This window comes from Crinia signifera, chromosome 3 (genome assembly GCF_055691185.1).
Source record: "Crinia signifera chromosome 3, ASM5569118v1, whole genome shotgun sequence".
In the NCBI taxonomy this organism is placed as follows: domain Eukaryota; kingdom Metazoa; phylum Chordata; class Amphibia; order Anura; family Myobatrachidae; genus Crinia; species Crinia signifera.
The window spans coordinates 310,025,803-310,097,891 of NC_139219.1; the positions used below are offsets into that span (position 1 = coordinate 310,025,803).

At 44.3% G+C, this 72,089-nt stretch overlaps 1 protein-coding gene across 6 annotated transcripts; it reads left to right on the forward strand.

Annotated features, from left to right (window-relative positions):
• The first annotated feature begins 7,832 nt into the window (after positions 1-7,832).
• TDRD15 (tudor domain containing 15) lies at positions 7,833-49,003 on the forward strand. 6 transcript variants are annotated; one of them, XM_083178613.1, is made up of 5 exons: positions 7,833-7,925; positions 13,632-13,718; positions 16,000-16,029; positions 34,932-40,834; positions 47,623-49,003. In XM_083178613.1, exons 2-4 carry the CDS (start codon positions 13,682-13,684, stop codon positions 40,793-40,795), a joined length of 5,931 nt encoding a protein of 1,976 aa, XP_083034739.1. In that variant the 5' UTR covers positions 7,833-7,925; positions 13,632-13,681; the 3' UTR covers positions 40,796-40,834; positions 47,623-49,003. The 6 variants fall into 6 exon arrangements, with proteins under 6 accessions (XP_083034739.1, XP_083034743.1, XP_083034737.1 ...); XM_083178611.1 differs by having other exon boundaries at positions 7,886-8,011; XM_083178615.1 differs by lacking the exon at positions 7,833-7,925 and adding an exon at positions 7,939-7,957.
• Positions 49,004-72,089: the final 23,086 nt, after the last annotated feature.

A 72,089-nucleotide genomic window follows, 5' to 3' on the forward strand; every position in this document is an offset into this window, starting at 1 on the left:
AAACAACTCGGCGGGCCACTCGTGGCCCGCGGGCCATGGGTTGAAGACCCCTGATGTAAAGTAACTGTGTTAGCTGCATATGCGTTTATCTGAGCACAGTCCTGCAGAAGCACAACAGGCTATGAAGGCAAATGATACAACGTTGCAATCGCTAGCAAATCACTTGAAATGTAACATTTAGATGAAAGCATGTATCAATGTCCTCAGCTCAGTTTTGTAAGTTCAGGCCAGACTGTCAATGTATAAAAGTATAAAGCTTTACTTTTATTCCTGAAACTGTTCCTCTGGAGCTTATATTGAGACTAAACTCACTTCTTAAACATGCAACGTGTCCTCATCAGTTTACGTTTGCAACAGATATTAGAAGCTGTCTGCACTTAGGATGTTAATAATTATAGTCTCTGTATTCATAAAACGACAGGAATTATCATCACATCATATGATGTAGATAGCAGCTCTAACATAGCACCACACACAGGTTATACTGGCTGCCTGGTCATTGTGCTACAGCTTGGCTGCTCCCCCAATCTCTGACTTGCTACGGCTGGCTTGTGTATGCTGCAAGTAGTGTCTGTACACAAGGCTGCTGGCTTCACTGATGCCACTCACCGCTGCGTGGACTATATAATCATCAGTCCTTCTTCACTTTATGGCCACTACAGCATCCATGGAAGAAAGTCTAGCACAGAAGCTGAAGCTGCTGCTGCTGCCAATTATAGTTAAGGCCCTGTATGGCTTTACTCTATTACTGACTCCTGCCGATGCCGAAAAGACCACCCTAACGACAGGTATTGCTCCCTTGATGCCCTGCACTGGCTGTCACTCACTCACAGTGTCCGTCTTTGCTCTAGTTACAGCACAGCTCCTTTACCAGCAGTGCAGGTAGCTCCTAGGATGTCAGTCCTGCCTGGGGTAATGGCGGTTTTTTCTTTCTAACTGTCACTATGAGATGTTTTCCTACTCTTCCCCAGGACTGTCATGTGACTGGCATCATGTGACTCCCTTGTCACGAAGCATAAGGTGGCTCTGGAAGTTTCCACAAGTGTCCCTTTATTCTCTTGCCAGCCGTGTGTAAATACATGAAATACATTAAAATGTGTAAACACATGCAATATCTAAGTATATACATCATACATTAATTATGTTCCATCAATAAAAATGACATATATACACATACATATACCTTCTCATGAACTACAGATTAACTTTTAAATCCTAGCCTGTGCCTATGGAAATATGTATTTATAGACAAAGGTTTTTCACAGATATGACTATATTTTCAGCAATGTATGCCTATCTGTTAGCATCTCTTACAATTATATGCCTATTCAGAGCACTGAGTTTAGTTTGAAAATAGGGCGCTACATTTGTATTGTACTGTTTTTGGGTGCGTGTTGTAGTGAATGTGGGTGTGTGTTGTACCATGAGTGGTGTGTTATGTGTGTGTGTTGTGTTATGTGTATCTGCTGAATGTGAGGTGCGCTACATATATATGTGCGTGTAGTGTGCTGTGCGTATCCTGACAATGCTTAAGTGTGTGTGTTCTGTGTGTTTCTGTATCTGCACAATGTTTAAGTGTGTGTGTTCTGTGTGTTTGTTGTACTGTTTTTGGGTGTGTGTTGTAGTGTATATGGTTTTGTGTTGTACTGCATGTGGTGTGTTATGTGTGTGTCTTGTTGTGTGTATCTGTCCAATGTGTAAGTGTGTTGTGTGCATATGTGGTGTACTGTGTGTGTGTGTGTGTGCGTGTACAATATGTACGTGTGTGTGTGATGTGTGGTCTATGTATATCCTCAGTTATTCCTAATTGTTTAAACCCTTCACCATAATGTTAGACTGTGTCATTCATGCTCAATGACAGCAATGATATCAGGTGTGGAGTTGTTCCTTCGACAACGGTTTCCCCGATCGTCAATCTTTTTCCCCAGATCATCAATGAAGGCAAATTTAAACTTGGTGTTTTTTAAATTTCTAAGTGAAATTTCCCAAAAACGGCTTCGAGGTGCACACTACCAGGTCCAGAGGTACCTTGTTGCCAAATTTGGCAGCTCTGAGTGCCACGGTGTGCCCGCAATGCAACGGACACGCACACACGCACACAGACTCTTCAACTTATTATATAGATATATAAGATATATATATATATATATATATATATATATATATATATATATAAATAAAACAAGCTTTTGTACGGGAAATGGAAAAGGGCTGGAGGGAAAATGAAAATAAAAAAGATTATGACTAAAATTAAAGTGAAAAATTAATATACTTTTATTTTAATTTTCTCCTCATTTCCCTGACAGGCGCTTCTTATATATATATTTCTATATAATACAATTGCCATTTTTTTTAATTCTTGGAGACGCTCTAACTAGGGGGTTTATTCTAGTTCATTCTTTCTGACAAAATCCTTCTTAGATGGACAAAACCATATGCACTGCGGGGGGGGGGGGGGGGGGGGGGGCAGATGTAACGTGCAGAGAGAATTAGATTTGGATGAGTAATTTTGTTTCTGTGCAGGGTAAATACTGACTGCATGATTTTACACTTCAATATAGATCTCACTTTGAAGAAAAACCCCACCCAAATCTAATTCTCTCTGCACAAGTTACATCTGCCCCACCCGCAGTGCACATCGTTTTGTCCATCTAAGAAGGATTTTGTCAGAAAGAATGGACTAGAATAACCCCCTAGATGCTCATGTGCAAACCCCTGGAGAAAACAAGGTCCAGTAGGGAGACATTCTTCTCAGGAAGAGGAGCAGCAGAACACGAGGACATGCACTGACACTGGGGGGAGAGAAGTACAGGTGGGAGACATTCTTCACAGGAAGAGGAGCAGCAGAACATGAGGACATGCACTGACACTAGAGGAAGGAAGATTCAGGGGGAATCTGAGGAAAAATTACCTCAAAGAGGGGCAGATTTATTAAGCTCGGTGAAGTGATAATGTGGGTGGTACTTTATCACCGACCAAACATCGCTCAACTGTGTAGTTACAGGTTTGGTTTGAAAAATGACAGTTAGGAGCTGTCACTTCACCAAGTTTAATAAATCTGACCCAGAAAGAGTAGTGGATAAGTGGAATAGCCTCCCATCAGAGGTGGTAGAGGCAAATACAGTAGTACAATTTACACATGCTTGGGATAGGCATATGAATAGCCTTACAAAGAAATAAGGATCAAATATGGTTTGAGGTAACATGTTTAAAAAAGGGGCAGACTAGATGGGCCAAGCGGTTCTTATCTGTCGTCAAATTCTGTTTCTAAAATGCCTTTGGAGAGTTATATTATATAGGGCTATTTTTCTGCAGGCTCCAGCAGGAACTGTGGCCCTTATTCTAGTTCACTCTTTCTGACAAAATATTTCTTAGATGGACAAAACCATGTGCACTGCAGGTGAGGCAGGTGTTACTTGTGCAGAGATAATTAGATTTGGGTGGGGTTTTACACCTGCCTCACCTGCAGTGCACATGGTTTTGTCCAGTGGCGTAACTATAAAATTTGCTCCCCCCAGCCAAAATAGCTTCTGCCCCCCCCCCCCCCCACACACACACACACACACACACACTTTACACTATACGATACACTATAATGACTAAATTACCCTTACCTATAGACAGATGATTCCCGATTCCCATCATATAGCACCCATGACATGATGGCAGTGAGATAGCCACCTAGATACATAGTGGTCACTGTATATAAGGCTTATGGGTGGGTGGGTGAGGGCACCCATTACATTGCACCCATGATGACAGTGAGACAGCCACTTGCAATGCAACCAATAAACTGCTAAGTAATAAGTTAAACAACCATCTACAACTTACTTACTACTGGACTGGCCTGGTCAGGTTTCTGCCAGCGCTAGGCATTTTCTCCTTGCAGAGTACAGAAGAAGCTGCAGTCTTCTCTCTTCCTCTACCTGTCCAGGGCTCCAGGCAGCGCAATAGAGTACACGGGGGCCTGGGGGAGAGAGTGTGGGTCACGTGGGCGGCCAGACAGGCGCAAGGGTGCTTGCTTTGGCTGGTGTAATTGCTGCATGCCTAAGATTTTGAGCATCCCGTCCATCTGTTTTCAGCCATCGTGGGCTGCGGGCGGGATCTGACAGGGGAGAGAGATTAGCTGGGCGGATATGGAGCAGCAGTAGCCAGGACGGAAGCACGGAAGAGGAGCGGGAGCAGTAGCACGAAAGAGGAGCGGGAGCCGTAGATCACACTGCCGCAGCATAGCGCTGCTCTGTACACACAGACTACGCAGAGAGGGTAAAGTAGGGGTCCCGCCTCCCGCCGCAGCTGATTGGTGCGGCTGCCGTCCACTCCCAGGCTTCAGGTAATGCTCTGCGGGTGGCCAGCAGACTGCTGAGCAATCATCTGCAGCGCAAACTGCGGGGTTCCCTGAGTGACCCTGCGCCCTGGGGGCTCCGGCTCCCCCCCGCCACCGCTGGGGCTGCGGAGCCGTAGCTACGCCTCTGGTTTTGTCCATCTAAGAAATATTTTGTCAGAAAGAGTGAACTAGAATAAGGGCCACAGTTCCTGCTGGAGCCTGCAGAAAAATAGCCCTGGGGCGTTCGCAACATGATGGGCAGGAAGGGGGTGGAAGCAGGAGACCGGACAGTGTTTTATGGGCGTGAGGATGGGAATACCAGTGACAATGTGGGGTTAGACAGGGATAGTGGTGAAATACATTTTACAGCAAACCTTGGCATGCACACCAGACAAGATACACAGAATAGATAAAAGTAAGGTTTGGAAGATAAAGCAGCGAGATGGATGGTGTAATGGTTAGCTACAATCCAAAAATGTACTAATAGGTTCATATTTGTCCCAAAATAAATGAACCCTAGTCTCTAGAAGTGGGGTTTATTAAAAAGACAATATGTCTACAGTCATTAGGTCGACTATTATTGGTTGGCGGTGAAAAGGTCGACATGGACAAAAGTTCAACACAAGCAAAACTTTAGCGGCTGCTGAAGAGCGACACCTGCGCACGCCCGTTTTATGGGCGTGGCCTCACATTAAGGAGGTGTGGCCTATGATCATGGTACTCCCACAAGGCCACATCCTGTTTTAGCAGCTGAGGGGGTTATGGCCAGCTCTCTGTGTGCTGCAGGCCATGCTCCCTGCCCTTCTGTCTATATGACTATACGATGTTTACACGTGCACAGTGTCTGTTCCCCGCTGCAGTTAGGAGTTATGTATTAGTGTAATGTGTACCGGCACATGACTTGCTTCGGGCCTGGTGACTTGTCAGCAGGGGTAACTCTTTACCTGGTCCCGGACCCGTTTGGGAGGGGCCCAATTCCTTGCTCGCCCCTCCCCAGTTGCAGAGAACTGTGCAGAAAGAGAAAGAGGACAGGCTACCACTGCAGCAGCCTCTCTCCCCAGCCCAACTCACGCTGATCAGTGCTGTATGCTGGCCAGGCTGGGGAGAGTAGCAGCTGTAGCAGGCTGTCCTCTCGCTCCCTTCACAGGTGTCCAATCACACCCAGGCACTGCCATCTGCCCCACAGCCAGATTAGACACTGGCACACTCGACACCCCCAGTGTCAGCAATTTTTTCTTCTTTTAAACATGAGCCTGACCATAGGGATGGCCATCGTTGCCATTGACATCGATGGTTGCCATCGATGACAATTCAGCAACTGGCGATCGATAGTGCTTAACTATGCAATGGATGACCATCGATATTTTTACATATCGATGGTCATCCATTGTATTTGATTGATTGGCCTGCGGGCCAATCAAAACACAGGGGCGGGGCTTTGCGGGTGTCGGGGCGGAGCTATGCTCCGTGTCCCGACACTTTGAAGAAAAAAAAAAGCAAAACATCGTTTTGCTATTCCATCGATAAAGGGAAACATCTGGTTCTCCCCCATCGATGGCAAAAGTATTCAACATCGGCCATTAACCATCAATGATTTCGAATCATCGATGGTCGATGGCCATCCCTACCTGACCATGCCTCCCCAACATGCCTTTCCCCCTTCCATTGACCACACCCATTTATTTTACCAGGGCTTGGCTTAACTGTCAGTGCCCCTACTCATCCGACACACTTTACCGTTCCCAAGTGTACTCTATGCAGCAAAAGTCACCTAGATGAATTAAAAAAACAAAACCCTATGTCGACCTTTTCATGCATCAATTGCCATGTCGACCTATTGCTTGTATCAAACTTTTCAAAATGTCGACCAAAAGTGGTATCAAGCGGAACCAGTCTCTAGATGGACCAAGTGGTACTTATCTGCCGTCACCTTCTATGTAGTGATCAATATGCAATTCCCAGGCTTCAGGGCTTAAAGTGGTCATGCAGAGGTGGAGAAACTCATTTCTCTATGCCACCTAATTACCCCTCTCCCCCCATTAGGCAGAGACAGGGCCAGTGGTAGGGTATTTGGGAGCCCCCTGCAAACAGGGCCAACATGGAGGGTTAAAATGTTCCACCTCACTATGGGGTTTATTCTGGTTCACTCCTTCTGGCAAATTCCTTTTCAAATGGACAAAACCATGTGCACTGCAGGTGGGTAGATGTTACTTGTGCAGAGAGATTAGATTTGGGTGGGGTTTTACCTCAAAGTTAGATCTATATTGCAGTGTAAAAATAAAGCAGACAGTATTTACCCTGCACAGAAACAAAATAACTCCCCCAAATCTAATTCTCTATGCACATTTTACATCTGCCCCACCCGCAGTGCACATGGTTTTGAGAAGGAATTTGCCAGATAGAGTGAACCAGAATAAGCCCCTATGAGAGGTGGTGGAACTCAGTTCCACCCCTCTCCCCCTCACTTTAACCCCTGCCAGGATTAAATCTAGGCCTCAATATTTAAAATTATATTTAAAGGCATAATTTGTTTATTCAGGTATAGTCACAAAACCAATAAGCCCTAAACCCACCATTATTTTACCTATTCGCTTGGATATTGTCTCGGTTTTACAGGATGTCAGTTCCTTATATTGCGCAGCATATTCCATTGCGCTTTATGACCCCCATTTTATAGCTGTAAGCAGCAGTGATAACTCTATATGGCAATGCAGCAGGAGGCCTCTATAACCAGCAGACACCTCCTGCTGCAATAGTAATCCGTCCAGCGTTGTATGACACAGCACTGGATCACTGATTCACCATCAGGCGGCTTGCTGCATCTATGGGGACACACAAATCGCCCATCACAGACACGGACAAATTAAGGCATGTAGAGCCCCTGAACAACAAACTTGTGGGGGACCCCTAGCACACTACACCAGCTAGAGCACCTTGACTGGAATAGTGCTAGGAGTAGACCAGGGAAAGAGGGACCTGCCTGTGAGTGCTTACATTAAACCAAGATTGTGCTGTCCCATCAATGTCATTTATGTGGCTCCCATATATGAATGTTGGACTGTACTGCGTGCAGCTCCACCCCTGGATCCGCCACTGGCATGTTTGGGAATGCAGTGAAAATGGGGGTGCATGCTGCAGACCCTTGACACTCTTCCAATGCCTGAAAAATATGAGGCTGGACAGTCATAATATATAGGTAGGCCATTGCACTGGCAAAAAGGTTACTGTGTGAGATGGGCTGAGGTAACCCCAGCATACTGTTATATCCATTTAACTAGTAATAATAACATATTTTGCCTGCAGAACTGCAGCATATAATTGTACTGTGCAATAGTAGTATAAATAAACACAATTCCAAGGATAACCTCTGAGACATGGTTGTACAGTAATAGATATAAAGTTAATTTGTTCTTAGCTGATTGTCATTAGCCAGAGGTATAGCAGCAGTGCACACAGAAAGGGCTGACTGGAGAGATTGCATGTACATACCGCATACATACACTCTGGCCGTGATGATAGGTCACGTGTTTGCCTCCAGCCGGGCGCCGGAGTCCACTGCGCATGCTCCGCCCCTCAGAGGCCCAGCCAGGCGGATCAGGCGATCAGGCGAGCAGGCCCGGGGAAGCTGCGGTAATTCTGCCCAATTGCCTGGCTCTGTGCACCACGCACACCATGGAGGCCCGGGTAAGTGGTGGCCGTCGGCTGGACCCAGCCTCACGTGGAGCAGATGACAGTGCAGTGATAATGTCGTCTAGTGGACCTTCTGTAACCCTATGGCCTGTGCTGCAGGTGCAATGGGTACTGTGTCATGGAGGGAGGGGACTATCACTAGTGGTGATTAGCTTTAATGCATAATTATTGGGAGTAGTATACATGTTATATATCCGCATGAAACCTGCATGCATGGGGAGAACATACAAACTCCACACATAAATGAGTCATTAGCAGGAATTAGTGTAAACCCATGGCCTCTGTGCTGTGAGGCAGTAACGCCAGTCCCTCTCCCATCCATGCTGCTGTTAGTATCTTTTCTGGTTAATGGTAGTGTTTGTCATAGGAAAAACAAAAAACATAACATCTAGTGCACAGGTTCTCAAACTCAGTCCTCAGGACCCCACACAGCGCATGTTTTGCAGGTCTCCTCACAGAATCACAAGTGAAATAATTAGCTCCACCTGTGGATCTTTTAAAATATGTGCCAATGAGTAATGAATGCACCTGCCGGGTGACCTGGAAAACGTGAACTGTGTGGCGTCCTGAGGACCGAATTTGAGAACCCCTGCTCTATATGTTGCTGGTCATTCCCCATTCATGACATATGGACATGGCGTTGAGTCACTTGGAATGCACCGGCATGCTTAATTGCAAAATAATTTGTCTAGAGCAGGCATGTCCAAACTGTGGCCCTCCAGCTGTTGTAAAACTACACATCCCAGCATGCCTTTCTACAGCTTTGCTAATAGGTAATGCTAAAACTATGGCAAGGCATGCTGGGATGTGTAGTTTCACAACAGCTGGAGGGCCACAGTTTGGACATGCCTGGTCTAGAGGTTCCTAAACTCAGCCCTCATTAACAGTCCAGGTTTTAAGGATTTCCCTGCTTGAGCACAGGAGGCTTATATGGTACCTCAGTTTAATCTGTGCTTTTGCAGGGATATCCTTAAAACTGGGACGGCTTGGGGGCCTTGAAGACTTAGTGCCTGATTCAGACCGGAATTTACATGCAATTTATCCCATGTAAATTTCTGGGGAGCTACTGGGGCATGAGAATAAAAAACAAACAGACTTTGCAGCATAGGGTCCGGGCTGTGCGTGCAGTGGCGGAGGAGTCACCACGCAGTGTCCGGGAAGTGCTGAGTGGAAACTGCGGACAGCAGCAGCAGAATTTTTTTTAAAAATTCAAAAGATAGTCCGGTCGCTGATTGGTGGAGTGCGCTCTCTCCCTCAGCCAATCGGCAACAAGGCTGCTGATTGGCTGAGAGAGAGCACTTTTACATTTTTTTTCAGTTCTCCCGCCGCTGTCGGCAGTGTCTGATCAGCAATTCCTGGACACTGCAGACTGCCCACTCTGCGGCAATGCTGCACCCAAACCCCTGGGTGTTCAGCACAGCCTGGACCCCATCACTGCTCACCTCTTCACCTACAGTAGGTGTGTGCCGTCGGTGCTTCGCCACTGGCACACATCTACTGATCGGACCCAACTCATCATGGGTGCTAAAAAGCACCCGTGATGTGCCGCTGATGGGTCCAATCCGACAGATTAAACCTACAGTGGGGTCCGAGCCGATGTGCACAGCAACATGCATCGGATTGGGTGGGATGTCAAACACACCTGATTTCTCGATGGATCGGGTTAAATCGTCCCAAATCGGATAAGTGTATGGGCACCTTAAGCTATTTCAACCTTCAGTGGTCGATCCAATGCTTGTCAATGTAATGACGGTATCCCAGCCCAGCATTCATAGGATGTCTTGTCACTAGTGTGGCAGGAAATTGGCTTGCACACTGTGTGTAGACACTATTATTTGTAGCACTATGTTGACACGGTAAACAAATCATTTATTCTCTTCCAAATACCTGTGATATGGTTTTCTTTCTCGATCATTAATAAATCCCGGAGTCTATGACGGAACAATATAATGAATCGTCCCTCTAACAGATTTTCATAACCTTAAGCCAAGTGCTACTGTACCTTATTGGGAACCCAGCACACTTGTGAGAGGCTCTATGTTAACGGTTTCCTAATTTAGGTTGTGACTTGTATATCTTGCAATTTATTTCCTTAATGGAGTGCAGGACCTGGAACTGCTTGCAGAAATGTGTTAGTGACCATTCAGCAAATTATAAATGTGTTACTGAGTTTAACAGCTGTTCTGACATACCAGGAATGTACGGTTCATCACATTTTACAAATTAGATTTTCAAGTGCGGTCCTCACCGGCTGCACCGGGCCAGATTTGAAATCTCTCTCTCTCTCTGCTTCATAGTGTGCTTTAATCATCGCTGAGCGAGTGTGTAACTCTTATCGCCTGTGTGAATAAAAAGATAACTTATAGGTCTATGGTCCGCCTCTTATAAAAGGGACGTTTCCTATAGAGCGCTGTAGTTATAGGTCACTCGTAAAGCAGATGGGGTGAAAAACAAAACAAATGGTGGTTGCTGAAAATAAATGATATATTATGGGAACACGTATTATATTTTTTTTACTGAATACAACAACAGAGCAACTGTGGACTTGGCTATTGTTTTAAAAATCGGGTAGAGACCCACTGGACCCTTCCAGGCGGCAGGAACGCATGCGATGCATCACATGTACATTTTATAGCCATTTATAGGTTTCGATCTAGTGACCATTGACCTAGACATTTTTGACCTACTATACCATAACAGCAAGCGCCGGCTAGCATTTCATCAACGTGGTTTCTGTGGTAAAACACAACATTGGCGCTCACTTCTACCCCTTTCACGCATACACCAAAAACCAAGGTATTTTGTCGTGGCAGGTGGCTCGACTTGGATTTGGCCGATCGTCAACAGACTCAACCAGGGACAGGTGACCCTGGTCACCAGCCTTGCTCTTTATCATGATTTTCCCCCAGAATGACCCAGGTTGTTGGCAGTGTGCACGTTTATGACGCAGGTTGTCAGAAAAGTGTTTTGATTGGCTGTTAGTTCCGCCTGCAGATGAATTCAAATGTAGGCACCGAGCACATGACTGTTTGGGAGCTGCAGCAACTGTCATTGGGGCAGACACTGAAAGGGACAAAGGGCCAGATGTACTAAGCTTGAAAAGTGGTAAAATGGAGAGTGATGAACCACCAGCCAATCGGCTCCTACCTGCCATGTCATAAGCAGGGTTTGAAAAATGACAGGTAGGAGCTGATTGGTTGGTGGCTTATCACTCTCCATTTTATCACTTTTCAAGCTTAGTACATCTGGCCCAGTGTGGGAAAGCCACAGCACTAGTGAGGCAGCTGCAGCAGAAGAAGCACCAGTCATTGGTGCCGACACAGAAGGAGCGGGCCAGCAGCATCTCTAGTGTGGCAGCCCCAGTGGGCATACACAGTAGACATCGGGTTCAGTGTGAACATGTTCGACCTGGGAATTTCCTGGGTAAAACATGAGGGGGGGTTTTGGCCAGTCGCACTGAGTATGTGATCTCATCACAGTTGAACCTCCTAGTATATGTCATGCTAGTAGTAGATTTGGTGGAGTTGTGTGCTACCACTAGACAATGAGCAGAATATACTTTGAAAAAAGAGAGAGAATATATGTGCGTGGTGCACTTAGAAGATCTAGATCAGTGGTCGCCAACCCGTTGCTTGCGAGCTATCCGTAGCTCGCGGCAGCGAATCGGGTGGCTCAACCACTCTGCCGCCCGCTTGCCCATCTATTATATGCAGCCACTTCCCTTCTAAGTTCTCCCTCTGAGCCTGAGGGAAGGAGAGCGTATCACGTGTCTCTCCTACCCCTCACTGTGCATCCCTGTGACTGGGCCGCCCGTCCGCCAATCAGAGCTTTGATAGGCGGACATATTTATTTAGAATGGCACCACAATCGGACGAGCATTGTTTATCTGGCAGTACTGGGGGGCATTGTGTTTATGGCATTACTGTGGTTATTGGGGTCATTGTGCAACTGGCACTGCTGGTGACGTGTATATATGGCACAGCGTCTATTCCGATAGGCTGGAGGCATGGCCAGCAGCTCTCAGAGAGCTGGTCATGCCCCCATAGCAGAAAAAATGGGGGATGTGGCCTCGCATATACAATTCTCACAGAGTGGGGCTCCAGATGGGCAGGTTAAGGCTCCCATACATTAGTCTGACTTGTCCTAAGGACAAGTAGGACCTGATTTCCCCCTGCAGCTCCCCGGGAGGGGGACATACGATTTGGCACTTGATGTGCCAAGTTTTGCAAATGATACATCGCATGCGATGTGTCATTTGCAACTCCTGGGGAGCTGCAATGTGGAGCGAGCAGGGGGGCCGGGGACACCGAGGTGGCGGGCGGGGGATGCTGCAAGTCGGCTGGGGGGACGGACGCACGCTGCTAGTAGTGCGGACGCTGCGGGGGTCACAGGCGGCAGTAACATAGAGCCGGGCGGGGGAAGCCGGGAGCTGTCAGTACTGAAAAAAAAAAGCCCATACAATGAATGGGCAGCCTGTGATTGGCTGAGCGCTCTCTTAGCCAATTGCTGACAGGCTGAGAGAGCGCTCAGCCAATCACAGGCTGCCCATTCATTGTATGGGCTTTTTTTTTTCAGTGCCGAAAGCTCCCGGCTCCCCCCGCCCGGCTCTATGTCACTGCCGCCTGTGTCCCCCGCAGCGTCCACACTACTAAAGGGGTGTCCCCCCCCACCCCCTACCCGGACGGAGCATGACAGCTCCCTGCTCCGGCTCCCCCTGCCGCCCCCCTCCCTCGCCGGCGTCCTCAGAGTCCCCACGGCTGCACATAAGATTTATCTTATGTGCAGCCGGTCCGACGTCCCGACTCTGACCCGATGCGCACGGGACCGCGCATCGGGACGGACCGGGTGTCAAAACCTGCGATTTGGTCTGATTTCACTGCCCGATACATCTGGATCGGGTAAAATCGGGACCAAATCGCATAGTGTATGGCGGCCTTAAGGAAATGTAAACAATAAATGTGCTGGTATTGTTCTATCAATCAATAATGGTGTGCCACAAACATTATTTATTAGGAGGTAAATGCTTCTCCTAATTGTGACACATTATGTGATCAACCAGATCATTTAGTGGTTTATTCATTTTATATTAAAGGAGTAGATTGAAACAATGTATATCATAATGCGCAGCCCGGACACTCCACTTTTGTAACGTTGGCGGCACGGGACCACCCAAAACAGTGACGTCGGCAGGCCTGGCCTCCCCCCCCCCCCCCCCTACACTATATGGGCAGTCACGTGGCACCGCTGTGACCCCTATATAAGTGGTGGACAGACGTCCTATCCCTCATGCATTGCCGGGCTCAGGGGTGGCAGAGTGGGATGAGTGTGCGGCTCCGCCTGCTAGATCAAAGACCGGGGCCTTATGCGTGAAAGGGGAATAAGTCCGATTCCCAAACTCCGCCACGACAGTCCAGTTTTTAGGAAAATCAGTGACTGTAGACGACTCGCAGTCAATTTGATTTAATCATCTGGACTCAATCATGGATATCCTGAAAACCTGCCAGAGTTTGGGAACCTCTACATTAAAAGCAATTCCCCTCGCTTCTCGTTATTAGAATCAGTTGGTTCGTTATCTTCTCCCACCTAATTGTTTCCTGCCTCTTTATTCCCGCAGGACCGCCATTGCTGTGAATGAAGAGATGACACGTCTTCCCTGCTTTGCAGATGTCCCGTTACTGTACAACTGTGACTAATGGCGCTGGTAAGTTATATGCATACTGTACATAGATGTTTAAAACGCAATACTGTACGTAATACTGAATGGTGGGAGGCCATTGGAATAAAGCAAGCTGCGTTTGGATATACGCAGTCCTACTGCAGCGGACCTGAACCAAAATAAATGTCCCCATGCACGGGACGATTCTATGAACAATCCAGTATGTCCACAATTCCTCTTAAAATCCAGAAAACTCCTGTCCAAACGATATCATGCGCACACGCAAAAGGATTGTGTAACCTATCAGAGGATTGGATGGGTAGTTTAACTACTGCATAACATTAGCATATCGTTCTTCATGACTAGCAGAACGATGCATGCCAAATCCTGCAACACAGGTTATCTTTCTGCATGCCGTAGGGATCAATGAGAAAGAACAGTCTGAGTCTGCACACTAATATTTTAGCCCTTCAATTTTGGCTATAGTCCGCATTATTGTTTTAATTTTATTTGCAGGGGTGCAGTCTGAGGCAAATAAGTAAATACAAAAATTCAAGAAAAAGAGAGATGCCAATGTTAGACGCCCACCTATGAAAGACAGATATTTGGTATAAAACTTCACTTTTATTTCATTTAAAAAGGTCCCTTTGTTTCCTTTTTTGGGGAACGTGAAGGGAATTCCCTGAGGGGTTAAATAATAGTAATAAATAATAAAAATTTTGACATTAACCCCTTCCCGACGCAGCCTGTTTTTGCCTTCCTGACAGAGGCCTTTTTTTCAAATCTGACATGTATCACTTAAGTGGGGATAACTTTTTTTTTGCTTTTACTTATCCCAGTGATTTTGAGATTGTTTTCCCGTGACACATTGTACTTTAAATTAGTGGTAAATTTTGGTCGATACAGTTTTTTTTTTTTGTGAAAAATACCAAAATGTCGTAAAAAAATGGAACATTTTGCTATTTGCAAAATGTAAAATTTTCTGCTTGTGAGACAAATAATCATACCACTCAAAATAGTTAATAACTAACATAAACCATATCTAAACTTTATTATTACATCATTATTTCAACCTCCTTTAATTTTTTTGGACACTAGGGGGCAGCAGAGTCTAAATTTTACACATCACACATTAAACGTTGCTTTTGGCTGTTCACGTTTGAACAGCCAATCGCAGCGATCGCCCATGACGGGGGGCATCGCTGCCCCCCCTGGGCAATGAGGGAGGATGTCTGCTGTCAGGGACAGCAGACATCGTCCCTCTGTCACCGCGTCTGTAGACGCGGTGACAATTCAAAGGCATGACGTACATTTATGCCATGTGTCGGGAAGTACATCCCGGCCATGACGTAAATGTACGTCAAATGTCGGGAAGGGGTTAACAACATTTACTGTGTGTTCATAAAGAGAAGAAAAAGTGTAATAGTGTTAAAAATTCAGGCCTTGGCTGTGCTAGTTGTCACCGTATTTTACCAGATGTGCCTTGATAGGGTTCTAGGGGTTGAGGTAGGAATGGGTGCAGATAGATGGAATTCAGAGGTAGTGCTATCGGTGTTCCTTATATATTTATTTTCCTGACGTAATGTGTAATTTCCATAGAGGGAATCTTCTCTGACCTAATGGTTCCTGCCTGGACCGACAATCAACCATAGGCAGAGATCTTTCCACTGGGGGGAATGTACTGGTAGGTACCTCCCTGAAGTAGTGTTCCCGCTAGGCTGTTTTAGCGGGGCACTGCGCCCTTCCCGATTTTTAAAGGGCAGAATGCGCCCTGCCCCTCTAGCAGCGCCCCGCAAAAACAGCCAGCTGCCTGCCCTCCGGAGTGCACCAGTGAAGCCCAGCGCCACCATAGATTGCGGTGCACGGCGCTTTCCCGGCAGCTCAGGGACGTAGTTACGGCCGGGCACGCCCCCTTCAGTGATGCGGCGGCCCAGGCACGCCCCCTTTAGTGACGTTGACGTGCCTGGTCTGCCCCTCCAGCGCCCTGCCCCGTTTGGTTCCTAGAAGGAACACTACTGAAGTATTAATATTGAGCCACAAACAGGTTTAAATGTCCCCTGGTTCCTGTCTGAACCGACCGTCAGCCTCTAAGGGATCTCCTTGTTAGTTGTTTGGGGGCTTATTACACAAATATTCGTGTTAATTTGTCATCTGTCTGCACATAGGGTATTCATATACACGTGATTGGGTCTCTATATTCCTAGCGCACATTTGTCACCTTTTTAAATTGATACCAATAAAACTGAAGTTTTATTACAAATATATATTTTCATAGTTGTGTGTCTAACATTAGCATCTTTCTCTTTTTCTTGAATTTTTGCCAAAGGGATCTGCAAGCAAGATCAACGAATAGCAGGTATGCATATTGCATCATTATCATGCGCACACACGGACAGGTTTCAAACGATCGGTTGTTCCAATTGGTCGAAAATGGCCATATTGTTTAAAAAGGGAAAGCCAGTGGGCTAAAGGCCCATACACACTTGACGATTTTCAGCTGAAAATCGCCTAGTGTGTATGGGCCAGAGATCCCCGACTAGCGATGATGCGCGCTCCCGCATCATCGCTAGCGAGGTGGTCAGTCTGCTGGTTTTACCAGCACATCTAGCGATGATGGCTGGTTTTTTAGCCATCATCGCTAAATGTGTACGGCAGCCGGGCTGAAAGATCACAGACTTTCAGCCCAGCTGACCGCCCGCTCCCCCCCCCTGCTTATACTCACCCCTCCTCGCTCCCACGCTGTCCGGTCACAGGCTGCAGATATGCACGCAGCGCAGCCTCCTCTCCCCCTCCTCCAGGCTACAGTACACAGCAGCACGTCGGAGCGCCCCGCCCCCCCAGCCGAACGCCCCGCCCCCAGCCCACTGGCCGCATCCTCCCTGCTCCTCCGCTGACCACCAATGTTAAAGGCAGTGATATATACATGCTGGCACATGCCAGCAATGTATATATTTCTGCCACCACTGGCCACCAATGATATTTATAATGCAGTAATATATACATTGCTGGCACAGGTCAGCAATGTATATATTACTGGCACCACTGGGCACCAATGTTATTAATAAGCCAGTAATATATACATTGCTAGCACAGGTCAGCAATGTATATATTACTGGCACCACTGGGCACCAATGTTATTAATAAGCCAGTAATATATACATTGCTGGCACAGGTCAGCAATGTATATATTACTGGCACCACTAGGCACCAATGTTATTAATAATCCATTAATATATACATTGATGGCACATGCCAGCAATGTATATATTACTGGCACCACTGGGCACCAATGTTATTAATAAGCCAGTAATAAATACATTGCTGGCACAGGTCAGCAATGTATATATTACTGGCACCACTGGGCACCAATGTTATTAATAATCCATTAATATATACATTGCTGGCACAGGTCAGCAATGTATATATTACTGGCACCACTGGGCACCAATGTTATTAATAATCCATTAATATATACATTGCTGGCACATGCCAGCAATGTGTATATTGATGGCACCACTGGCCACCAATAATGTTTATAATGCAGTAATATATACATTGCTGGCACAGGTCAGCAATGTATATATTACTGGCACCAATGTTATTAATAAGCCAGTAATATATACATTGCTGGCACAGGTCAGCAATGTATATATTACTGGCACCACTGGGCACCAATGTTATTAATAATCCATTAATATATACATTGCTGGCACAGGTCAGCAATGTATATATTACTGGCACCACTGGGCACCAATGTTATTAATAATCCATTAATATATACATTGCTGGCACATGCCAGCAATGTGTATATTGATGGCACCACTGGCCACCAATAATGTTTATAATGCAGTAATATATACATTGCTGGCACAGGTCAGCAATGTATATATTACTGGCACCACTGGGCACCAATGTTATTAATAAGCCAGTAATATATACATTGCTGGCACAGGTCAGCAATGTATATATTACTGGCACCACTGGGCACCAATGTTATTAATAATCCATTAATATATACATTGCTGGCACATGCCAGCAATGTGTATATTGATGGCACCACTGGCCACCAATAATGTTTATAATGCAGTAATATATACATTGCTGGCACAGGTCAGCAATGTATATATTACTGGCACCACTAGGCACCAATGTTATTAATAATCAATTAATATATACATTGATGGCACATGCCAGCAATGTATATATTACTGGCACCACTGGGCACCAATGTTATTAATAAGCCAGTAATATATACATTGCTGGCACAGGTCAGCAATGTATATATTACTGGCACCAATGTTATTAATAATCCATTAATATATACATTGCTGGCACATGCCAGCAATGTGTATATTGATGGCACCACTGGCCACCAATAATGTTTATAATGCAGTAATATATACATTGCTGGCACAGGTCAGCAATGTATATATTACTGGCACCACTGGGCACCAATGTTATTAATAATCCATTAATATATACATTGCTGGCACATGCCAGCAATGTGTATATTGATGGCACCACTGGCCACCAATAATGTTTATAATGCAGTAATATATACATTGCTGGCACAGGTCAGCAATGTATATATTACTGGCACCACTGGGCACCAATGTTATTAATAAGCCAGTAATATATACATTGCTGGCACAGGTCAGCAATGTATATATTACTGGCACCACTGGGCACCAATGTTATTAATAATCCATTAATATATACATTGCTGGCACATGCCAGCAATGTGTATATTGATGGCACCACTGGCCACCAATAATGTTTATAATGCAGTAATATATACATTGCTGGCACAGGTCAGCAATGTATATATTACTGGCACCACTAGGCACCAATGTTATTAATAATCCATTAATATATACATTGATGGCACATGCCAGCAATGTATATATTACTGGCACCACTGGGCACCAATGTTATTAATAAGCCAGTAATATATACATTGCTGGCACAGGTCAGCAATGTATATATTACTGGCACCAATGTTATTAATAATCCATTAATATATACATTGCTGGCACATGCCAGCAATGTGTATATTGATGGCACCACTGGCCACCAATAATGTTTATAATGCAGTAATATATACATTGCTGGCACAGGTCAGCAATGTATATATTACTGGCACCACTGGGCACCAATGTTATTAATAATCCATTAATATATACATTGCTGGCACATGCCAGCAATGTGTATATTGATGGCACCACTGGCCACCAGTAATGTTTATAATGCAGTAATATATACATTGCTGGCACAGGTCAGCAATGTATATATTACTGGCACCACTGGGCACCAATGTTATTAATAATCCATTAATATATACATTGCTGGCACCACTGGGCACCAATGTTATTAATAAGCCAGTAATATATACATTGCTGGCACATGCCAGCAATGTGTATATTGATGGCACCACTGGCCACCAGTAATGTTTATAATGCAGTAATATATACATTGCTGGCACAGGTCAGCAATGTATATATTACTGGCACCACTGGGCACCAATGTTATTAATAATCCATTAATATATACATTGCTGGCACCACTGGGCACCAATGTTATTAATAAGCCAGTAATATATACATTGCTGGCACAGACCAGCAATGTATATATTATTGGTGCCACAGGGCACCAATGATTACGTATTAGCAAGTAATATATACATTGCTGGCACAGGCTAGCAATGTATATATTCAGGGACATCTTAATGCAAGGGCTTGATGGGCAGTTGCCCTAGGGCCCCATAATCCTAGGGGCCCAAGTTCCAGTAGCGGACTGTGTCGGGTGGCAGGATGGCATGTGCCCCCCCAGCCAGTACACTATCCGTCACCATCACCGGCCACCCTTATGCTGCCGTCACCCACAATCCGTCACCATCACCCACTGCCCATCACCCTCACGCTGCTGTCACCCACTGCCCGTCACCCTCATCCACCACCCTCATGCTGCTGTCACCCACTATCCATTACTATCACTCACTGCTCATCACCCTCACACCGATGTCGCCCTTATGCTGCCGTCACCCACTATCCATCGCTATCACCCACTGCCCATCACCCTCATGCTGCTGTCACCCACTATATGTCACTATCACCCACTGCCCGTCACCCTCATCCACCACCCTTACACTGCTGTCACCCGCTATCCATCACTATCACCCACTGCCGATCACCCAATGGTGTGTGGCATATTGTGTAATGGGCGTTCTAGTATGTGGTATAATGTGTAATGGACATGATGGTGTGAATAATTTTCTCCCTACGTGCACGGCTACAAATAAAATGTTTGCCGTGCACACGGGCGGGATTTTGCCAGCAATCCGTTCTGAATCAGGCACCAAGAACAGGAATGCACTGATTAAAATGGACCCTGCTCCCACCCTTGGAATTCAAACCCAGCCCATTATGTAAATAGCCTTGTATATGAAAGATTTTCAGCAAAGTCTTTCGCCTCCTGAAAATCTCTTGCTCTTTGAGGAAAATAGTCTAGTGTGTACGCACTACTTTGGTGAAAGATATATCTATCAAAGATTTTGGCAAAGTCTTTTGAAATGAAAGTCTACTAGTGTGTATGGGCCTTAAGTATCAGCCTTAATAGCCACTGCCTTTGACCAAGTTACGGTGATCTAAAGGTGCGCATACACTAGTGTGGTTTGCTCACTTTTCACCCCATTCTAACTGTTGAGGCCGAGTTTTAAACCGGGATAAGGACCTTAGCTTTAAACCCCTCTCATTTTTTTATTTTGTCTGAATTTTTTTTTTATATATATAGCTATTAGCTGTGTGCATGATTTAAGATCTAGATGATGCAGCTTATCCTACAGATATTATCTGGAAGAAAGCTTCAGCGTAACTTGACCATAGTGCAATTAAAAAGCTTATGTACCAGGTCTCGTTAAGAATAACAGCAATTCATTGTAAATAACTATCCACTAGATGGCACTAGAACCATATCTAAGCATACAAGTATTAAAAGTAACATGAACAAAGAACTGCTTGGCCCATTTGTCTGTCCTTTTTTTAACCTTATAGTAACCAAACCCTTTGCTCCTTGTAACAACTTACTGTAGGTCTGTCCCAAGCATGTTTAAATTGCTGTAATGTATAAAGCTGGGTGCATATTAAGCGATATTACAAACAAGATCGCTCATTTTGACCCTTCTGAGCAGTATCGGTTGTAATATTGTCCAGTGTGTATGCTCCATTTTTATTTACAAGGTCTTCGGCCATCTGAACATGCAGCGCAATTTTGCCTATATTGTCAACGATTGCTTGTAAGGAGCTGGGATGGAATGATATAGTAAATGATATCCTTCAGTGTGTACAGATGGAGCGGGTCTCTTCTTTGCAGGGGATGGCGATGGTGACGCCAGCTGCCATCACCCGCCGCCATCTGTATCTGCGAAAGGGGACGCACGCACGAGATGCGCATGCGTCCCCTTCCGATGGCTTCCCCCGGGTCCCCGCCGACTTGTCGGCGGTCACCTGGGGTCCCCACCGCCTCCCCGCACCCCCCATCCCCTTAACCCTGTCCGTCTCCCTGAAGCGGAGACGGACAGGTTCCCGTCGCCCCGCCGCACGGAAACTGAGACGTGCGTCTCAGTCAGATGGAGAGCCGGGCTGCTGGCGATCGCCAGCGGTGATGTTCTGGCGATTCCCCAGCAAGAGGGAGCCCGGCTCCATCTGTATGTCATGGGTTCCCAAAATTTTTTGCATCACGGGTCTCCAGAGTATCAGAATTTTTTTCATGGTAACCCTAGACCAAATTTTTTTTTTTTAATGGCGAAATAAAAAAAATATATATATTTTATGTCATCCTAAAATGCAACTATGTGGTGAGGGTCAAGATTGACAGCCAACATCTCTGGATTTTCCTATTTAATTCACCATAAATAATCTGAATTCATCCTGGACCACCAATCCAAGGCACCCCTGCAGGTGTCCAGTGGGTGCCATGGTACACTGTTTGGGAACCACTGGTATATGCACTATATTGTTTGCCAGGGAGGAAAAACACTGCCGATATTTCTCATGGGGGAAAATGTACTTAGATTTAAAATCGTTCAACATCGAACTTAAATAACTATCTAATCGATGTGCGACTTTAAGGGCTAGAACACAAATTTACTAACGTTTTAAAAATGAATATAAAAATTCATGTACCATTAAATGTGTGGGTTGCCACTGGAAGTCCAACATCGATTGAGATTGATTGTAAATCGATCAACAGAGGCACAAAATCGACCTTTTAGTAAATAAATCTCATGGAGCAAATCCGCTAGTGCAGCGGTTCTCGAACTGTGGGTCCTGACCCCAAAATGGGTCCCGACCTTCTCAGCATGGGGTCGCGACTCCATGTTGCTGACCATCAGGCTGATGACTTTTCTAATCTCAGTCAGTGATTCAAGGAGTCTGATAAATCTGTTGAATTGTCTGTTATATTAGACTCCTCCCATCTTGTTGTGCTGTCTGCTGACCACACATGTCATGTGATGGGTTATGGTATATTAGACTCATCCCATCACTCTGTGCCTCCACAATGCTGCCATGTATGTGCTGTCTGCTGCCTACACATGCGATGTGATGTGATGTGATGAACTTCTGCAGTAAATTGCTTGGGGTCATGTAATTATTTTTTTTGTCTGATGGGGTCCCAGAGCAAAATAGTTTGAGGACCCCTGCACTAGTTTATATCCATCATTAGACTCAACAAACTCTGATGGGAGGCAATTCCACTTATCCTCTACCCTTTCTGTGTGTATTTTTTTTGTCTTTAAATTTCCTTGCAACTTGCCTATCCCCAGTTCACGTGCATGTAGATGATAAGTTATATTGACTTGTGTAATCATGTGTAGGTAAGTGGGGGATATGTGAGTCCCTTTTTAGGTGTCGCGTTAATACTAGAGATGTGCACCGGCCACTTTTCGGGTTTTGGGTTCTGATTACCTTGAGGTTTTGGGTTCTAATGGGTTTTGGCAAAACACCTCCTAAGTGTTTTGTGTTTGGATTTTTTGGGGTTTTGGGTTCTGATTTTTTTGTTAACAAAGCATAAAAACAGCTAAAATCGCAGAATTTGGTGGTTTTTTTTGCTCCTACGCTATATTGACCTCAATAACATTCATTTACACTCATTTCCAGTGTATTCTGAACACCTCACAATATTGTTTTTATTGCAAAAGTTTGCACTGAGGTAGCTGGATAACTATGCTAAGCAACACAAGTGTGCGGCACAAACACGTGGCTCATGTAAGAGTGGCACTGCAGCGGCAGACATGATGGCAGTTTAAAAAAAATAGGCCCATAAATAGGCCCATAAAAGATACCTATCTGGCTTGATCATGCACTGTTTACCATGTGCAGCCAAGGAGCGGTGGGCATTTTGTGCAGCACAGAGTTTGTCTGCAAGTGTGTAACTGTTTTGATCACTTTAACATCCAACAAGACCCCTATCTGGCTTGATTGTGTGATAATGTAATCTGATTGTTTAATTTTGTGATTATTATTCATTTATTATTACCAGTCGTCTCCTAAATCATTGCCTAATGGGTGTAGGGGAGTGGGCTAATCAATTTTAAGGTGGCAGATGGAAGATGTAATGTAAACCATCACTAGCATTGGTTGCAGCAGTGGCAGTAACTGATGGACCCGGCTGTGCAGATAAGGATGCTGACAGCGATGATGTCAAAGGGAGAGCCAGCGAACTGTTGCTCCATGCAGCGCTGGAAAACTTCGCTGCCCGTGGTGATGCCATAGGGCATGCGTAACCATCACTAGCATTGGTTGCAGCAGTGGCAGTAACTGATGGACCCGGCTGTGCAGATAAGGAGGATGCTGACAGCGATGATGTCAAAGGGAGAGCCAGCGAACTGTTGCTCCATGCAGCGCTGGAAAACTTTGCTGCCCGTGGTGATGCCATAGTGCATGCGTAACCATCACTAGCATTGGTTGCAGCAGTGGCAGTAACTGATGGACCCGGCTGTGCAGATAAGGATGCTGACAGCGATGATGTCAAAGGGAGAGCCAGCGAACTGTTGCTCCATGCAGCGCTGGAAAACTTCGCTGCCCGTGGTGATGCCATAGGGCATGCGTAGGAAGACGTAGCACCCAATAGGGGTCATGAAGGCAGTAAGCATGGAAGAGGCTCTGTCCAGAGGGATCTGCTAAAACCCACACTTGGCATTCAGGGTGCTAAAGACCGTTGCACCTGGCATGTCAGTGATCACCTGCTCGATGGTGCAGAGTGTGTATCTGTTTTGGTCAGTTTAATATTTCATAAGACCCCTATCTGTCTTGATTATGATTATTTATAATTAATTAATTTCATCTGATTTTTAATTTGGTGATTAGTAATTATTCATTTATTATTTATTATTACCATTCGTCTCGTCAATCATTGCCTAATGGGTGGAGGGGAGGAGGCTAATCAATGACTAGGTGGCAGCTGGAAGAGTTCTATCTGGCTGCGACTTCTGTAACTCTATTGATCGCTAGGGTGGATTCAGGTGATCTGGCTCGCTAGGCGGGTGTTCCCTTTGCTCACTGCTTCACATGCGTCCCTCGTGAAGCTGCGCGCTCTGTCGAGGAGGATGTCCTTTGCCGGTAGAGAAGTACTGATCTTCTTCTCTCAAGGTGTTACGACTCGTAACTGCACTCCCCTGCTACAACCTCAAAACAAGCACCAAGACTGGCTTGATTGTGCACTGTTTACACAGTGCAGCCGAGGAGCAGTGGGCGATTGGTGCAGCAATCAGTGGAATGCAAAGAGTTATATGCATTTCAAAGACAAGTCCCTCATACGAATGACTCTCAGCAGTGGGCACCAGACCAGACAGGTAAAAAAAATTTTAGCCGCCCAAAAAGAAGTGTAATTGCAGCCGCCCAAAAAGAAGTGTAATTGCAGCCGCCCACAAAGAAGTTTAATTGCAGCCGCCCAAAAAGAAGTGTAATTGCAGCCGTCCCCAAAGAAGTTTAATTGCAGCCGCCCTCAAAAAAGTTTAGCCGCCCCCAAAGAAGTGTAATTGCAGCCGCCCACAAAGAAGTTTAATTGCAGCCGCCCAAAAAGAAGTGTAATTGCAGCCGTCCCCAAAGAAGTTTAATTGCAGCCGCCCTCAAAAAAGTTTAGCCGCCCCCAAAGAAGTGTAATTGCAGCCGCCCCCAAAGAAGTGTAATTGCAGCCGCCCAAAAAGAAGTGTAATTGCAGCCGCCCACAAAGAAGTTTCATTGAAGCCTCCCTCAAAAAAGTTTAGCCGCCCCCAAAGAAGTTTAATTGCAGCCGCCCCCAAAGAAGTTTAATTGCAGCCGCCCCCAAAGAAGTTTAATTGCAGCCGCCCAAAAAGAAGTTTAATTGCAGCCGCCCAAAAAGAAGTTTAATTGCAGCCGTCCCCAAAGAAGTTTAATTGCAGCCGCCCTCAAAAAAGTTTAGCCGCCCACAAAGAAGTTTAATTGCACCCGCACAAAAAGAAGTTTCATTGCAGCCGCTGACAAAAAATTTTAGCCGCCCAAAAAGAAGTGTAATTGCAGCCTTCCTGCCCCAGCCCTGACTCCCCCAGGTCAGGGAGATCACATTCTCACCCATGAAGATGGTGATGGTGACACAAATCCAAAAGAGGACAGAGAACAATCTCTTGCACACGAGACCACTGTGCTTGATACAAGACAGACCAGAGTCCACCTAAAGGTGTCGGCTAGTACAGCATCCCTAAAAGTTTCAAGGCTCCAAAAAAAAAGGCTGCAGTGGCAGATTCCCAAATTAATGCAGGGTGAGAGCTGCAACCAGCAGTGGGCGATTGGTGCAGCAATCAAGTGGAATGCAAACAGTTGTATGCATTTATAAGACAAGTCCCTCATACGAATGACTCTCAGCAGTGGGCACCAGACCAGACAGGTAAAAAAAAGTTTAGCCGCCCAAAAAGAAGTGTAATTGCAGCTGCCCCCAAAGAAGTGTAATTGCAGCCGCCCAAAAAGAAGTGTAATTGAGCCTTCCTGCCCCAGCCCTGACTCCCCCCAGGTCAGGAAGATCACATTCTCACCCATGAAGGTGCAGCAATCAAGTGGAATGCAAACAGCTATATGCATTTGAAAGACAATACCCTCATTAAAAATGAGTCTCAGCAGTGGGCACCAGACCAGATAGGTAAAAAAAAGTTTAGCCGCCCCCAAAGAAGTGTAATTGCAGCCGCCCCCAAAGAAGTGTAATTGCCTCTCAGCAGTGGGCACCAGACCAGGCAGGTAGATGAGGCAGTACTAGTTGTGTGTGTATCTGTTTTGGTCAGTTTAATATTTAACAAGACCCCTGTCTGGCTTGATTCTGATATTGATTGATTGATTATGATTGATTATTAATTATGATGTGCCTGATCCTGACCCTGATGTGCAGTTTGTCTCCGTGCTGAAAGATCCCAATCTCAAATGGCAGACTGAACAATCTGTGAATAGCCATATTTAAAAAAAATGTGTGGCAGCCCACTACAGGATACCCCCTGTGCCCCTGGAGTGCCCCTGTGCCCCCAAAGAAGTTTAATTGCAGCATCCCCCAAAGAAGTAATTGCAGCCGCCCAAAAAGAAGTGTAATTGCCTCTCAGCAGTGGGCACCAGACCAGACAGGTAGATGAGGCAGTACTAGTTGTGTGTGTATCTGTTTTGGTCAGTTTAATATTTAACAAGACCCCTATCTGGCTTGATATTGATTGATTGATTGATTATTAATTATGATGTGCCTGATCCTGACCCTGATGTGCAGTTTGTCTCCGTGCTGAAAGATCCCAATCTCAAATGGCAGACTGAACAATCTGTGGATAGCCATATTTAAAAAAATGTGTGGCAGCCCACTACAGTATTGCCCCTGTGCCCCCAAAGAAGTTTAATTGCAGCCGCCCCCAAAGAAGTTTAATTGCAGCCGCCCCCAAAGAAGTTTAATTGCAGCCGCCCCCAAAGAAGTTTAATTGCAGCCGCCCCCAAAGAAGTTTAATTGCAGCCGCCCCCAAGAAGTGTAATTGCAGCCGCCCCCAAAGAAGTGTAATTGCATCTCAGTAGTGGGCACCAGACCAGACAGGTAGATGAGGCAGTACTAGTTGTGTGTGTATCTGTTTTAGTCAGGGGTCTTGTTAAATATTAAACTGACTAAAACAGATACACACACAACTAGTACTGCCTCATCTACCTGTCTGGTCTGGTGCCCACTACTGAGATGCAATTACACTTCTTTGGGGGCGGCTGCAATTACACTTCTTTGGGGGCGGCTGCAATTACACTTCTTTTTGGGCGGCTGCAATTACACTTCTTTGGGGGCGGCTGCAATTACACTTCTTTGGGGGCGGCTAAACTTTTTTGAGGGCGGCTGCAATTAAACTTCTTTGGGGGCACAGGGGCACTCCAGGGGCACAGGGGGTATCCTGTAGTGGGCTGCCACACATTTTTTTTAAATATGGCTATCCACAGATTGTTCAGTCTGCCATTTGAAATTGGGATCTTTCATCACAGAGACCAACTGCACATCAGGGTCAGGATCAGCCAGGTTGTTAAACGGGGTTTCGACCATGAATCAATCGCATCATAAAATTAATTAATAATCAATCAATCATAATCAGAATCAAGCCAGATAGGGGTCTTGTTAAATATTAAACTATCTGGCTTGATTCTGATTATGATTGATTGATTATTAATTAATTGTATGATGTGATTGATTCATGGTCGAAACCCCGTTTAACAACCTGGCTGATCCTGACCCTGATGTGCAGTTGGTCTCTGTGATGAAAGATCCCAATTTTAAATGGCAGACTGAACAACCTGTGGATAGCCATATTTAAAAAAAATGTGTGGCAGCCCACTACAGGATACCCCCTGTGCCCCTGGAGTGCCCCTGTGCCCCCAAAGAAGTTTAATTGCAGCCGCCCAAAAAGAAGTTTAATTGCCTCTCAGCAGTGGGCACCAGACCAGACAGGTAGATGAGGCAGTACTAGTTGTGTGTGTATCTGTTTTGGTCAGTTTAATATTTAACAAGACCCCTATCTGGCTTGATTCTAATTATGATTGATTGATTATTAATTAATTTTATGATGTGATTGATTCATGGTCGAAACCCCGTTTAACAACCTGGCTGATCCTGACCCTGTTGTGTAGTCTCTGTGATGAAAGATCCCAATCTCAAATGGCAGACTGAACAACCTGTGGATGGCCATATTTAAAAAAATGTCTCAGCTGTGCCCCCAAAGAAGTGTAATTGCAGCCGCCCAGAAAGAAGTGTAATTGCAGCCGCCCAAAAAGAAGTGTAATTGCAGCCGCCCAAAAAGAAGTGTAATTGCAGCCGCCCAAAAAGAAGTGTAATTGAGCCTTCCTGCCCCAGCCCTGACTCCCCCAGGTGAGGGAGATCACATTCTCACCCATGAAGGTGCAGCAATAGGTGGAATGCAAAGAGTTATATGCATTTCAAAGACAATACCCTCATACGAATGACTCTCAGCAGTGGGCACCAGACCAGACAGGTAAAAAAAAATTGAGTCGCCCAAAAAGAAGTGTAATTGAGCCTTCCTGCCCCAGCCCTGACTCCCCCAGGTCAGGGAGATCACATTCTCACCCATGAAGGTGCAGCAATCAGTGGAATGCAAACAGCTATATGCATTTAAAAGACAAGTCCCACATATGAATGACTCTCAGCAGTAGGAATAATGAATGGTGATGCAAGATGGAATTGTCCTTGGGCCCTCCCACCCACCCTTATGTTGTGAAAATAGGACATGCACACTTTAACAAACCAAACATTTCAGCGACAGGGCCTACAAAACTGTGGCTGAAATGATTGGTTTGTTTGGGCCCCCACAAAAAATAAACCAATTCATAATATCTCCCTGTATAAACTGGCTCTACAGCAACAAGATGTCATCGTCACTCATCATCATCATCATCCTCCTCTGATTCCTCGCCCCCTTCAGTGTGTACTTCCTCATTCTCAGAGATTATCAATTCGTCCCCGCTGGACTCCACAATCACAGGTCCCGTTATAATCTCTGGAGGCAATTCCTGGTCTTCATTGAATAAGTGATAATTCATTTTTATAAACATCATTTTCTCAACATTTTTCGGGAGCAACCTCCTTCGCCGCTCACTGACCAGGTTCCCCGCTGCACTGAATACTCTTTCGGAGTACACACTGGAGGGGGGACAACTAAGGTAAAATAGAGCCAGTTTGTACAGGGGTTTCCAAACTGCCTTTTTTCCTGCCAGTACAGGTAAGGACTGTCTGACATGTCTACTTGGATGCTGTCACCAAAGTAATCATCCACCATTTTTTCAATGTTGACAGCATTCAATGCACAGACAGTAGACATGTCAGCAATCGTTGGCAGGTCCTTGAGTCCGGACCAGATGTCCAAACTCCCTCCTGCCTGCCCTGCATCCCCGCCAGCGGGTTGTGTGGGAAATCGCAGCTGTTTCCTCACAGGCACAGGTGTGGGAGAAAATGAAGGAGGAGCTGGGGCCGTGTCACGGTCCCCTTCAGATGACAATCTCCTGACCAGCAGGTCTTTGCACCTTTGTAGACTTGTGTCCGCCGGAAACAGAGACACAACATACGCTTTAAACCGAGGATCGAGCACTGTGGCCAAAATGTATTCCTCAGACTTTAACAGACTAACCACTCACGTATCCTGGCAAAGCGTATGGAGGGCTTCATCCACAATAGCGACATGCTTTGCGGAATCGCTCTGCTTTAGCTCCTCCTTCACTTTCTCCAGCTGCTTTTGTAACAGCCTGATCAGGGGAATCACCTGACTAGTGTCGGAACTGACTTCACATGTGGCTACTTCAAACGGCTGGAGAACCTTGCACAACACGGAAATCAGCCTTCACTGCGTTTGAGTCAGGTGCAGCCCCGCTCCTCTGCCTATGTCGTAGGTGGCTGTGTAGGCTTGAATGGCCTTTTGCTGCTCCTCCATCCTCTGCAGCATATAGAGGGTGGAGTTCCAGCGCGTCACCACCTCTTGTTTCAGCTGATGGCAGGGCAGGTTGCAGAGTTTTTGCTCCCGCTCCAGCCTTCGGCAGGCTGTGGCAGAATGCCGAAAGTGTCCGCAAATTTTGCGTGCCACCGCAAGCATCTCCTGCACACTCCTGTCATTTTTTATGAAATGCTGCACCACCAAATTTATTGTGTGGGCAAAACATGGCACGTGCTGGAAATTGCCCATGTTTAATGCCCGCACAATGATACTGGCGTTGTCCGACACCACAAATCCCCAGGAGAATCTAAGGGGGGTAAGCCACAGGGAGATGATTTCCCTCAGTTTCTCTAAGAGGTTGTCGGTGTTGTGCCTCTTCTTGAAACCGGTGATACACAGCGTAGCCTGCCTAAGAAGGAGCTGGCATGCAGGAGATGCTGCTGCTGCTGCGGAAGGCGATGCATCTACCCAGAGGGCTGTCAGTCATATAGTCCTTAGTTTGCCCTGATCCACTTGTCCACATGTCTAGTTAAGTGTACAGTGGGTACAGCCGCATTTTTCAGGGCACTGAGGACACTTTTTCTGACCTCCCTGTACATCGCGGGTATCGCCTGCCTAGTGAAGTGGAATCAAGACGGAATTTGGTACCGGGGACACAATACCTGCATCAACCGTTTAAATCCCACTCCATTGATGGTGGACACCGGACGCACATCTAACACCAACATAGCTGTCAAGGCCGCAGTTATCCGCTTTGCCATAGGATGACTGCTGTCGTATTTCATCCTCATGGAAAATGACTGTTGGACGGTCAATTGCTTAGTGAAAGACGTAGCGGTCTTACGACTTCCCCTCTGGGATGATGACTGACTTCCCCTCTGGGATGATGACTGACTTCCAGGAGCAGCAGCGGCAGTAGTAGTAGGCGTTGTGCTGCAGGATCCTCCGGAGGATCTATGGAGTCATTCATGCAGGTGAGATGGACTGCAGGACTCCCCCCTATCCGGATCGAGGAGGAATTTGTCGAGGAGGGAGTTGGTGGTGTGCTTTTCAGGCATTTTGCTCCAAAAGGAGGACCAAGTGATTTAGGTGTCGCTGGACTGCTAGCCGCACTTTCTGGACTAAACACTGAACCATGACGAGTCTTTAGGTGAGGTTGACCCTAGGTGGGCAAGATCCTTACCCCTGCTTATTGGAGTTTTACATAAGCTACAAATGGCAATACTTTTGTTGTCCGGATGCGGATAAAACAAATTCCAGACCGCAGAGGTGGATTTATTGGTCCTTTGTCCAGGCATGACGATGGGCTTTTTTATCCTATGGACAACAACTTTTTCCCCCACGGGTGCCTCATTCCCCCCTGGTGCGTCATTTAAGCAAACCAAGTCTCCATCCTCCTCGACAACTTCCTCCTCAGTGCCAGCTACATCAATATCCTCCTCCTGGTGTACAACATCACCTTCACTAATAAAATCTGGAACTAGACTGTGGGTGATCTTTCCAGCATATGCAGAGGGCGTACTGCAAATGGTGGAAGGAGCCACCTCTTCACGTACAGTGATGGGAAGGTCCGGCATCACAACCACCGTCACCCTCGAACTCTCCGTGGGGATTTGGGATATGTCTTTAGAAGGATGAGTTTTTTCCAGATTTATTTTCTGAATTTTTTTTCTGTTTTTTTTTTCTGAAATTTATTCAGACTTTTTTGAGTCGGTGTCAGCCTAACTCTCTTTAATTTCCTATTGGGCGGGGAGAGAGGAGGAGGAGGACTTTCCTAGTCATCTGAAGCTGCACCACTAGTCATGAAGTTAGGCCATGGCCTTAGCCGTTCCTTGCCACTCCGTGTCGTAAATGGCATATTGCCAAGTTTTAGTTTCTCTTCCAACGATTTACATTTCATATTTTTATTCCTTTTACGGTTTGGTTTCGATTGTACATGCCCTCTGCTTTCACACTGGGCATCGGCCGTGGCAGACAACGTTGTTGGCATTTCATCATCTATGTCATGACTAGTGGTAGCAGCTTCAGAACTATGAGGAAGTGCATCTTCATCTTTCCTTTGTTTGTTAACCTCCATATTTTGGATCTCCATTATTATTGTGGAGTTATGTCACAGAACAGCGCCACTGGAGTGCAATTAATATATGTCAGTGAGTATGCACCAGCAGGCAGTTATACAGATACAGCAGTATTAGGCAGTGAGCCACAGACCAGACAGGTATGGCAGTATTAGGCAGAGAGCCCCAGACCAGACAGGTAGATAATGATATACGGCAGTATTTATTAGGCAGTGAGCCCCAGACCAGAGGGTAGATACGGCAGTATTAGGCAGTGAGCCTCAGACCAGACGGTACATACGGCAGTATAGGCAGTAGTAGTACGTTTATTTATAAGGCGCCGCAAAGTGTCTGCAGCGCCGTACATAGCAAACAAAAAAAAAATTACAAGGTAACGTACAGGGTGTGTTGAAAAATACAGTATAAATAGGGGTATAGCTGGTAGAACTAAAATCAGCATCAGTTCAGAAGTAGGTGTGGAAATTGTCGAGGAGACTGAAGATGAAGTAGAGGAAGGGAAGAACAGGACAGGAGCACAGGTGAGGTAATGAGGTAGGGTGAGTACGTGAGGAAGGAGTACCCTACTCATAAGAGTTAACATACTAAAAATAGGTGGGTGGACGAACGAAATACAATAGGATAAGTGGGAACGGAGGCAGGATAGGAGGATCAAAAGAGGTTAGGAGGAGGGATAGGCTAGTCGAAAAAAGTGGGTTTTGAGGGAGCGCTTGAAGGAGGTAAGGGAATCAGATAGCCTGATGGGCAGTGAGCCCCAGACCACAAAGGTAGAGATATACGGCAGTATTTAATTATTTATTAGGCAGTGAGCCCCAGACCACAAAGGTAGAGATATATGGCAGTATTTAATTATTTATTAGGCAGTGAGCCCCAGACCACAAAGGTTGAGATATACGGCAGTATTTAATTATTTATTAGGCAGTGAGCCCCAGACCACAAAGGTTGAGATATACGGCAGTATTTAATTATTTATTAGGCAGTGAGCCCCAGACCAGACCGGTACGGCAGTATTAGGCAGTGAGCCCCAGACCACACAGGTAGATACTGTATACGGCAGTATTTCTTTATTAGGCAGTGAGCCCCAGACCAGAAGGTACATACGGCAGTATAGGCAGTGAGCCCCAGACCACAAAGGTAGAGATATACGGCAGTATTTAATTATTTATTAGGCAGTGAGCCCTAGACCACAAAGGTAGAGATATATGGCAGTATTTAATTATTTATTAGGCAGTGAGCCCCAGACCAGACAGGTACGGCAGTATTAGGCAGTGAGCCCCAGACCACACAGGTAGATATACGGCAGTATTTATTTATTAGGCAGTGAGCCCCAGACCAGACGGTACATACGGCAGTATAGGCAGTGAGCCCCAGACCACAAAGGTAGAGATATACGGCAGTATTTAATTATTTATTAGGCAGTGAGCCCCAGACCACAAAGGTAGAGATATACGGCAGTATTTAATTATTTATTAGGCAGTGAGCCCCAGACCACAAAGGTAGAGATATACGGCAGTATTTAAATATTTATAAGCAAGTGAGCCCCAGACCACACAGGTAGAGATATACGGCAGTATTTAATTATTTATTAGGCAGTGAGCCCCAGACCACAAAGGTAGAGATATACGGCATTATTTAATTATTTATTAGGCAGTGAGCCCCAGACCACAAAGGTAGAGATATACGGCAGTATTTAATTATTTATTAGGCAGTGAGTCCCAGACCACAAAGGTAGAGATATACGGCAGTATTTAATTATTTATTAGGCAGTGAGTCCCAGACCACAAAGGTAGAGATATACGGCAGTATTTAATTATTTATTAGGCAGTGAGCCACAGACCACACAGGTAAATAATGATAATATGATATACGGCAGTATTTTTATTTTATTAGGCAGTGAGCCCCAGACCAGACGGTGCTTACGGCAGTATAGGCAGTGAGCCCCAGACCACAAAGGTAGAGATATACTGCAGTAATTAATTATTTTTTAGGCAGTGAGGCCCAGACCACAAAGGTAGAGATATACGGCAGTATTTAATTATTTATTAGGCAGTGAGCCCCAGACCACAAAGGTAGAGATATACGGCAGTATTTAATTATTCATTAGGCAGTGAGCCCCAGACCACAAAGGTAGAGATATACGGCAGTATTTTTATTTTATTAGGCAGTGAGCCCCAGACCAGACGGTAGATAAGCAGTATTAGGCAGTGAGCCCCAGACCACACAGGTAACTAGATATACGGCAGTATTATTTATTAGGCAGTGAGCCCCAGACCACAGACCACCAGACTGGCAGATTCAGTGCAGGCAGCACCAGTGGACTATATATATATATTTATTTAATATAATTAATTAATTATTAATATATATAATAAATGGCACAGCACCAGAGGTATGCCCCAGCACAGAGGAGACCGTAGTACTACAGGCAGGTACACAGTTAGACTGTTCTCCTAAGCAGAGGAGAACAGAGTACACAGCAGCACTGAGGGAGACAGCCCCAGCAAATAAAATAATTACAGCACAGCACACCAGAGGTAGACCGCACAGAGGAGACAGTAGTACTACAAGTACACAGTTAGACTACTACACAGCAGCACTGAGAGACAGCACCAGCGATTGCAAAAGCTTAAGGTCAAGCTCAAGTTTAAGCCCCAGCAGCAGCACCAACACACCCTCTCCCAACCCACTACTTGACTGGAGTGAAGATGGCGGGCGCGGCAGCCGCGCGAAATCCGACGCCGGGAGATGACGTTCTAATCACGCGGACGGACCGAGTCAGGCGGGAATCTCCGAGCACTGCTCGGAATTTGGCTCGGAATGATGACGTTCGTGGGGGCTCGGATCTCTGAAATCCGATCCCGCACATCTCTAGTTAATACTGTACATCTGTAGCTTACTGAATCTCACTGAGGGCCAGATGTATTAAGCTTCAAAAAAGTGATAAAATGAAGTGATAAACAACCAGCCAATCAGCTCCTAAATGTCACATTGCGGAACAAGTTTGAAAAATGACAGTGGCTGATTGGTTGGTTGTTTATCCCTCAACATATTATCACTTTTGAAGCTTGAGATATCTGGCTCTGATTGTGAAATACTTAATTATATTCTCCCTACGAGTCTCTGTAAGACCAGCTATATGCAGTCATATCTGAAAGTTGTTCTTATATTAGACTGTACATAAATGTGTTTTTTCACATATGTCTTTTAAAATGACCTTATTTCTAATTCTGTTTTCAGATACGATGGATTATTTGTCTTTAATAGAAAAGTCTGATTTGAACATGGACTTGAAGATCTTGAGTATCAATTGCAACCCCGGTGATGTGCTCATAAAATTCCAAGGACAGTATATATCGGACTGTGAATTTGACTATCACATATTACAGAAGGAAATACAGCTTGTTCCGAAAGTCAATGAGGACGTCAGCATTGGAGCATTTTGTTTGGTGCAAGAGAAACCTTTTGGAGAATGGTACAGGGGAAAGATTTGGGATAAAGTGAAACAGACTTTTGAAGTTGCTCTCATAGACATTGGAAATGTCGTCAAAGTTGGTCTTCCACAAATTGCGTTGGCTTCTGGTGAATTGTTCACCCTTCCACCCAAAGTGGTGAATGGGATCTTTTCGAACTTGCTTCCACTTGAAGAGAAGTGGACCTTGAGAGCCGTAAATTATTTTTCATCCCTGGTTGACCAGCAGCTCAGTGGACATGTACAGATCTTCTTGCCCCATCAAATTGTTGTGCTACAAGTCCCTAAAGTCATCGGCCATGCCATTGAATTCAGTTTGGCGAAGTATGTGGATTCCGACTCCTTCTGCCTTCTCGTAGAAATGATTCAGAAAGTACCGGCAAACTCTCATTGCAAGCAAATGCCTGACTTGCTTCCACAAGATCGGTCTCCTGATACTGCTCTCACTTTGAATGACAATCTCCTACGCTTCCACAAGATACTGGATCACCTAAGGCCTGATATTTGTGTTGGCACCATGGAAAAAATAAAAATCTCGGCCGCGGTGAGCCCGGAACGGTTTTATTGTCGCATTTTGTCGTGGGAGACAGAGTTAAATAAACTGACGGCTTCAATGTATTCCCACTATGCGACTGTTCAAACAGAAGACAGTACGGCAATCTGTAATTTTGGAGTCGTTTGTGCCGCCAAGAGAAGAGATGGCTTATGGTGTAGGGGAATTATCCAGACACTTATCTCTGTCAGTGAGGTCAAAGTATGGTTTATCGATGTCGGCAGTAGTGAAACCATTCCGTTCTCTTGTGTTCAGAAGCTGGAACCAGAGTTCCTAATGCTACCCATGATGGCTATCCCATGCACGTTATCTCTTGAAAATGATCATATAGGTAGTTCAAAAAATGGCCAGTTAGCACTTTTTAAAGAAGCCCTGATGGGGCATACTGTCATTGCCTATTTAGACAAATTTTGTAGTGACCAACGTCTATATTTCGTATCTCTCTATGATAAGGAATATGAACTTAGTGCGGACTGTCATCTAACAAACAAGCAAGTTCCATTTTTTTCTCCCAACTCTTATACGGACATTGTAAAGTCAGAATGTGATGCAAAAGAGCAAGATATAGTTTTGCCCAAGGATCTACCATTGATACAAGAAGAAACTATTTCTTACAAATCCATACAGATGGAGATGGAATCTATCCATGTAGTTTACGCCGAGTACGTTTTGAACCCTTCAAACTTTTGGGTTAGAACCGACGAGTGTCAGAACGAGTTTTCTGCCATGATGGCTGAGATTGCTGAACAATACAATAAACGTGAGCTTATGGAAATGGTGGTGGAAGATCCAAAACCAGGACAACTATGCTGTGCAGTTTATTCCAAAGACCGGCACTATTACAGGGCGGTTATCATGGAAGTCATCCACCCACAAATTTGTGTTTATTTCCTAGACTTTGGGAATACAGAGTCCATTCCTTTCTACGATGTCAAGGTTTTGTTGCCGCACTTAAGTGCTTTGCCCGCGTTGGCAATGTGCTGCTCCCTTGCACATGCATATCCTCTTGAAGACGTGTGGATCAAAAGTGCAAATGATTACTTTAAAGATATAGTGTTGGGGAAAGAGCTTCTCTGCCACGTTCTCACAAAACAGAAATACAAGTATGTAGTTGAACTGCGCCTTTTGGGTGACTCCGAATCCTCAGACATTGTCTCTCTTCTGGTGGAAGCTGGATATGCAGAACTCTGGAAAATTAACTTAAATTCAAGCTCGTTAAGTTCAAACTCCCCACAAAAAGACACAAACTGGGAAAAGAAAGACGTTAAAAGTGTAGCTCCTGAAACCCACAAATCAAAAGCTGATCAAGACCTAACAATCGGCACTTGGACCTTGAAACTAAAATCACTGGAGCCTAAGTTTTCCTTCTGTGCCCCACCAAATGATTGTCTAATGCCCGGCCTTACGCCCATTTGTTATAAGCAATATATATTTGTGCCCGGTGCTCTTATGGATGTTAGATGTTGCCACCTGGAGTCGCCAGGAAATTTTTGGTGCCAGATGTCGGATAACCTTTTCAAATTAGACACGTTAATGGACAAAATACAGAGACTTTATCTATCTTGTAATAGCCAGTATCAGCATGGTCAAATCGCGTGTATCGCTAAGTCCTCACACCTGGGCAAATATTGCAGAGCAGCTGTGGCGAAACAGATTTCAAGAAATAAAGTTGATGTTGTGTTCGTCGACTATGGAAATACTGAGAGAGTGCTGGTGTCGGAACTCAGAGAAATTAAAACAGAGCTTCTTAACCTGGAAGGACAGGCATTCAGATGCTGCCTGAGTAATATATTATCTCCTACCCACACCAAACACACATGGTCTAGCAAAGCATGTGAAGACTTCAAAATTTATGTCGATTCTGCTTCCCTGGATGTCATGAAATGCACCATTGTGGCTCTCTTTAGTACCAGTTCTGGGGATCTGTGTAACGCAGTCAATTTAGAGTCTCCCTTTGGTGATATAAACCAATTACTAGCTAGTAAAGACCATCTAGTCTTACGGGGAAAAGTTCCACATATACATCTACATACATTTTGTTACTCCAGTTTTGCTATTGATGTGGGGAGTGCAGAAGGTGTATATGCAACTTACGTTTACAGCACCGGAAGGTTTTTTTGCCAGTTTGCTAAAAATGACCAGATTTTTGACATGTTAATGAAGAGCGTATCTATGTTAGGGGAGCAGATCAAGTCCGAAACTGTGACTGGACCAAAGGAGCTTTGTCTTGTTAAGTACAATCAAGATGGCGTGTTTTACCGAGCGTTGGCATTGCCCATAGAATCATCGTCAATGTTCATTGCCTTTTTCGTCGACTTTGGAGACAGTCAGGTTGTGAAAAGCAATGACCTGATTCCTATTCCCAAGAAAGCTGCAGATGTTCTGTTTCAGCCGATGCAGGCTATTCCTTGTTTTCTGTCCGGTTTAGAAAGAGCTCCTCTCACCACAGAAGCTAAAGCTTGGTTTGAAGAACAGTGCTTTGGTAAACTGCTCAATGCTGTTGTAGTATCCAGGGACAACAAAGGACATCTAGAATTAGAACTGTGTTGTGGTAGTATCTCTGTAAACAAGAAAATAAAAGAGATGATGTCCTTGCCTTCTTTGCAAGAGGAGATAAGAGAGACACTAGTCGCACATACCAGCAATGCCAAGCCAGACGTTTGTGGTGGCGTCAACACTATTCATGATCACAGGCAGACTGTAGCGTCTGATTGTCAATGGGCAAAAAACACCTGCAAAACAAGTCCTTTTTCTGATTGGAATGGAAATGAAGTACCCTTAAAACAAGATGAGTTTAAGTTAGACCATTCCATAGATGATTTATTTAGAAAAGCATTAGAGAAAGCATCTTTATGTGATTCTGTAGGAGATTCAAACAATGGAAATGACATCCGTGTCATGGCCTCTACCCAGCGGCCAGTAAACCATCATGCACTTGTTCAATGTATTGATCTTCCTCAAATGGAACTTCAAGCAAATGATAATTGTCTGGTTTATGTTTCCCATGTAAACAACCCATTTGATTTTTACTTACAGCTGGCAGAACATGATAATCAGATAATCCAACTAGTGGAGGATCTCAACAACATGTCTTTCCAAACCACAGATGTAGCAGATCTTGTTCAAGGTGTGTTAGTTGTGGCCCAGTATGCAGAGGATGATTTGTATTATAGGGCAGAGGTTAAAGATATTCTACAAGACCATTCATATAAAGTAGAGTTTATCGACTATGGTAATTCAGCACACGTGAATGATTCTTGCATTTTTAAGATCCCAGAAAAGTTTCTGACTATACCCAAGCTAAGTGTGTCGGTTTTTCTCACTGGTGTTCAGAAGCTTCAAAGTTCTGGCGAGTGGGGGGAAAAAGTTGTGGAAAAGTTTTCAGATATGGTATCTAATGAACCAGTCCATTGCGAGTTCCTCTGCAAGCATGACACACAGTGGGAAGTCAACATAATCTTCAAAGGACAGTCCATCTCTGAAGAACTCATTCAAAACCTTGGATCTCCTAAACAGATGACCAGGGTTAAAAGGGACTCTACTTCAAAGTCAGATCTCAGCTATTTTCATGTCTCAAGCAAAACGATGAGAGCGGAAGCATTCATACCGAGTACAAGTAAAATTATTCAGGAATTTAAAAGTCTGAAATTGAAGGCTGGCCAAATGGAAAAAGTAAAACATATCTGTATCTCCAATTGTGGAATGCTGTTTGTCACCTTGACAGAATTTTCTGATGGCGCTAAATTAGAGCACCAGATTACTGCTAATCTACAGAAGGACAACAATCAAATCTCCATCAACCAAATCTCACAGGGAATGCCCTGCTTAGCAAAATCTGAAATAATACAATCTTGGTTTCGGGCAACCATCGAGGAGGTCTTTCATGACAAGAGTAAGATAGCGGTTTTCTTTGTGGACAACGGTGCACGTGAAGTTATAAGTATGCACAATGTGAGAATGCTTACGCCTGGTGAACTAATTATTCCTAAGCAAGTAGTTGCTTGTATCTGGGAGCAGAGCTATAAAATCGTACAAAACTCATTTAAAACACAAATGAGTTCCATTCTGCAGAAAGACGTGCGAGTCATATTTTTGGAGTTTTTGGAACCTATTAACGCATGGAAAGTGGAAATATTAGTCAATGGTGTATTGCTAAAGCGGTACTTTGATATGACATTCCATAATGGAGAAAACAAGTGGAGTGACTTGGAATCTGCATTTTACTTAAACAATTTTTTGTCTTCTCCAAGTCTTAGACCCTCCCTCAAACTTCTACATGCTTACCCTGGATTTGTTACTATGTTTCATGACCCCTCCAGTTTTTTTGTTCAGCTGGGACAATCCTTCGACACAATGGCCCATATATCGCAGATGATCAACAAACTGCCACATTACCCCTTGCCTGTGACTGTTGACTCATTAAGAGCTGGTTCTCATTGCGTGGTCAAGTGTTTTGCAAAAACAGAGTGGTGCAGGACTGAAATAGTGAGTGTTAATGTTACTTCGATTCTGCTGTACCTTACTGATTTTGGAATTTACAAGTCAATTCCATACTCTGAGTTTAGCCAGCTGAAAAGGATTCCTGTTGAGCTTGCTTCTTTGGCAGCAACGATATATCACTGCACGTTGCATGGTGTGATTCCGCAAGGTGCGCCGTGTTGGTCCAGAGAAGCTGTTCAGTATTTTATGCAGTTTGTGCAAAACCGTGACTTGGTAATTGTGCCGATTACAACTGCTGGCAGAAATATTACGGAGGTCACGGTTTACGGTGACGAAAGTCTGTCACACAATTTAGTTTTGAAAGGACTTGCGATATACTCCAATCTCAAAAAAGAACCGGCCAAAGATGCAGTGGATACGTCTACATCCTCTTGTTTGTCGCCACCGCTCTTGCATGCAGATCATTATTTACCAGATGCTAACTACAGCGACAATGCGTCATACACAGAGTTCTCTACACTCAAAGCAAAGTTAATATCTACTGAACCGCAAAGGAACTCTAAACCTTATTTGCCTGAAGGTGCCAAAGTGGACCATGAAGCTGTGTTTCCTCTCGATCAGCACCTTAGGCAGCCGTAGTAAATTTGTTCACCTTCTGCTTCTATCCAGGGAATATTTGTAAGTATATAAAGTACAAACTGTGAATAGAGTTAAACATCTTGTATAGGGACTTAGGAAGTCATCAAAGAATATCTGGCACAAAGTATAAAAAAAAGTAGTTTTGCACGTGTTGAGCCTTATGCATCCATAGTTGATGTGGCTCGGCATCATTTGCTCATAATTTAGTACAAGTTCTCATCCACAGGAGCTTGCACCTGCCCTAGACTATAGAAGTGTCCTCTATCTAAAAATGAGTCTTAAGACCCATACACACTTAACAATTTCCAAGCCCAACCTCCCGACCGCAGCGTATGGAGGTTGGGCGGGGGACGAACATAGCCTCTGCTGCTGTACTGTGCAGACAGCAGCGGAGCCAGGGAGGAGGTGAATGGATGTCTGTGTGCGGCATTCATTCACCTCGCGGACGGGGGCCAGGGGTGCACGAAGGTTGGTGGCTGCTTAGCAGCTTAACTTGGTGCTTGGCTTGCCCCCAGCATGGCGATTGCCTGTGTCGGTGCTTGGAGGTGATATCATCTCCAAGTGCCGCCGCCGCAACCGTGTGCTGTGTAAATGGTGCCGGCCTGGGAATATTCCGGGTCAGCACCGCAGTGTAAATGGGGAATCCCAAATACCTGGTCTGATCTGGGATTTTGGTGTAAAAGTGGTATTAGTTTCACATATCAAATTAATCTGTGCAGTTCTTTGCACTAGTCATCTCACGACTCATGGCTTATTGAGTCTAGTTGTGGGGTATCTGGACACATCTGTGGGTGCCTGACGCACTATGATGCGCTATGCAAAGTGACGAATGTTCAGCCCTTCTCCTGTCCCGTAATTTCTAGTGAACTTACTTTTTCATTACGTTTGGCTGTCTTAAATTGTGTTGGGATCATTTGGTCTACAGCATTATGGTCGACAGTCACTAGGTCGACAGTCACTAGGTAGACATGGGAAAAGGTCGACATGGTTCTAGGTCGACGGGTCATTAGTTCGACATTGTATAGGTCGACAGTCAAAAGGTCAACATAAGGTTTTTCATTGTTTTTTTACCTGAATGTCAACACAGTGGACATGGACACAGTTTAAAGTGCACCGCATCCCCTCGCTGCGCTCGCAATGCTTCGGGCACGGTACCTCGCTGCGCTCGGCACACTATTTTATTCTCCCACCACGCCTTGGTGGATGGTAGGGCGTGAAATACCGCCTGTTGGTACATGTCGGTTCAAAAAACAGTGAAAAACCCCATGTCGACCTTTTGACTGTCGACCTAGACAATGTCGAATGAATGACCTTTCGACCTAGAACCATGTCGACCTAATGACTGTCGACCATAATGCTGTAGACCAAATGACCGCATCCCCTTCAATTTCCAGCTGTACATATGTTATAATTAATTTGTGTGTGCGTGTGTGTGTGTGTGTTTCTTTCTTTTGTTTAATATAAATAAACTTTTGCTGCTTTCCCACTGCAGATCCATTTTAAGTACTGGTATTTTTAAACGGTATTTAAAACGGTATTAGCATTCCCACTGCAGCAGATTACGTTTAAAAAACCGTTTAAGTACCATTCCCATTGCAGTGAACCGTTTCAAATATAAAGAGTGCCCCCCCCCCCCCAAGTGTAAAGAGTGCCTAACCCCCACCCCAGTGTAAAGAGTGCCTAACCCCCTGTGCCCGCATCTCCCCTCCCCTTGTACCAGGGGCGTAAGTTCCTATCAGGTTTCCAGAAGCAACATGGGTATTGGTGCCCCCCCCCCCCCCACCACACACACACACACACACACACCCACACACACACACACACACACACCCCACCCCACCTTACCCCACACAGAAACACAATATAATAATAATAAAATGACATACTTTTTAAAATGCTTCTGCATCAGAAGTTCTGCCACTATGCTCGGTCCATCTGCCCCTGAAGTACTGTTGCGGTGGGAGGATGGTAGCATGCTGGCTGCCCGGACCCCGGGGTCAGAGTTGGAGGCCCTCCTATGGCTGGGCATGTGCAGTAGCCCTCCTCCAGGCACAGTAGCCATATTCATTTGGGGCTGCCAGTTTCGAGGCCACCCCAGCAGCGCTGCAGAGTTCAGACACGCAGAGCATAATAATGAGCCGCTCATTACATATGCGCATATGTAATGAGCGGCTTATTATGCACTGCACTCATGACACATGCGCAAAGTGGGAACTACTAGTTCTCATCAGGCACAGGGACTGCCTGGAGTTTAAATACAGTTTAAAAGGCATTCCCACTGCCTTAAAAACTGTATTTAACCGTGTAGGACTCTGCTTTTTAAACGGGTTGAAATACCGGTTATCTTTAACCGGTATTTCAACTCTGGCGCTTTCCCACTGCAGCCTTAAACGGTAAATTGCGCTCAAAAATCGGCAATTTACCGTTTTAGACCTGCAGTGGGAAAGGGGGATTAGTGGTGTATTTACTAAACAGTTCTGATTGTATTTATGCCGAAATTTAAAAGGCCAGTGTATTTATTAGTGTTCTCTAGCTAGTAAACTTATTGCCCTTTTAAATTTTCATCCATAAAAATAGTCAAAATTAATAATGCTTAGTACATACACCCCTTAACATTTTCAAGGATACTTAACCCCTTACTTCATTTTGTGACATAAATGCCACACTTTTTTTTTTTTTATTCTCCTAGAATTAACTGTTCAATAAATGAATTATTTTTAAAACCTACTCTTCACACTCTTGTGTATTCATAGAATAATAATCAGAAAAATATGAATGCTATGATAATTATAATTGTCAATTGCCAAATGTGTTGAAAAATAATCTCTTTGTAATAATTTTTTCGTTTTTATATAAGTGAAAAAAAAAACCTTAGATTTTTTTTTTTTTACTGTTTACCGTATTTGTTATACTACAGGTCCTCAAACTCAGTTCTCAGGACCCCATACAGTGCATGTTTTTAAGGTCTGCCCACAGAATCATTCTTGATTCTTTCAAATGTCAGTGAATAATCAGTGCACCTGCCGGTGACCTGGAAAATGTGAACTGTACGGGGTTCTCGGGACGTAGTTTGAGAACCAGTGAGTTATAATATAATATATATGCAACAAAGTAGACTTGCTGATAAATGATGGTCATTTATCAACAAAAGTAGCTATGTTCCACATATGACTAGTGTTCACACTAGGCTGTTTTAGCGGGGTGCCACACCCTGCCCAATTTGTAAAGGACATGACACGCCCTGCTTGTCGGTCCTGGCTGTGGGCTTCTGCACGCCCCCAAGACAGACTTCGGCAGGTGGGCCCGCCCACATTGGTGGTGATGGCAGGTGGGCCCGCCCACATTAGTGACGTCACCGGCTGGGCCCGCCCACATTAGGGACGTCGCTGACCGGGCCCATCCACATTCGAGACATTGGCAGGTGGGCCTGCCCACATGAGTGATGTTGGAGGGTCCGACGCCACTAGAAGCAAAATCGAATCGAAATCGAATGCTTTTAGTTGTATTCAATGAGGATTCGATCCAGATGCATGGTGACGTTTAGTGTATATCGAAGGCAAGACTATATAGTAGATCGAATCGAACAGCATATCAAATTGAATTCCACATCTAACAGTCTATACGCTGATAACGCCTAGTAATGGAAAATTACTTTATAACCCTTAAATATAATGGCAACGCTGAAATAATTGCACACCAATACAAACTTGTAAAAAAATGTATGACAAAGATTTACTTGCCCAAAAAAATTGCTTGATTACAGGTATTTGCAAATGCAGACTAACAAAAGAAACATAAAATTGGTTAGCTAATTTCTTAAACAGTAATTCTAAATCAAATCAAAATGGAAACCTATCAAGGACAGTGATCAGCCATTAAACGCCATTTCATAGTTACCTCCAGCCTCCTGCTTGCCTGTTCTTCCTCAACTGCCTTCCCCTTCCTTCTCTAACTCTGATATTTAAACCTTAATCACATTAATTGCTCATAAGCATTGAGTCGTCTTGGCAAGCTCTGCTTTCAATCATGATGTCATAATTAACCCAACACCCAATTCCTTGTTACTAGGGAACGATTCAGTGGCCTTGGGGTCTATGCATGTGTGGCCCTGTTCCCATGTTATTGATAAGTTTGTGGAGACTACTGTAGCTGGCTGTCCTTGCTCCACTATACTGTCAACATCACATTCTTAAGCTTCTAAAACCCAAAACAATCCTCTCTAAGAAATCACTTTTACAGCACTGTTCTGAATCTTCAGCCATTTTATAATGTTTTTATGCAAGTCATAGGTGACAAAATGGTTGCTGCTTCTAACAAACATCTGCTGCTTAGTGCAAAGAGTAGGCCTCATACGCTGTGGCTAGTACCTTGTGCAACAAGCAAATGCCATCTGCAGCGATAATAACAGTATTTAAGCAAACAGAGTGTAATAAAAGCATAGAATTATTGATGCATTTAATTTCTGTTTTAACAACGCACCTTAAGAACTGGTTATCCAAAAATATATTTCGCTTTCATCCGTATGGGATACTGGGATAGTCTTAATATAATGGGGATTAGAGGGTATCTGCAGGAGACAGGCACATACAAAATTCTTCAGCTGGGTGTACTGGCTCCTCCCCTCTATGTCCCCACCCACAAGTTTAGAAAAATGTGCCCTCAGGGGAGGTTGCACACTTCTGGAGCTCTAGAGAGTTTTTCTTCAGTTTAATTTAATTTTATTATTTTGGGTTTGCTGTTTGGACTTAACAGCTTTCCTGCTTCGAGGGAAGCGAGGTGAGCAGGCCTCTTAAGGAACCAAACTGTCCCTGCTGCAGGACACCTGTCCTGAGTGGGTTCTTGACACCGTGGGCATTGCGCTGCAGGGTAGCACAACCCCAGCATGCTATACAACCCTGGATCAGTCCGAAGACAACTGTGGTGAGTACTACCCAGGGTCATCTCAGATGGTTACCCTGGCTTTACAGTGAGCCTCCTGCTCAGACTGGATGCTTGGTACTGCCACTGGACCACCAGGGCAAGTTTTACCACAAATATGCTGTTAACAGCAAGCGCCAGTAAAAATATATGTAAAAGCACCAGTGCCATTGTAATGGGTGGGGCTTGCCCAGAGCAGGACCAGAGCTCTGTGGGCGTGAAAATTACTGCTTCTCGCTGGGTGCTGGAAGTCCATTCATACCTGGGCATCCCAGATTCAGGAAGGACTGGTAGGAGATATGTCCATGGCTCAGGTGATCGAGAAATTACCCCATATCCAAGACACAGCAAAGGTGCTTTGCGAAGCACAAAAGGAATTGGAAGCCATTAACACATTCAAAGTGGACTGGAAAAATCCTGAAAAGCGTTTTCAGGTGTCAAAACGCTTTATAGCCACTTTTCCTTTCAAACCGTTGGAAGGAAAGTGTGGGAGGAGCCTCCGGTGGTTGATGCATCGGTCTCCCGTATATCAAAAAAGGTGGTGCTCCCAGTTCCTGGGACCTCCACGCTTAAGGATGGATCAAATAAAATGCTTGAGACCAAATGAAGCAGGCAATCCACAAGCTTGTTCAATCTCAGGTACTTATACCTATCCCAATACTGGAACAGGGGAGGGGTTATTACTCCAACCTGTTTGTGGTACCGAAGCCGGATAGCTCGGTCCGACCCAACATCAAACTTGAAGTCCCTGAATCCATACTTAAAGGTGTTAAAATTCAGGATGGAGTCCTTGCGGGTCGTAACTGCAAGTCTGGAAGAGGAAGAATTCCTTGCTTCCCTGGACGTGAAGGATGACTACCTTCACATCCCAATTTGGCCCCCACACCAGGCTTTCCTGCAGTTTGCCCTAAAAGACAAACATTTACAGTTCCAGGCCTTACCCTTTGGCCTGTCTACTGCCCTGCACATCTTTACGAAGGGATTGCGGAAATTATGTTCTTACTCAGAACAAACGGGATAAGTCATCAACATTAGTGGTGCGGCTAAGTATCAAAGTCCACGGCGATGTATCTGGGGCTATATGACGCAATATGAGGACAGCTGTTAAAACAAGAAAAAAATAAATAAGCTTGGAACACGTACTCTCACAAAATGGTTTTTGCATCCAGGCATTCTCTCTGACCATTTGACTGTCTATCACGCTCCCGTCGACCTAACATTTGCATATACATTTTGTTACTATCGATCTAGATGCGGTTGATTATCTTCAGGCTACTAACTAGACGGGTTTGACTAAGCATGGTCGACCATAGATACCGTCGAACTGCTATATACAACTATCCGCCAGTGGGTGGTATTGAATGCGGTACCTCACATGCAATACCCCGCTATCTCGCCCGGCAGTTGCTGGGTGGCAGGATTGCATAGGATACATTGTATGCGAGCTTTTGCATACAATGTATCGTATGCAATTCCAGCAAGGGCTATGGGCTGGGATGATTAATCATGGATTTGCGTTGTGAGGCACACGGGAAGGCAACTCGCATCGCAAAAACGACATGCGATGTGTCACCTTTTCATGCGATACGTCGGAATCGCACAAAAAGTTGGCCATATCGCACTAGTGGATGAGGACCTTAACAGGACTGAATTAGGCTCTTCCGAATTTAAAGGTTGCATTCAGTTGTTCTAGAAATAGGTTCCTCATTTGAGAGCTTTTCAATTTTACATTGCAACTATTCATCTAATGTGTAAACTCCACCGGGGCTTGGAGTGATGTGAATGATTTATTATGGTGTGTGTGTGTGTGTGTGTGCGTGTATAACTATTAATAGTAACTTCTATTATATGAACTTCATTCACTCCCTATATTTATATTGCAATACTGCTTCATGTGTTTTATTTTTCAGGCGCGTGAAAATGGTGGATAAGCAGCACCACACAAGATTATTTGGCTGCTGAAACTGCCTGGAAGGACATGGACTTAAAAGAGACATTATCTGATACATTGCTATCTCTGCGGCCAATCGACCATTACTGAAAGTTATCGTTTAAGAGTTTTTGAAAGTTTAAATGTAAAAGGTCCTCAAGGATCTTAATTTTCAGTCCATATGGAGTATTTTTTTTAAGCAAAATGCTGCCCCCTTATTTACTTGACAAATATTATTAGTTTGTTTTAATAGAATATTCTTGTTTTGTTATAACATTTAATTCATCGTCTGTCTCAGACATTCCTCAAGGCACACCAACAGTGCAGGTTTTAGTGATATCCAGGCTTCAGCACAGATGGTTTAATCAGAATCCCTCAGATACTGATTAAGTCACCTGTGCTCAAGCCTGGATATCTACAAAACCTGCACTGTTGGTGTGCCTTGAGGACCGTGGTTGGGAATGCCTGGTCTATCTTGTATTGAAGAGCGACGAACAACCAGCCAATCAGCTCCTAACTGCCGTGTCACAGATTGGATTTGAAAAAATGGCAGGTAGGAGCGGACTGGCTGGTCGTTTATCACTTTAACCTTGATCACATTTTTGAATCTTGGTGCATCTTGGGTCAGCATGGCCAAATCTTGCCCTGCGGGGGAACATTATCAGGAGCTTCAAATCAATCTATAGCTGGTCTAGTACTAGGCGGGTTGCCAGAAATCCGTGCATATAATGGTATAATAAAAATAATCTATTAACTAAAGGTTTGAATGTGGGATTTATGCACCACTTCTGTGCCCTATGGGGAATGTATCATTAGTTGTAGTAGCATTCTGATTTGCTGAAATAGGGAATGCTTTAAGAAATTGCTGGCGTTTTATAGATGAGTAAGCAATGTTTGTGCACCCTTACTGTGACCCAAACATACATGTGACCAGATGTATTCACAAACCAAACTATGTTCCAGCAATTGGTTGGATGGGTCTAGTTAAGCTCATGATCCTGCATATGAAAATAAAATATGTTTAGCTTTACACCCAGTAGAGACGGATGAATGCCTCATTAAGAATTGATTATGGCACTTAGTGGCTCATGCCTCAGTGTTGTCTATTCCTGTTGAAAATAGAAGGCTGTGATGTCGTGAATTAAGAGAGCAAACTCACAATATTGCAATCTCTGCACAGTGTTGGCATTGATTAGAACGCTCCTTAACGGTAATGGGGGTGAGGTGCAGTGTTCTGCTACTGAATCAATTTTTACAGTACATACTGTATTTTTTTCTCCTTCTGATCTATATATGTTTGTCAAAATTTAAACAAATGTTTACTTTACTGGTCAAAAAATAATAAAGACATTTAAAAATCCTGTATTTTCTTCTTCAAACTAGTTTCAAACTAGTTTCCAAAAGGGATGGTCTCTCTCGTTATCTAAAGACAAATATTTATTTTATCAAGTCCAACACCTTCATCAGGAGCGTAGCAGACAGAGATGGTATAATGAGTCCTGATAAAGTGCGCTATATAAAGTAAACTAACTTACTTACTTAGGCCATCAATTAGTATTCATTACAAGCAATAAAGTTTTCATAAAATCACACAAAAACATGTGGAAAAGAGACCAAAATGATTTTATTGGTCTGGAGCGTTGTTATCCCACACATTGGGGCAATGATACTGGCAAAAGAGAACTTCTGTCCTTCTTATCCTCAGTTTTTGGATGAGAAGAATAGGCGATCTCTTTTGAGGGCAGACCTGCCAGTATCCTTGCCCCATTGTGTGTGATATGGTCGAACGGGTTTGAAGATTGACGTGAGCATTAGGTCGACAATCAAAATGTTGACCTGAGCATTTTAGGTATTTTTTTTGAGCCTACATGTGCCGACAGGCGGTATTTTATGCCCTACCATCCACTAAGGCGAGGAGGGGGAACAGAATAGTGTGCCCAAAGCATACACGGTACACTTTTTGACAGTGTCCATGTCAACTATGTTGACTTTCGGGACAAAAACCTTTTGACTGTCGACCTAATGTTTGTGTTGACCTTCCAAACCTGTCAGCCTTAGCCATGTCGACCTCCCGTGATCGACTAAATGCATGTTAACCTAAAAAGGATTTACCCAATGACCCATACATGCTAATACTGTATGTAAGTCCAGCTATCCTAGTAGATCCGATACCTGGTGTAATTGGGGATTACGCAAGCCTAATTCCTGATAAGCAGCCGCTGGTCGGGTGAAAAATAGTTCTGCGACTTCTCATCCCATATGTATTCACTCAATTGTGTGTTCATTTTCGGCCACTAAAAACAGTTGCTATTTGTATACCGTAATTACTAGAGACAGGATTATATTCACCATAAAAAGCTTGAAATATGCATGCAAATATGCATGAAAAATACTTAAAATATGCATGAAAAGTGTTAAAATATGCTACATTAAATAATAAAAAAAGTAATTTTTAACTTATTTATTTAAAAATCAGCATAAAATTAGTTGCAAATAAACCTCAAAAATAGGCGCACAGCATCTGCAGATGTTTAGTGCTGTACACAGGACTTTTTTTCTCCCTGGCTGCTACAGCAGACTGCAACGTCCTAGGCTCTTCTTGCATCAACTACATGGACCCTCATCTCCAGAGCCGATGGATCAAATGTCACCATAGCATGTGAGGGCGGCACAGTGGAAGGCTTCCTCCCTGCGCCGCATACTCACTGTGACACGGCATTTCCTCCGCCCACGTGATGTCACAACCGTTCTGCCCACCTCCTCTGCTGCAGAAGTCTGTCTCTTGGTGTAAAGTCCCAGACCAGGGGCAGGCAAAGGTTCAGGAGCTTCGTAATGGCATCCGCCCCGACTGACTTTTATAAACATGGATTGGCAGCCTAGAGCAGTGTCAGACATAACGTACATCCAAGGTTCCCCACACTGCGCACATATTGCCCCAGCCTGCACACTCTACAACTACCCGACCAGCAACAGCAGGGCAAAGCAGTGCTGTGACTCACGGGTGGAAAGGGTGCGGAGCCTAAAATATGCACCATCACTAGATTTTAGGTAAAATATGCAATAACCAGTGAGAATGGGCAAAATATGCAAATGCATATGCAAATGCATATAATCCTGTCTCTAGTAATTGCCATCGGACATTAATCGCGCTATCTGCTCATTTTTATTGGCCAAAAATACATTGGGGCTAATAGGAATTGAATGTTTGGGCTGCACGTTTTAAAAAAAAAATTATTTGTTGTAATTCAAATTTTTTTTTTTTTTTCCTGCTTCAACTGTATTTTGTGCATACTCTATAATTAACATGTTACTTTAAGGTCTATCTTTTAGGGGCCATATGTTTGTGCATCCCATTGGCCTGGTGCATGTTTTACTACATTGTGATAATTTATGGGGTGGGTGAAAAGAATCCAATTAGCATCTACCATACCATTTTATAGCATGTACTTGATAAATGCTTCCTCAAAGCTGGCTGGTTGCTATGGACAACATGTCCATTTACACTATTTCCCTTTTTTCCCACTGCTTGATATATAAACTCCTGCAGCAACCGAAAAACTAAAACAGAGCATAGGTAACAACTAGCATCACAATTCCCTGTACACAATACAGCGGAGATGTGGGGAAGCAGAGGAGTGGGCCAGGGGTAGGTTATCATTGGTAGAGATGAGTGGTTACAAATGAGAATAGGTTTGTGTGTAGATGGTCGCTGAGTAGAGAGCAGTAATTGAAGTGCAAGAGAAGAGGCCTATGAGAACATGAGGGAAGAGTGCTCTGTTTCAAGAAGCTTACAATCTAGAGGTAGTCTAACAGGTGACAGGAGGTGCAGGCAAGGAGTCTTGAAGGCAGGAACAGAGCATGGCAGGTATAGTCAGGATATTAGCGGTACTAGGTTATGCAGGAACGTACACTTTGATGAATAGGTGAGTTTTCAGCAGCCACTTGAAGCTTTGCAAGGATTGGAAGAGCCTAATGGAGAGGAGGAGCTCATTTCAGTGAAGAGAGGCAGCACGGGCAAAATTTTGGATATGCACATGAGATGCAGTGACCAGGATAGAGGAGAGGCGAAAGCAAACAAAGAATCGGGCACAATACCTATGACACATATCATTAAAAATAAAAAAAATTATAGATATTTAATATACCTAGATCTTCAAATACTTAAATTATGCAGCTCCCAGAGTTAACTTGGATAATTACTTAATGCACTAGAACAGTGATGAATTAAGAGAGCGCAAATTAAGTTTATACATTATTATTTTTTTAAACACATTTTATTGTATCAGTTATAAAGCATAATCCTACATACCAAGGATATCAACTTTTCCTTATTTCACTTGTTGCACCACGAAGGGTGACTATTTGTAAATAGACATGAAGTTCAGTTTATACTGAGATGTTATTAACAAATAATATTATATAATTCGATCTGTAGAAATTTCCGACCATGCTTCTTCTTGGAATTTTGAACATTCAAAATATCAGTTTTAAGTCTTTAATAACCAAATATTATGATATTAAACATAGGGAGAACCTAGGAGACAAGGAGGGAAGAACAAGAGGGAAAGAGGGACATTCCGCCAACGTCATTTGGAATGAATTACACATTTTAATGTAGTTTGGCTACATCTTCATAATCAAATGTAGAAACAACTCCTTCCAAGGTTTATATAGCATTTCTCACATAGTACTTAATTGCCTTATCAAGAACCATGTAGTGTTTTCAAATAGGGGTAGGATCTGTGTCTGGGTTTCGCCAGGCAAGGTCTCTATGTAAGGCCCCCATTTTCTGTAGAATCTCATCATCCCTGTTTCTATATCAGGCAAGGTTGCCTGCCTTTCCATGTACAGAGTGCTAAGTAGGGTGGTTTTGGTTTCTAATATGGATAGAGCTGAGAGTTTGATCCAATGTTTTAAGTTCAATTTCCTTGCCACTCCTAGAATTACTATTAAGGTTGGTAATAGGGTTTTATTTCCGCACCTCCAGATCCCAGCCACTCAGCATAAGAAACAAACATACAGTAGGGTTCCCAACTACTTTCAATTTAAATATGTTATTAATGAAAGCAATAAGTCTGTTCCAATACTTTGCTACAGTATCTTGCCACACTGCCAAAAGTTGTGAATGTGGCTTTTTTCTGGCCGCATTTGACTCTGGTGTCAGGTTCCCCGGGATCATGTGGGCCCTCTGGGCGTGGGGCCACATAGGCCCTATATAGTACTTTTAAATGTACCTCTTGGAGAGAGGAAGAATGTAGATATTTTCATGTTTGTTTCAAGGTCACTGGGCCCTGTAGAAGTGATGGTCTTCCAGATTGTCATGGACCTGCTCCATTTTTTTCTCCCCAAAAGTGAGAAAAGTATAGTAGTAGCATAGTCTATATGTACCTGTATGAGCTAAAGACAAGATAGTGGCAATTGGGTCAGCCTCCGCTCCTTCCGCCATGGCTGGTGGCAGGGACTTAATCAAGTGTCTGATTTGTAGGAACATAAAATTGCGTATGCATTAAACCATGTTTCTCTTTTAGGTCTGCAGATCATACACATCTCTGATAGCTGTTAGACCCTTTTCCTTCCAGAGCAGGAATTGGGGATTGTCCAGACCTGGAGTGAATTGTGGATTTTCCCAGAAACTGATGAAATGGGAAATGAGGGGGGACCTTCCCAACCTCATGTTGGAGTATATCCAGGCACTGTATGCATCGCCAAATAAAATATTATTAATGATGTCCTTTTTGATCATTCTCTTGGGTGTGTGCATTAAGGCCGCCAGTGAGTAGGGGGCAAACAGTTCATCTTCTATGGCCCGATTGGTGAAAGTAGAATTTTCCAGAACCAATCTGTTATGTATCTGAAGTTGACCACTCTACTAAAGGTTGGTGCGTCAGGTATACCCAATCCGACCTCGGCTCTGGGGAGTTGCAGTTTGGCATAAGCTACCCTTGGTTTTTTATCGGCCCATAGGAATTTAGAGAATATAATATTAACTATGGCGCAATCATTCCTGGAAAGGGATAATGGGATCTTCTGCAGAAGATAGGATAGTTTGGGAAGCACAATGCTTTTAATGACCACCGCCCGACCCAGGTGCGTAGGGGGTAATGTGGTTCATATATGTAGGAGGTTGGATTTTTTTTGGATTGTTTTGCAGCTCATTATATGTGCTCTGGAGACTAGAAGAGGAAGCTTTCAGTGTGGAAACATCATGAAAAAGTTCACCTACTCTACGCTCAGTAGTGTGCTGTGCCTGAGCTACTTGTCTGAGTTGTGCTATAACTTCCTGTATAGCTGCATTGAATTTAGCTGCTTGTGCCTCCATTAGTGGTGTCATGGTCTACTGAATTGCCCTGACTGCTTCAGTATATGTTACTTTGGGGACCCTCACTGCCCTCAGGGGTAGCGGGCTGGGAGGACAGTACCTGGGTGCTGTCTTGCTGTATGTCGGGTGCGGTGGCCATCTTTGTTTGTGCCTGTGGCTTTTCTGGGGCCCCCTCAGCATCTGTGTGGCAAGGAATCTCTCCATCCGCCGCTGGATCTATGCTAGTGGGGGAGGGGGGGGGGAGTCGCCGGGTCTGAAAGCCTGCAGTCTGCAGCAGTGTGGGTGGCCGGTGAGTGGGCCAGAACCGCGGCTGGGAGCACGGGTGCCGTGGCTATGCACTACCACCGCTGCCTTGTCTGCGCCGGGATTTTAGAGGACCGGACCGGTGATCTCTGGGGGTGGCTGGACCCAGGGCTGCAGCGGAGGTCTCACACACCGCGACCGCTCACATCGGGACCTGAACCGGAAGTCTAGTTTATAAATTATTATTCACATTTTTTATTAAATAGCAAATTCACTAATAATATATTTAAATCATATATTAATATACCACATTAAACAAACACATAAAATATTCAGCAATACATGATTAGCTTAGGATTCACACTTGCCCAATAGTATATTTATAGATTGCTTAGAAATGGTTAGTCCAACCTCCCCAGTTGCAGTCCCGTATAGAGGCTCTAAAATCAGGATTATATACCCCAGGAATGTGCTGTTATCTGATATGCGTTGAGCAGAACCAAAGGTTCTCAAAGGTAACTCAACCAAGATGTTAGTACCGATTTAAATGCTGGGAATGTGGCTGTCTCCCGACTACCTCCACTCTTGATGTTATAGCCAGGGTACCGGGAGAGTCTAACCTGCTGCTTGGCAATAGACTGATTTAATTACCTCCCAATGGAAGGAGCCTTACATGATCTGGAAGTTGTTTCCCTGGGTTGATTCTTGTGAGTCCCGGGATGGCAGGAAGAGAAGATGAAGCCGTGTGTATCACTCTGCCTCCTAACTGGAGGGAGCCCCACTGGCTTGAGGAGAGGTGACCGTCATAAGTTGACCAGAGAGGGTGGGAGATGAGGTTGGAGAAGTAGGGAACAGTGGAGTTAGAGCTGGCCGTGTATGTGACAGTGAGGAGTTTGAAGAGCATTCTGTAGGATAATGGGAGCCAGTGTAGATTTTGTTGAATGGGCCTGGCAGAAGTGGAGAGGAAAATAAGTCTAGCTGCAGAGTTGAGGACAGTATGGAGGGGAGCAAGCTGTTAATGTGGGAGGCCAGTGAGAAGACTGTTGCAGTAGTCAAGCCATGAGATGACCAGTGAGTGAATAATACGTTTAGTTGCACTTTGGGAGAGAAACTGCCTGATGCGAGGAATGTTGCATTGCTGGAACTAACAAGATTGAGCCAAGGATTGGATGTGGGGGGAGAAGTAAAGTAGAGGTGGGAGCCAAGAGTGACAGCCAGGCAGCAGTGTTGATGAATGGGTTAGACGATGGTGTTGTCAACAGTGATGTAGATACAGTATTCTGGGTGGTGGAGACTGGATGGAGTAGAGATGTTTGGTTTTGCCCATGTTGAGCTTCAGAGCTTGTGGTAAAGAGTATAGTAAGAGGACTTCTGAAATATCTTCATTCTAGCACCCTGCTTGCAGCCAGCGCCCTTTGTTATGGAGAGTAGGTGAACTGCAGATGGAACGGAGAACTGAGTTCAGTGAAAAGCATGCAGTGTGTTCCTTGTCTTTCCGGGTCCGAGTTACTGGATGGACGATTTTGATGTCTTCCGGTGATGTGAGTTCCGGTGCCTCATCGTGAGCAGGATACAGGGATGCTCGGATGGGGTATTTAGGGGGTCAGTTTTGTGTTTGTGTTTTCTCTGTTTGCAGGATGTAGCCCGGAGGACATGTAATTATCCCTGAAATGTTAGGCAAATATATATTTTAGTAAAAAGCCTGAGATCCTCCTTCCATTAGATGTGTGTGGTGTTCTTCAGGAAGGCACCCGACGCACTGACATTGGAAATGGAGTGCCGTCGGAATGTGGAACTATATGCAATGGACTCCTTTTGGACCGGAAGGAGACCTTACTTGGATCCAGGTAGGAGATAGTCTGCATTCGTTCACAGATATTCCATTCTGTTCTTTTCATGGAGGATCCCTGCTAGATGCCCTAATTATATATATATATATATATATATATATATATATAGCTTGGGAATCCGGCACTCAGAAATTGAATAAAGACTTACTTCAGTCTGTGTAGAAATCACAAATGCTGGGGTGCCATCCAATTGTAGGTCCATATAGGGCGAACAGACATAGAGGAGGAAGGAGGCGGCACTCGACAGGCTTGTATAAATGAAGTCCTTTTAATCCTACAGTATCGGGGTTACCCCCCGTCGTCAGGGATGGACAGCATACACACAAAAATACATATCCAGAAAGGCTTTATATACCCACCACAACCCACCCCATACCCCGCCCACCAATCCCATTAAAAAACAAATCAGGCTCACCTGCCGGACTTGGGAGCGTCCTACACAGTCAGGTAGGACCGGAAATGTCCCCCCGACAGTAGGCGTCCCTCCGGTCCAGCTGACCACTCAGAAAGTCAGTTCCGCCTCAACGCGCGTCTGCCGAGTGCACGCACCGCTGTAGACAGACGTGGACGGCCGGAAAGCTCAGTTTCTACACCTTACTTCCGCCAACCACACTCCGCTCAGCATGGAGCGCCACTCACACGGAGGCTGGAAGTGACGTGTGAGCTGGTCTGTGCCCGATTTGTTACCTAGGCAACCTGTAAATATACAAAAATACGAAGGAAAAATACATGTAAAAAGAGGTATAACTAGCGATTGCTGCCTACAGCGGTAGAAAAATTTATGGCTGTAATAATCACCTGGTAATCAAACTAAGTACAATAAATGCAGATCACACAGCATAGTGTGCATTAAACAAATGGAATCGCACCAAAACCCCACCAATTATGGGTGACAACACCTATCACAAAAGCTAAAATAGACCCAGCGCCAATTTAAAGAGCGCATGGCCCTACATAGGACAGCCATCAACCAGGCTTGTCAAACGGGACATAGTGACCAACCCCTTGCCCGACATTGTCTAGCCTTTCATCACACGGTTAATGAGGTACGTTCAATAATTATTGACCATATTCCTAAAAACCTCAGGGGGGGCAACAGGAACAAACAGTTGTTGCAGCGTGAGAGTAGGTGGATTTTCACACTGGGCACTTTGGCCCCTGGTGGTCTAAATGAGACTTTGGGGCTGCAGTGCTTTTTGTGAATGTCCACCTGTTTGTTTTATCGTTTTTTTTGCTTAAGGGCCTTTATTTGTTCATTATTTCATTTTTCTTTGATTATCTATCTTATATGTGATGTATTTGTTATGACCTGCCCTTTTATTCCGTGGTTGTCTTTTGACACAAGAGCATTCGATTACACGGAATAATCAGTTCCCTTTATCTCATTTTTTCTTTGTATTATCACTCTGAGTTATGATATTTTAGCTTTTGTGATAGGTGTTGTCACCCATAATTGGTGGGGTTTTGGTGCGATTCCATTTGTTTAATGCACACTATGCTGTGTGATCTGCATTTATTGTACTTAGTTTGATTACCAGGTGATTATTACAGCCATAAATTTTTCTACCGCTGTAGGCAGCAATCGCTAGTTATACCTCTTTTTACATGTATTTTTCCTTCGTATTTTTGTATATTTACAGGTTGCCTAGGTAACAAATCGGGCACAGACCAGCTCACACGTCACTTCCAGCCTCCGCGCGCCATCTTGTGAGTGGCGCTCCATGCTGAGCGGAGTGTGGTTGGCGGAAGTAAGGTGTAGAAACTAGAGATGTGCACCGGCCACTTTTCGGGTTTTGGGTTTTGGGTTTTGGGTTCTGATTACCTTGAGGTTTTGGGTTCTAATGGGTTTTGCCAAAACACCTCCTAAGTGTTTTGTGTTTGGATTTCTTGGGTTTTGGGTTCTGATTTTTTTGTTAAAAAAGCATAAAAACTGCTAAAATCGCAGAATTTGTATTTTTTTTTTGCTCCTACGCTATATTAACCTCAATAACACTAATTTCCACTCATTTACAGTCTATTCTGAACAGCTCACACCTTACAATATTGTTTTTAGGGCAAAAGGTTGCACCGAGGTAGCTGGATATCTATGATAAGCCACACAAGTGTGCGGCACAAACACTAGACTGATATGGCACACTTAGCATACCCTCTAGGCTGATACTGCACACCTAGAATTACCCCTGGACTGATATGGCACAGGTAGCATCACCCCTGGACTGATACGGCACATTTAGCATCACCCCTGGACTGATATGGCACACTTAGCATCCCCCCAAGTCTGATATGGCACACCTAGCATCACCCCTGGACTGATATGGCACAGGTAGCATCACTCCTGGACTGATACGGCACATTTAGCATCACCCCTGGACTGATATGGCACGCTTAGCATCACCCCTGGACTAATACAGCACACTTGGCAGCACCCCATGAATTATATGGCAGACTTGGCTTACCCCAGGAATTATACGGCACAGATGGTGGCACCCCTGACCTGATACAGCACACATGGAATTATACGGCACAGATGGCGGCACCCCTGGACTGTTACGGCACACATGGCGGCAGGCATGGAATTATACGGCAGACAAATTCCTGCAGTAAAAATAAAAATGTGTATTCTTTTAATTATAAAAAAGAGCAGCACACCTTACTTAGCAACACCCCATGAATTATACAGAACTCTTGGCTCACCCCTGGACTACAGCGCATTTAACAGCCCTTGCAGTAAAAAAAAAAAAACACCTTAATTTTATTTTCATTAAAAAAAAGGGCAGCTCCCCTGGTCTGATATGGGACACCCCTGGAATTATACGGCACACATGCGGGCACCCCAGGACTGATACAGGGCACATGGGGGCACCCATGGAATTATATGGCACACATGCGGGCACCCCTGGACTGATACAGCACACATGTGGCCACCCCTGGACAAATACAGCACACATGTGGGCACCCCTGGACTGATACAGGACACTGGGCAGAGCAGCTGGACTGATATGGCACACTTAAGTTAACACCCCTTGCAGATTTAAAAAAAAAAAAAACCTTTTTTTATTTCAATTAAAAATTTAAAACAATATCTCTTAGCTGCTATTATTACCAAAGTTGAATTATTTATCTCTCCTCTGTTTCATACAGTGTGTTATTAGCATTGCCTAATTGATCATGTTGAAGACACTGTTGTGCTCCAGTCTAGATGGGTGTTACTCGCATAGACATTTGGCAGCAAATTAAGCTAATTGTTCCTGTTTAGTATTTAGCTCACGTTAATTCTCTCAAGTGTTAAAAAGCAAAGTGAAAGATTAAAAGCAGGTTATTTTCCTGAAAAATACTCAGCCGTTACAGATATTTATGACACATGACTCACGTTAAAAGTACATTTAAAATAGATGGCTGCAATTTTTCTGCCAATTCTTGGTTTTAAAATGTCATTAACCCTTCACCCGTGCAGTAAGGAGAAGCTGGAGTTCCTCGATTTTCTGCCCTTTGTTTCAAGTGATCTCTAGCAATTAACCTGGACTTTCATGAGATACAAGGATAGGCAGTATCTGTTTAATAGATAGTGACTTAGTACAGACAATCTTAGAGTTTTGCCTTACCACCTGTGCGCACAGACAGCACGGACACATCCGTGCTGTCTGACTTCTACATGCCGAATGAAGATGACGCCGGAGCCGGACCTTTTATAGAGATCCGAATCCGACGCAGGATGATGACGTCTTGGCCTCGATTTGGACTCCTGAAAATGGCGGGACCCGGCGAACTCCTCGGATCCGTCCTCGGATAAGGTAAGTTCTGGTGGGTTCGGATCTCTAGAATCCGAACCCGCTCATCTCTAGTAGAAACTGAGCTTTCCGGCCGTCCACGTCTGTCTACAGCGGTGCGTGCACTCGGCAGACGCGCGTTGAGGCGGAACTGACTTTCTGAGTGGTCAGCTGGACCGGAGGGACGCCTACTGTCGGGGGGACATTTCCGGTCCTACCTGACTGTGTAGGACGCTCCCAAGTCCGGCAGGTGAGCCTGATTTGTTTTTTAATGGGATTGGTGGGCGGGGTAGGGGGTGGGTTGTGGTGGGTATATAAAGCCTTTCTGGATATGTATTTTTGTGTGTATGCTGTCCATCCCTGACGACGGGGGGTAACCCCGATACTGTAGGATTAAAAGGACTTCATTTATACAAGCCTGTCGAGTGCCGCCTCCTTCCTCCTCTATATATATATATCTATATATATATATATATAGATATATATATAGATATATATATATATATATATATATATATATATATTATATATTATATTTATATAAATATATATATAAATATAATACTGTATATATATTTATTTATATTTATTTTATATATATATATATATATATATATATATATATATATATATATATACACAGATGGGTGACAGTACCAGACAGCAATGCCTGAGGAAGGGGAGTTTGTTTCCCCGAAACCGTTGCACAATAATTTGTTTTTTTCTCACAAGACCTGGAGTGCCACGTTGTTGATTCATCTCTGAGGAGGTACTATCACCCATCTGTGTCTATATATAACTACGAGGGCACCCAGGCCATCGACCCCAGTACTGGGAGTGCCGGATCGCAACTGCTCTCTCTCTCTCTCTATCTATCTATCTATCTATATATATATATATATTTTTTAAGGCAGGGCTGACCCAGGTTCAGTGTAAATGGTGCAGACCCAAGTCAAAGTGCTGTGTAGATGGGGTATAAAGCAGGGTCAGACCCTGGATACTCCAGCATTCAAAGACCAGGGTCCGACCAGGGTTTTTGGTGTAAAAGGGGTATTTTTCTCAACAACGAAGGCTATTGATTTAAGACCACAATCTACTGCTTAAATGATCATACCCCTGAGGAAGTGCTAAGGATGAAACGTGTAGGATTCATTCGGTTTCCCATTGAATTAGAACAATGGATAAGAAATGTATGATTTGTAAAAAATGTTGATGTTGAAAATCTTGTTTTTAAAAAGTGTTCTATAATAAAATATTGTCTTTTTGATACGCTTGTTTTATTATAGGTGAGATCTTACACAGCGCACCCTATCTATCTATCTATCTATCTATCTATAACACTGTTTGATACCACAAGTGCCCAAATAATTTGAGGAATGGCACTGCAAGGTTGTATGAACAGAAAATCTGTCTGTGTGATTAATGAATCGATATTACAGTTTGCTATTTATCCCTCCGGACCACAGAGTCCTTACCTCCAGAACATGTGCCTGCTTCATTACATACTGTATATTTATTTCCAGAATTGTACAATTACATTGTGAGGATCACTCAATGATAGCATTTATAATCATGTATGTTGTTGCATTATTTATAATGGGAATATGCGATTTGTAACCCTGAGATACAATACTTCATTATAGCTACAGTAGGAAGCATTAATGGCAATAGAACATGAATATATTATTTGAATTGATATAATACAGTGTTTGGAGCAATGCTTTACTGTCATGCTATGGGATGGAAATCAACTTTAAATCATCTTAATTGTTTCCTCTGCAAGCTATTATAGCCATATGCGCTGCCTGTAGAACAGATTTTTTTGACATATACGTTACATCCTTTCTTAAATGGATAAGGCGCACGTGTAAGAGCAATGCCAGATGTGAGATATGGATGCTACGTTGGCATCTTATTGAGGCTCGTATAGATTTAGATGCATTTGCGCCCAGGTCTTATGCCCAAGATACAGTATCGACCGACTGCCTGCCCATTCCCAACAACTCAAGGCTTAGATGTGGACCAACTTCCAGACCATCACAACAACGATTTAAAGATTGGATGGGAACCAAATGCCAGCTCATCCCCAACATACATGGAGACCAACTGTCAGCCCTTTACCAACAACTCAAGGCTTAGATGTGGACCAACTTCGAGACCATCACAACAACGAGTTAAAGATTGTTTGGGAACCATCTGCCAGCCCATCCCCAACAATTCAAGGCCTATTTAGATGTAGACCAACTGCCAGCTCATCCTCAACATACATGGAGACCAACTGTCAGCCCTTTAACAACAACTCAAGGCTTAGATTGGGACCAATTGCCGGCTTATATTTAACAAAATTAATGGGTGCTCTGCTGTCGATAAATATTTTATTTTCTAAAAATCAATAAAGCTTCCTGGGACCTGCTGCTGCTCCTCCACCCCCGGGCGCTCATCTGTCAGCCCCGCCGGATGTACCTGCACATATGTGTGAGCCAGCGGTGCTTCAACACTGGCACTCAACTACAGAATCGGACCCAACACATTGCAGGTGCTAAAAACACACACAATGTGCCGCTGATGGTTCCGATCCGATAGATTTTATGTGCAGGATGTTCAATCTTTAGGGTCCGACCCGATGCGCACGGGATTGTACTAGCGTATGGGAGCCTTTAGATGTCTTCCTCTGATTATGTAGACTGAAGGTATATTATATTCCTGCCAGAGTTTAACCCTGCCCTCTATTTACTGCAAATGTAATCTTAATTGATTTTCAGAAAATAACAGGAACAGTGGCTGTCTTTGATTATCTCCACCTGTCTTGGAGGGCATTTTTATCGACAGCAGAGCACCCATTAATGTTGTTAAAAATAAACTGGCAATTGGTCCCAATCTAAACCTTGAGTTGTTATTGCACTCTCAGCTAATCAACAGCCAGCCTGTCTTTTTGGTACTTGTTTCCTAGCAAGGCGCCCGTCGGGTTGATCGCATGCCTTAAGTTTAAGGTACTTAAGGCATGCGATCAACCCGATGGACCCGATTTTATGTCAATCACCAGTGTATTTGCCGGTGAAAGACAAAATCGCGTTGATCGGGTCCATCGCGGGCCATTATAATGGGCCGCAACACGACCGACGCGATCAACCCGATTTTCCCATAGAGAATAATGTTAAATTATTTTTAAAGTTAAAATCGGGTTGATCAACCCGATTTTACATAGGGAACAATGGAAATGGAACAATATGGCCCATTTCTCATTGTATAGGGTTAGAAAGTATGGTTAATGTCCCCCCATTGTTAACACCACCCCACTATTGACGCCAACCCGAAGCGTGGCAAGCGGTGGCAGTACGCGTCCTCCGACCTTTTCATACCCCCACTATCCACGTCGGTATGGAGTTGATTTTATATAGTGTGGCGAGCGCAGCGTGGCGAGGGGACGTGTATACCTGTGAAGTTATGCGCGTCTTTTATTATTTATTTATTACCAGTTATTTATATAGTGCACACATATTCTGCATCGCTTTACAGAGAATATTTGTCCATTCACATCACTCCCTGCCCCAGTGGAGCTTACAATCTATTTTCCCTACCACATGTTACACGCACACACAGATATTCTAGGGTTAATTTGTTGGGAGCCAATTAATCTACTAGTACTGTATATTTTTGGACAATATGCCACCACTCACTTGTTTCATATATTTCTCCTATTCATGCAGAAGATAATTATTGCATAGATAAAGTGTCTTATTCACATTAATGTTTATTTTGCTGATATAAAATGTTATTATAATTATAGTATTTTGTTAAAGAAACCTTTAAATTGTCAGTATCACCTAATGTTGATATTACATGTAAACACCTATTATAATACTTTGTTTTCCAATAATTAATTTTACAAAAATAAGTTAAACACAGTTATAAAAATAAAAAAAGTACAAACTTGTTTCACCGAAGGGTAACCGGTACATTAGCTGGAATTGAAGGGCAAAGCTATACGAAAGCGACATCTTTAGTCTAATTTGTTTCCACGCTTCGCTTGTAGCCTTAATAAATGATAATGGGTAATGCCTCCGATATTTTATCCTGCCAGATTGCCTAATGCACAAATTACATATAACATACAAACAGAATTAACGTTAAACTATAGCAAGGAGGAAATAGGTCTGTGACACAACCCTTTATCATTTCCATGCTTCTAGTAATAAACAAGCATAAAAAGAAATTACTGTTTCCATAAAGCAATGTTACAGTTATGATACAAATTATTTTTCATTCTCTTCAGATGGTCTAGATATATTTCAACTGTTCCTGTTAACAATTTCGGTGATGAAATGTCTAAATTACAGTACATTTTCCATTTTTAATGGACTATTGTTACAAATTGTCCCCTCGCTCTTGAGTGGCATCACTCACGGCAGCAGTTTTAAGTAAAATTTGTGACTACCGTTGCGGCTGCCTCGATTTCATGTCTCATTTTTTATGTTAAAATGTTATTTTTCTCCTGACCAAGGTGCATCGGCGCCGACAACTTGATTATAAAAAAAAACAATTTGCATTTCCATAATCATTTTTTACTACGTTTAAAAAAAAAATGGAATTGTCGTTAGGGGTTATGCGATACAGTTCTTGGAGAACGCATACAGCAGAAGCACAAAAAAGTGTATATTTTTGACATGACATTGTACTCCAGTGGTTCCCAAATTTTTTAAACCATGGTGCCCGAGAGAATCAGAATTTTTTTCTTACGGCACCCCTAAACAGCGTGAATGATTAACAATGGGGCGGATGGAGGTGCAGCTCCAGGTCTCCATATTAAATAGGCCCATCACCATGACAACACGATGATCACCAGACAGACACCGGCTGGCCTCATGGTTGGCCATAAACCATAAGTGTTAAAACTGCATTTCTATGTTACACATTTAATATATCTCGGGAGACAATGAGCCTTATAGTGCATGGGTTCTACATGGCATTGACCTCACCTCCCCCACTTCTCACAATAAGCCCTTGTACATTATCAACTCAATTTAATCCAGTCTTGCCCCAAGGCCAAAGTTGTCCAAAAGCACTGGTTTTGGTCTTGGACCTCCAACCTGAAGCACCCCTGCAGCAGGGGAACACCCAACATTTATGGGTGTCCCCAAGAAAATGTTGGGCATTCCCCTTGGAAGGCAAGCAGGGCTATGCCTGTTTGGGGTGGGCAGCTGACGTCACACAATGTCAGTGCCCGCCCCGTCTTCGGCAAAGAACGACGGAATTAAAAGTCTGTTCATTCTGCGTTTGGCAGGGTGGGAATTAGGCCCATGGTTTGGTGAACCATTGCAGTAGTCGATATTTGTTCTATAAAAACATTGTCAGGTTTACCGAATAAGGAAACACAACTAAAAGTAGGCCATAAGTGTCATTAAGAAAAAGAAGTGTTGAGGTTAAATGACTTTAGAAAATTTCACCATGACTTATAGCAGCAAATTGAGTTATCCGCAAATTCCATTGGAACCGTGAACAAGGGGCCTAACTCGTGTTATGCAAATGCAGGTGCGATTTTCTAGGCTATGGAGCTGTACTGTATATGTCAGCCAGTTAAGCGGCTGCCCAGAATGCCCACCTCCTGTCTGCAACAAAGTTCTCAGAGCGAGCGCGATCACATGCGCAGTTTGCCTGCAAAAACAAATTCAGCACAATAGGCCTAATTCAGCCTGGATCGCTAAACAGCAAAGAGCCGTTGCTGTGATCAAACAGTTGCCACACAGATAAAAAGAATAAAAGTCCATTGCAGAAATTGCAAATGCATTGTTTAAGAGGGTTTATGCTCTGCCTCCCCCAGCAGGGCTGCCATTAGGGGGGGGTCTGTGGGGACTGGAGTTCTGGTCCCCGGCAGACAAAGGAGGCCTGGTGGTCAGCGATGTGCATAGATGGTGATTCCATGGGTGCTCCCGGTCCCGAGCACCAACGGAAAATGTTCAGCACCCACGGCCCATTCAAACCCTGCCCATGCACTTACTGTGCAGCTGTTGCGGCACAGATTTTGGGCACAGTGTCTTCCTCAACATCACAGGACTGCCTCAGGCACTGTCCTTCAGGCCTGTCTGTCGGCCTAGAGAGTGCACTCACTGTCCTGCTAAATTTTTCTGCAGGTGGAACTGCCCGCCCGGGCAGCAGCAGCAGCATTCGCTCCTATCACAAGGGCACCTCCTCACATGCAGTGATTACCGGGCCACAGTATTCACCAGACATGGGGACAAGGGAAGAGTTCAGCATACAAAGAGAACAGGAGTCTGTCTCAGGGCCATCTTAACAGCAGTGTGGGCCCCTGGGCAAAGCAATGCACTGGGGCCCTTACCCATTCTCCCCTCCTAGGGTTGGGGTTGCTATCAGCAGCAGCTTTGATGTCCCACAGGTGGCAGGGGGTTCTCTATCTTCCACTCAACATGTAGGACCTGGAGCAGTAACTTCTGCTAATTACTCCTTTACTGAACAGGTGGTGGGAGGGAGAACACTAACGTGTGGAAGGGGGGAATGAGCTGAATGAAGGGTCCCTTGTAAAGAACTTCCAGGGAGGTAGGGGGTATTATATACGCAGTGGAGGGTTGGATAATGGAGTGGGCTTAATATTCGTAATTTTCCAGTGGAAGGGCAGCTTGTTTGACTGCATATATCACCATTATCTGGAAATAGATTTCTAAGCCTTCAATAGTATAAAAAACGAGGGTCCCAACTTTCAGGAGGTGCTGGGAACTTGGGGATCAGAGATCAGGAGCCAGAGCAATCCATTGACAAAAATATAAAACTGTACGCCAAACGTTTGGAGCTGGAGCAGGGACCGGCTGCTGAAAGGCTGATATCTCTGGTTTTGGGCAAGATAGAGACAAGCCGCTAGTGTCGACAGAAAGGGGAGAGTCTCAACTTTTGGAATATACTCTCAGAAAAACTCTAAGTCAGAGAGAACCTGAGAAAAATGACTGGGAATTGCAATTAACAGGTCTGATGTGGACTGCTGCTTTGAAGTTGGATATCTCCAGTTCCCCAGGGCCGATTTTCAAAATTGTGGTATCCCTGGAAAAAGGGGATCCTCAGCTAACAGTGGCCCTTATACACCTGGGGCCCCTGGGCAAGTGCCCATTAAGCCCATACGAACAGACGGCCCTGGTCTTTCTGCCTGTCCAGAGAGCTTCAAATCCTGAGGGAACAGCTCCCAGCCTCAAGTAGATTACAAAAGTAGGTTAATAGCAATTATAACTTATTTAAGAAGCGTGTAAAATTGTTGTGGGGGGAAGGGGTGTGTGTAAGTGATAGACATAAGGTATATGAGGGGTGGTGGGGTGATTCAAATGAAAAATACAAGGGGGAAAACAAATTTCTAATACAATGTGTGTGTGTGTGTGTGTGTGTCCTGCACCTCTCCATCCCCGTATTGTGATTTTTGGCTCATACTGTGAAGCTTATTGGGATTATTGGCTCCTACTGGGGCAGATGTATTAAGCCTGGAGAAGAGATAAAGTGGAGATAAAGTGAAAGGAGATAAAGCACCAGCCAATGAACTGTGCTTGAAAATGACAGTTGAGTGTTGATTGGCTGGTGCTTTATCTCCTTTTACCTTATCTCCACTTTATCTCCAGTTTATCTCTTCACAGTAAAACGTGATTTTTTTGCTCATACTTGGGCAGATGTGTTAAGCTTTAAAGGTGGCCATACACACGCAGATTTATCTGCAGATGTGTCTGGTTGGAGCAAAAACCTGGTTACGGATGAGAGCAAATGACAGTTGACCATTTGCTTGGAAATGCTGGAAAACTGACAAACTGTCACTCATCCATAACCATGTTTTTGTTCCAACCAGCCAGATCTGCAGATAAATCTTAATAGTGTATGCAGAGCCGGATTAACAATGGGCCTGATGGAGCTACAGCTCCAGGCCCACTCTCTAAATAGGCCCATTTTGTAGCTGAGGGTCAGGGCTTTCCAACAAGCCCAGTCCCGAGTCTCTAGCCCCCCGGGAACCGGAGATACTGCCAGGCAAAGCTGGAACGTTTTCCCCATAGGATAACATGAGACCCACAAATTCCGACTCCCACCTGGTTCCAACGGCATCACAGAAGCTCAAGGTTGATCTCAGTCTAACCCAAATTGCTGGGCCTTTAATCTGATACCAGGCTGGTCCATATGGGTTCATTGGTTCTAGAGATATTTTGTGTAAACCAATTTTTTTTTTTGCATTTTTGAAATGTAATTTCATGGTTGTTCATGTTGTTTGAGGACAGATTTCTCTGGAACCAAATGGCCCAGTTTCACAGGATCAAATTCATTTGAAAATAATTTGAATCCCTCGTGTAAATGGGTCAGTTGGTTCCGAAGATATAGCTGGTTGTTTAAAGGGGGGAGGGTAGTTTTCTCTACTCCTCACGCCAGAAAATGCAGGAACTACGCTGGTGTAAAAGGGGCCAATCCGGGAATGTCCCTACATGATCCTGGGTCAATATTACATTTTCTGGTGTGAAAGGGGTATTATATCAAATAGCTGGGACCTACATTTCTCTGAATATAGCCGGGCAGCCCCCTGCTCTCTGTCTGGCTGTCAATGGCTGTCATTTCTGCCTGGCGGCGGCTATCCCTCAGTTACCACAAGCATGTATTCCCACTTGGCAATGAGCATGTAATCCCACATGGCAATGAGCATGGAAACTCTGGCAATGAGCATGGAGCCCCTGGCAATGAGCATATAGGTAAGCAGCACTTATGTAGCATAATTTTTAATAGGCATTATGGTGTTTGGCTTAATACGTAATGGACATTATGGTGTGTGGCTTAACATGTAATGGATATTATGGTGTAATTTTTAATGCACACCTTTGGCGCGCAATGCCCGTTTATGAATCATATTGTGCATTATTGCTCAATCTGTTTGGTATAGTGTGTATTTTGGCTCAATCCATTTGGCAGAATGTGAATTTTTGCCTTAATCTGTGTGGCATAACGTGAATTTTGACTCAATCCGTGAACCATAGTGTGAATTTTGGCTCAGTCAGTGTGAATTTTTTTCTCATTCCATGTGGCATAATGTGTAAGAGTATAAAGGGGTGTGTACAGTATAAAGGGGTTACTATTGTGTTGCATGATTTGTCTAAGGGATATATGGGGTCCGGTATGATATGCTGGCGGTCGAAATACCGACGCCGGACTCCCGACCGCCGCAATGCCGACAAGGGGGGGGGGGCTGTGGTTCGCTCCCCCTTTCGGGTTCGCTGCACTCGCCAAGCAGAGGGCACGGTGCCATGCTACGCTTGGCACACTATTTTATTCTGACTGGAGTGCCGCCTCACCCCGCAAGTATCTTAGGACATCAGCATCCTGCGGGTGCACCTTTGGATATCTCCCTGCATTTTTCCTATGTCAGCCCCCTGCTTTTTCCAGGCATATATAATTAGTTGAAAGTATTTACAAAAATAGAGACACACCCATGAGCAGACCACCCAACCAGAACACTGGTCACGCCCCCCACATTATTAGGTGCTGGCCACAACCCCTATTATTGTGCATAAAAGGCCCTTGATCATTTTCAGCTCCAGGCCCATTTAGACCTTAATCTGGCTCTGAGTGTATGGGCACCTTAAGAGGTAACTGCAAGGGTGATAAGGAAAGATAAACATCCAGCCAATCACCTGCTAACTGCCATGTTACAGCCTGTGTTGGAAAAAAGTCAGTAAGGAGCTGATTGGCTGGACGTTTATCTCTCCTTATCACCCTTGCATTTATCTCTTATTAAGGCTTAATACATCTGCCCCATTGTACTGTATGGAGTGATGAGATATTTGGCTCATACTGGCCCTTATTCTGGTTGGTGCGGCCAGAGCCGCACACGGTGCTCTGGCCGCACAAACCAATCCCCGCCCACGAGACGGATCGCCACGGCCGTCCGTACACGGACGGCTGGCGATCCGCATGAAAATGGTGGGGCGTACGCCTCCACCATGGTGGGAGCTGCCCCCTGCATTCGATGGTCGTCGACCATCGAAGGCAGGGCCGCACGCCACAGCAGCTCCCGCAAGCTGAGACCACACGGACAATCGTCCGTGTGTTAGCTTGTATGGGGGCTGAGAGCTGACATCCGGCGACGTCAGCTTTCCGCCCCCATCAGTGGCGTCATACCCTCATTAGCATGCATACGCCCCGCGTTTGCATGGGAACGCCCATGAAACGCGGGGCGTATACATAGGGAAATGAGGGTATGAAGCCCCTCACGCCCCTATACGCCCCCTTTGCGGCGGACGAAATACGTCTGCGGCGAATGGGGCTGCACATGCGCAGATTGACCTCTGCGCATGTGCAGACTAAAAACATCGTCGGTACGGCCGCACGCGGGCCGTACCGCACGATGCAGAATAAGGGCCACTGTATGGAGTAATGTAAATTTTGTCTCATACTGTGCGGAGTAATGTGATGTTTGGCTCCTACTGTGCAGTGTAATGTGATTTGTATCTCATACTGTATGGAGTAATGTTATTTTTAGCTCATACTGTGCGGTATAATGTGATTTTTGTCTCATACTGTATGGAGTAATGTGATTTATTTGCTCCTACTGTGCGGTATAATGTGATTTTTGTCTCATACTGTATGGAGTACTGTGATTTTTGGCTCAAACTGTGCAGCGTAATGTGATTTTTGGCTCCTACTGTGCAGTATAATGTGATTTTTGGCATACACTGTATGGAGTAATGTGATTTTTGTCTCATACTCTATGGAGTAATGTAAATTTTGGCTCATACTGTGCGGCGTAATTTGATTTTTGGCTCCTACTGTGCGGTATAATGGGATTTGTGTCTCATACTGTATGGAGTAATGTGATTTTTGTCTCATACTGTATGGAGTAATGTGATTTTTTGCTCCTACTGTGCGGTATAATGGGATTTGTGTCTCATACTGTATATAGTAATGTGATTTTTGTCTCATACTGTATGGAGTAATGTGATTTTTGTCTCATACTGTATGGAGTAATGTGATTTTTTGCTCCTACTGTGCGATATAATGTGATTTTTGTCTCATACTGTGCGGAGTAATGTGATTTTTGTCTCATACTGTATGGAGTAATGTGATTTTTTGCGCCTACTGTGCGGTATAATGCGATTTTTGTCTCATACTGTATGGTGCCTGCTCTGTGTCACAGCTCGAAGGGTCATTATTCAACTGACCCCCTGCACACGCCGTTTCCCCCTCGCTGTGTTTTTGGAGCGAGGGGGAAACACTAAAACAGTGAGGCACGTGGCTCCCTGCATTAACCACGATCCTCGCCGTTTGGGGTAATCCTTGCCAGCCTCTGACAGCGAGGATTTCCCTGGCGCATTGAATAGGGTGAGTGGCCGGCGTGGCGGTGAAACTGCAATGATTGCTTGTTTTTGCCGATTCCCACTGTTCAACAACCTCGCCGGCCGCATTGAAGACGGCCCATTGTTAGGAAGTGTCATTATGGGCAACCAATCCTGGTAAATTGTTTATTTATTCATAAAAATCTATGAAGCATCAATGTTGCAGTGGGAAATGCTTTTGATGTAGAAAGGTCATCTAGGTTTCGGCAAGACAACACCTTAGTCAGCCTTGAGTTTTCTATCGAAGCGTTCTTGATGGATAATAAAACATTGAACTTTTGATCCACTAATATAAGTGATGCTCCCCAAGGACTGTTAAGTGGATGCGCACCTTGAGTTGCACCAAGCACTGTAATTGTTGTCCTTGTAAATATTAACCCTTTTGAGTGCCAACTGTATTTGTCAAAATAGGGGTAAAAATTGGCAAGCAAACATTGTTATTCATCATAATGACCTCTAATGTTTATGCTATATAGGAAATATAGGGGGAAATTTAATAGGATGAGAGATTCAAAAAGTGAGAGATTTGGTAAGAAATCTCCAGTTTTTTTAAAGCAGCAATCATTTCCATTGCAAAACCAGTTAGATTTTTCAGAGAAAATGATTGCCGCTTTTAAAAAACTGGATATTTCTTACCAAATCCCTCACTTTCTGAATCATTCTATTAAATCTCACCCATAATCTTTTATTACACTACCTGTTTTATTTGAATTCATATAACAAATGTGAGCGACGCTGGCATTTTTAGCGGATATTTTGAACGTCTCTCACAGAGATGTTGGCACTGAAAGGGTTAATAAATCCGTTATTTGTACACCTCTATTGTACAGGAGAACGAGACCCATACTTGCCTACTATTTATATTTATTTTCTTCTAACTCAGCATATTGTATGTGATAATAAATGTGCAATAACTT

What these genes read in the sequence shown, in the direction of transcription:
- TDRD15 (XM_083178613.1), top strand. Translation starts at nt 13,682, where the DNA reads ATGTCCCGTTACTGTACAACTGTGACTAATGGCGCTG. An exon ending in AACTGTGACTAATGGCGCTG is followed by an intron (nt 13,719 to 15,999) that starts GTAAGTTATATG and finishes TTTTTGCCAAAG; the next exon opens with GGATCTGCAAGCAAGATCAA. An exon ending in GCAAGATCAACGAATAGCAG is followed by an intron (nt 16,030 to 34,931) that starts GTATGCATATTG and finishes TTCTGTTTTCAG; the next exon opens with ATACGATGGATTATTTGTCT.